Genomic DNA, 55,430 nt, shown 5'->3' on the forward strand with positions numbered 1-55,430 from the left:
TCTTTCTTTCTTTCTTTCTTTCTTTCTTTCTTTCTTTCTTTCTTTCCTTTCTTTCTTTCTTTCTTTCTCTTTCTTTTTTTTAATAAGCTAAACTGCACAGATATAGCTACTGTTGTACTTATTTGAGAAAAAAAGACTTGGGTACAGTCTTCTCTAGCCAAAGGAGTACAGAAGGAAAACTGTCTAGCAAAATGAACTGCATTTCCATAGTCTCATGTCTGCCTGCCTGAGAGGCAGAGGGAGAACGAAGCGATACTAACTCCTCACCCCACATGTTCCCTTTTAAAGACCCCATCTCTTATTCAGGCCTCATCTTCCCTTTAGTCGGTTTGGTATCCACTGTTGTATGTGTTCTTCAGTGGACTTACGTTATGGGCTCGGATTTTCCTCCAGGTTCCTGCAAGCATTCCAGTGTCCCAGTAGGGAAGACAGGCTGGCTAGGGACCTTGCTGATAGGCTGGGGAAGAATAATAAGACTTAGTGCACTGAACCGTAGAAAATGCTTATGACTAGTAGCAGCGTCTTTGCAGGTAGTACCGCCCTAAAAGGTAGTGGAGGTGAGACTGACAGATTGCTCAGAATGGGTTTTTCCTAGCCATTTAGGATCGCACATTTTAGACTAACCCCATCCAGTATTTTACCTGTTGGGTTATTTGCTAAACCATCAAACTGAGAATTTGGCTCCTTAGGGATCCATGTGGTGGCCACCAGCTGCTTTTGGGGACATGCCTTCAAAAATGATTCAGTCATCCCATTGTCCCCTAGCCTCAGAGAATATAAACCTTGGTAAGAAGTTGTCAAGGCCAACCAAATCTGTGAATTTTCCTGTAAGAGGGCATTTTGCTTGAGGCCTGGACTCAGTAGGACCAAAACTGGCTTTGAGAGAAATAGCAGTGTTAAATTGGGGCCCAGAATAGCCTAGGAGAAAGGTTCCTTTGGTTTGTCTTCAAGGGCTAGGCCAACCCACCTACTTCTTGGGGAGCCAGCCTAACTCCTAATGCCCACATTAGCCCAAACCTTCTGCTTTAGTCCTGCTCTCTTGGGTAGGTCTGATTTCAGGTCCTGGGTTAGGAGAGAAAACTAGTCCGGAGAGCTGTCAAGGAAGTCAGAGCTGCGACTACCTGAGAAGTTCTGACCTGTCCTTAAAAGAAGTCCACGTTCTGTGAACACTTGGATCCTGGAGTTGGACACTGACCTTTTTAGCCAATTTTGTAGAAATAGCCTTTTACTGGCCTGTTAAACAAGGGAAGGGATTGTGGGGTCTGAGCCACCCAACAGACAAGATGTCCTCCCAGAAGAGCTTGGCTTTCTAGCTGAAGATCCTTGGGAGATGAATCAAATCCTCTTCAGTGGTTTTTCTTTGCAAATTCATTTGCTTTTATTTTTCTAAAAACTATAAACTCTGGCCATTTTCCATGATCTCAGGGCCCCTGGGTAGACAAAGCTTGATTTCAAAGCAGACAGGCCAAGAAATCATGTCATTGAGTGTGCTCAATCCAGACAAACAATATTTATATACACATCCAAATTTGAAGAGAAAATGTATTTCTTTAGGTTTCAAGCACTGTAATAGATAAAAAGCAAAAATAAAAACCTGTTACAAAGTTCTAAATTGTCTTCTTTCATTTGGAGGACCCCTACACTGGGTTTTTTTGGAAGCAAAAAAGTAAATGTAGCGAGGCATGATGGCACATTCCTGTAATCCCAGTACTTGAGAGAGGCAGGAGAATTACCAAAAGTTTTGAGGCCAGCCTGGGCTACACAGTGAGTTCAAGGCCAGCCTGAACTACATGAGACCCAATCTCAAAAACAAAGAGAGGCCAGGTATAGTGGTATACACCTGTAATCCCAGCACTCACCAGGCTGAGGCAGGTGGATTACTGTGAGTTTGAAGCCAGCCTTGTCTACATACTTCAAGGTCAGCCTGGACTACATAGCAAGAAACTGTCTCAGACTGTCTCAAGAAAAAACAAACTTGGGCCTGCGAGGTAGCTCAACAGGCACAGTGCCTTCCTGACAAGCACAAGGCCCTGAGTCTGAATTCTGGTACCAAAAAAAAAAAAAAACTTGGAAGCTTAACAATGAAGATATGAGCGTTATACCAATCTGGGTATAGTGATATGTGTCTAATGCCACCTACTTGGCAGGCTGAAGCAGGAGGGTCACAAGTTTCAGCCCACCGTGGGCATCTTAGAACCTGTCTCAAAAAAGGGCTAAGGATGTAGCTCAGTGCAAAGGCCCTGGGTACAGTCCCCCATCACTGCAAAATAAAAAGACATCTGTTCCTGTTGTAAAGGGTTTTTTTAATTGGCTTTATTGAAACTCAGTTGACAATACAAAAATTGTACAGAGTATACAGTTTGACAAGTTGAGACATTCGCATCTATGAATGCATTACATATACTGCATATATCTCCATCACCTCCCTAAGTTTCGCTCTACCCTCTTGGGGACTCACTCCTTCCTGCCCTACCCATAGTGACTACCTACTGATCTGTGTTTAGTTTTCACCTTCTAGTTTCTCTGTTTGACCACTCCAGATACAGCATCACTCCACAGCCCTTTGAGCCTGCTGCAGTCAAATTATTCACAAATTCCTCACTTCAGTTTACAGCAGAGATTGCAGTCAAGCAACTAAAACACTTGGAATCCACAGGAAGGTTATGGTTACCAGATGGTGTGTTCAGGTTTTAATTGTAAATTTTTTTTTTTTTTTAACTTGCTGGGGATTATCCCCGCCCAGGGCCTCATTCTAGGCAAGTGCTGTACTACTGCTATCTGCTACGCCCCACCAGCCCAGACTTTTGGTTTTTTGTTTTTAACCATTTTTTAAAAATCAAAAAATAGCTGGGCATGGTGATGCATGTCTGTAATCCCAGCACTCAGGAGGCTGAGGCAGGAAGATCATTGCGAGTTTGAGGCCAGCCAGGGCCACAAAGTGAATTCAAGACCAGCCTGAACTGCATAGTGATACCCTATCTCAAAAAGACAAAAAATAAATAAATCAAAAAAATAAATCTTCAAAAGTACTATCTAGCAGTACTGGCCAGAGTTCTACTTAGCTATAAGAGCTGCTGTATTTTACCAGGAACACCTCTCTCTCAGTTTAACAGGTGCTGATATGGTGCTACATATTGCTTTATTGCAAAAGAAATTAATTTCAGTGCTGGGAATTGAATTCAAGATCTTCAGTCTTCATACAGAGCTACATCCTCAGCCCTCCTCCCGCCCCCTTTTGACACCCTTTCACTAAGTTGCTAAGTTGCCCCAGGCTGAGCTCCAACTCTTGATCCTCCTGCTTAGCATCTCAAGAGTGCCCATGTTTCCATCAAATTTTCATATTTCTCCCTGGCTTCTCCAGGCCACTGTTGACCCTTTCTGCCACATTCTTCACTCCTTCAAAAAACCCCGAGGAACTGACTGGTGATGGAGAAGGCAGAAAAATAACAATCACCTATTCTCACAAGTTGCCTGGACTCTGCCTCAAGGAAAGACTACCATAGTTTTGTTTTTTTCTGAGTAAAAGGCAGGTTAGCAAGTAGGATATGTGCTGGTGTTAGAAGTCCTGATTTGACTACCTGGTTTAACCACTCAGTGTCATGTGACTTTGGACAAGTTACCTAGTTTTTCCCTTAATGCCCTCTTCGCTAAAGCGGGAACCAGTTATGTACAAAGCGTACACATGTCGAGTAACTAGGATCTTAGAGACCAGGAAAATACACAGTAAGTGCTCAAGTAACTATTATGAAACCTCCAGTGGAATAAGGAAATGAAAAGTGAATGCCCCGTCACACAACAAATTACTGATTCAGTTAGCTCTCCTGATTCCCAGCCTAGGAGTCCATTCCTTCGTCAGAGTTCTCAGAGTTCCTAGATGTGCACAGCAAGGAAGGATTGACCGAGGCGCGCAGGAAAAGACAGGCATAAAGGTTTGGGAGGTGAACCGTAGCTTCTTTGTAAGTACGAAACTGACGCGGATATCCCTGCTGAAGCACTGGTTTCTCTTGGAGCTCCAGGCTATCTGGTTCTTGGGAGGAAAGCCTTCTCTATTGCATCTTGGGAGTTGTGGCCGGCCCCGATGCATGCAGGGACAGTAGTCCTTTCCCTCCCCCGCCTCAAAAGCAGCCTTCGCGCCATCTTTCCCAATAAGCTCCGCGCCAGCTCCGGCCGCTGATTGGTTGTACTGGGAGAAGGCGGCCCAGCCGGTAGCGGTTACTGGGGTTTCCGGTACGAAGCCAGAGCGGGGACGCTGTCGGAGGACGGCGGTGAGATGCGGGGAGCAGCGCGGGTGAGACGAGACAATACGAATGTGTGCACCAGGGCGCCTCTGTCAAAGGGGGGAAAAAAAATCACACGGGTTCCGCGCGTGGGCTGTGGCGGGGCCGGCGCATTGCGCATGCGCAGGCGTTCCGAGCTGCTGGAGGGCGCGCGGGGTGTGGGTGGCTGCGCGCGCGCGCTCGCGCGCAGGGGCCCACGTGGGGCGGGGGGCGGGGAGGGGTCGGGACTCGAGCGTCTCTCCACGTCAGTCCGCCGCCGGGAGCCAATCCCGCGCTCGGCCTGCCGTGAGGGGGCCGTGTAGTGCCGAGAAGTGGCTTTGGGAGAAAAGAGGCCTTTTTCTACCCTCTCCAGGAGCGGCGCCCCGAGAGCCTGCCAGGGCACGTCAGGGTCCCCTGATTGCCCAGAGACTGAGTACCGCTGGCTTCTCCGGTGAGGGCCAGCCAGTTTGTTTCAAGCAGCTTTGTGTTCCTGGTGTTGGGATTTCGGGTCCGGGCTGTGAAGAATTTTGAAGTCTGGAAAATAGCAACTGCACACGTTCTTAAGGATCTACTCCTAACCTAGCGCTGCACAGCACAATGAAGAACCAAGACAAAAAGAATGGGGCTGCCAAACAGTCCAACCCCAAAAACACTCCGGGGCAGCCGGAAACGGGAGCAGAGGGCCCCCACGGGAGGCCCAGCCAGTCGCCTCCTGCTGCAGAAGCTGAAGGTTCCACCAGCGAGGCTCCCGGGAAGACGGAGGGTGTGTGCCAGCTCTGCTTTTCCAGTCGGCAGGGGGAGGAGTTGGTGGTACCGGCTTTGACTTCGGGAGCTAGAGGCTGAGGCCACTGTTTACCCAGGAAGAAGGAAATGAAGAATGAGAGGAGATAGTGCCCAGCCTGGGGAGGTGGCAGGGCCGCCCACTCAGGCCTAGAACAGACCCGGAGCAGGCTCTGACAGGCTTAATCGGGTGACAGCCAGACGGGACGCCCCGCCAGCAAAGCCCTGGCCCATCAGAAACACCTACTCGATCTGTTCGAAGAGCAAGAAATGGCTTTTGTGGGGAAGGGTATAGACTAGAAATTGAGCTTCTGCTCCGTGCCAGCCCCACATCACTAAAACTAACAGGGTTTACATATTTGACTGCTTTATACGCCTACCACGCACGTTCGGGTGGTAGAAAGAAAGAGTTCTGTAAATAAATTGAGGCTTAAATAAGTTAGGCACCGATTAACCCACACTAGTGAGTTTGCTGGGCCTGCAAATATCCCAGCCAGTGGTGTAACCATCTTATTTCTCACCCTACTCCATTTCTCATCATTTTTTTTGCTGTAGGGGCTCAAGCCAAGACATCTCAGTCTGGAGCCCTCCGTGATGTCTCTGAGGAGCTGAGCCGCCAGCTGGAAGACATCCTGAGTACATACTGTGTGGACCACAATCAGGGTGGCTCAGGTGAGGATGGAGCACAGGGTGAGCCCACTGAACCCGAAGATGCAGAGAAGTCCCGGACCTATGCTGCAAGGAATGGGGAGCCTGAGCCAGGGACCCCAGTAGTTAATGGTGAGAAGGCGACCTCCAAGGGGGAGCCAGGCACAGAAGAGATCCGGGCGAGTGATGAGGTCGGAGATCGGGACCACCGAAGGCCACAGGAGAAGAAGAAAGCCAAGGGTCTGGGTGAGAGAGGGCAGTTACTTACAAGGCTGGTGAAGGGAGGGAGTTTGGACCTGTTGTTCGTGCACTAGCCTGTTCTGCCGGGATTCAGAGGAAACTGCTTGGAGAGCAGCAGGTCCCCCTAGTTTCATCAAAGCCAGGAATGCAAGATCACAGCATTGAGGTGTACTGTGCAAGGCCTGCTGACCTTTTGAGCCGGTGGGGGCTGAAATCCAACCTCCCCTCTCTTTAAGAAAATGGAGAGCAGAAGGTCTACATAAACCCTATGCCAGTTAGCACCACTTCTAACCTGCTGTGTGCTGTTGAACATGGCCGTACCCAATCTGGGTCTTAGTTCCCACTCGTGTACCCTAAGAGAATTGGACTAAACCACAGTTGAAACGCAAATATCTACATAAGCCAGGCTTAATAAGGACCAAGAGAGGACCTGCTTCACCCAGAGGGTTGACTGTCTGCTGGTTAGTTCCATGTTCTCAACTGATTGCATGTCCTCAACTGACTAGTTGAACAGTTGGCAACTAAAATGGTAAGATCCGAAGTAGGGACCCTCATAAGCAGATGGAAGGATCCCTAACTCCTAAACAGGCATTAAGAAAGAAAAAGTGACAGGCATTCCACAGGGAATATATGTATGAGTTTTTAGAACCCAGATTAGGTGACAGTACACTCAGGTTGTTGTCCCCAGCCCTTTACTGGTATCTATGTATGTACATATGTATTTATTTTGGTACTGGAAATGGAACTCAGGACCTTGCGCTGTGCCGTTAAGCTATATCCCCCAGCCCTACTGGTTCTTACCTATTATTTTAAAGTCTAGGATCACATATATGGAAGGAATATTCATTTTTAAAGTTCACTGTTTAGCTATGTCTATTGACAGGAGTTTAGTTAATTTCTTAAAGAGGCCAAGAGCCCTGTTCCTTTTTTGGATCCCACCTTCAAGAAACTTCCTTACATTGAAACAGTAGCCCCAGATTCCCACATGGGGTACCTTCTGTCGGTTGGTAAAGCAGGCAATCTTTCCTCCTATCAGTGGTGCCCACCAAGGACATTACACAGGGATTCCATTCTTCATTTGGTGAACATTTAATGAGCATGTGCTTTTGGTGACATTAGAACAGAACTGGTTTGAGTTGGTCCAAACCCTCATGAAACAGCTAGCCTAGCAGGGAAGGCAGCCAGATCAACAAAAAAAATACAAAGTACGATAAGAGAGGGCCAGCCAGGCATGGTAGTGCACACCCGTACTGTAATCTCAGCATTCTGAAGGCTGAGGCAGAAAGATCGCCACAAGTTCAAGGCCAGCCTGGACTACATAGTGAATTCAAGGCCAGCCTGAGCTACACAGCGAGACCCTGTCTCAAAAAAAAAAAAAGAGGGCTGCCTCAGTGCTCATGAGGGTAGGCCCTCCGCACAAGAAGAGGATGCATGCCTTTGTTCCCTGTACTTTACAGGGAAGGAAATCACGTTGCTGATGCAGACACTCAACACGCTGAGTACCCCAGAGGAGAAACTGGCAGCGCTGTGCAAGAAGTATGCTGAACTGGTCAGTTTGCCCCTTCTGCTGCTGCCCTCCTTGCCTTTGGAAAGTCATCAGGCCACCTGACGTGGGGGTGGGGATACAGAGGCTGGTGGCTGGCTCAATTCCTATTCAACCTTTTAAAAATTCTATTGTATTATTGTTTGTACATGTTTAGTACATAATGTTTGCATTCACTTTAGGGAGTAGGAACATATACTTAATATATCTTAATTCTTTTAATTCCCTTCCCCCCTGCTGCCCTATGTCTAGATCCCCTTCCCACATTTTCATTTCTTTGTTTTTTGTGTCCTGTTTTGTTTTTTAGTTCATGTTTGGAATACATAATGATTATTCTGATTGTGGATAGGTGGTACATGTACACAACACAACACATCTTAATTCTTTCCATGTGTCTACCCCCACATCAGCCTTTCTTTGAACCTTTCCCCCATCTGTTATGTGGGGAGTCATTTCTCAGTCATCCACTTCAGGGCTGACATTAAGAGGGAAAACTTGACTTTCCTTGAAAGAAATTTCTCAAAGAATGATTCCCAGATGATAGAGCTCTAGCTTCTGGCCTGAGTCCCAGATACCATGTGATCTTGGTCTTACGTGCTTCTGTATGCATCTTCCTGAAATGTAGAGATGCTTAGTGCTGTTACCATATTTAGCATATATTCATTTGGTGTTCATTTTCCTTTTACTTCAGAGCAGTTCATTTCATTACCTTCATTTTTTTTTCCCCCATGACATTAACTTACTACAGAGCACATTGTTCTGTATGATGTCCCAACTCTCGCTTTGTTGATTATCCCTTTACTTCCTTAGTTCCTACAAGTGGAATTTAGCTCTAGGAGCTTGATCCAATTCCTATTCAGTTTTGTTTGTTTTGTTTTGTTTTTGTAGTACAGTAATAGGGATTGAACCCAAAGGCTTTTGAACTGAGCTAAATAAATACCCAGGCCTATTTTTGGCTTTTATTTTGAGACAGGGTCTCACTAAATTGTTCAGGCTGAGTTTGAACTTGCAGTCCTCCTGCCTTAGATTCCCAGATTGCTGGAATTATAGGTGTGTACCATCACACCTGGCTCAGGTTCAACTTTTGTGACAAGGATTCTTTTTAGGTAGTACTTTATGCTTCTTGTTGCATCAGAAGAAATGCCAAGTGTGATTTGACCAACTTTTAGCGTTATAAACGTTGAGTGGGTTGGTGGAAGGCGGGAGCAGAGAAGCCAGGGTCATCTTTTATCTGGCTTCCTATTAGAATTTGAGTGAAGATTTATCCTTTGATGGTCATTACCTATTTATTTTAAAGTTATTTCATCCCAACTAAATTTCTTAGCTGAATTCTTAAGGAACTTACCTATAAGTTGGGAGAGGTCATACCTGCTTCATGGGATTATTTTAAGAATTAAAAAAAGGAAGATAAAAAGAAGGCAACCTCTATTTGGAGTGACCTGGCCAGAAAAGGATTGATGATGCAGGAGAAGAGGAAGTCAGTTGCTGGAATGATGTTCTGTGTAGAGGAGGGTAGTTGGTACATAGAGGGGAGCTGAGGCCCGGTGTATAGGGCTTGGCCTTGGTGGCAGATAGCCAGGGCCATGACAAGAGAAGACAGACACAGGTGGCTGGTGGATGGGGAGCTTGTGCTGCTGCCGCTCTAGTATCTTTTGTATTCCCAGGGAAATGAGGAAGATGGCTGTGCCTGGCTTGGGGAAAAATTGAGGGGAATACAAAACAGTTATCTGGAAGAGTAGTGTAAGTAGCATGAGAAATATAGAATTGCTGGACAGACAGGGATCTTCCTGAAATTGGTCATGAATTTAAAGTAATTCTTCAAGCAGGATTGTGTCAGTGTGGTGCAGAGTAAGCAGGAAGGTTCTTTACCAGGGCTGAGAGAGGGGCTAAGGGAAGGGAAGGATATAAGAAGGCAAGTGGGAAAAAAAAAAAAAGAAGAAAGCAGTTGATTGTTTAAAGGAAGACAAGTGAAGGTTGGTTGGGCCAATAGACTAGAAGACAATGGCAGGGATGAGCTAGAGAGAGATGCTGATGGTCCTGGCTTGGTCCTTCAAATTGAAGTAACAGGTGCAGTACTTGGTAATAACAAAGTCTAAACCTGTGTCGCCCAGGACAGTAACCTGTAGCTAACTGATAAGTACTATTCTGAATTTGTATGTGCTGAAGTATAAAATACACACCAGGACTAGGTGTGGTGGCACATGCCCATAATCCTAGCTCAGAAGGCTGATGTAGTTCAGTGGGGAAGGTCTTAGGTTACATTACCAAGGACCCAAGATACCAAAAAAGAAAAAATAATAATTTCACCTATTTGTTTTTTACTTTTTTAGAGTAAGTACTAGAAGATTTTAAATTACATATACAGGCAGCATTTTATTTTTACTATCCGGAAGTAGGTAAGATCATGGAAGGGGAGCCAAGCTAGAGAAAAGGAATGGGTTTGTGGAAGAAGTTAACTAAGAGCAGAAAAAAAAAAAAAAGAACTAAGAGCAGAGTCGATTGTCCATCAGTATTAAAACAGCCAAAACATCGAGACCCTGTCTCAAAAAACCAAACCAAAAAAAAAATAGCCAACAGTAAGCTGGGCATGGTGGCACATTCCTGTAATCCCATCACTCAGGAGGCTGAAGCAAGAGAATCACCACAAGTTCGAGGCTAGCTTGGGCTGCAGCGTGAGTTCAAGGGCAGCCTAGACTACAGAGTGAGACCCTGTCTCAAAAAACGTTTTTAATTAATTAGTTAAAATAGCCAAGAATGAGAATAGTGCTTGGTTACTTTTCTCTCGTTGCTGGGACAAAATACTTTACGCCCAAAAGTAAGGAATGAAAGGTTTACAGTTTGTGGAGGTTTCAGTCCATACTTGGCAGATTACAAGGCAGAGTGGCACATGGCAGAGGGCTACAGCTCATGGCGGCAGAACACAGCAAAGCAACAAAACACACACACAAGGGAGGAAATGGCCAGAAGCACCCTCTTTCTCTCCCTTACAGATGCAAACTATCCACCCCAGGGTGGTTGTAGTTCTCACACCCACAATCAATCAAACTCTAAAAGCCTGCCCCATGGCCGCTTGTGGCTTTGGGGGGACACCCAGACACAAACCATAACAATAGGAATCATGATGGAGAAAGTAACACATTAGCAGTGTCAGCTTGTGAGAGTGCATGAGGCCTAAGTGCATTCAACTGGAGTCAAGGGAAAAGCCAATGCTCAGCTCAGCTCCAAAGTCCCCAGTGCCACTTAGGGTCCCCATGCGGGGCCTCCCAAGCACTCACTGCCCTCCCTGTCCCCAGCTGGAGGAGCACCGGACTTCACAGAAGCAGATGAAGCTCCTGCAGAAGAAGCAGAGCCAGCTGGTACAGGAGAAGGACCACCTGCGTGGAGAGCACAGCAAGGCTATCCTGGCCCGCAGCAAGCTTGAGAGCCTATGCCGCGAGCTGCAGCGGCACAACCGCTCCCTCAAGGTAGGCCCAGAGCTGGGAGCAGCACTGATTTCCTTAGACATCACTGGACTTTCCAGTATAGAAGTACATTCCCCAGTAATGCCCTGATTTGGAGAGGACTGTTGGACTCATTTGACAAGTTCTTGTATTAGGTAAGGTGAAGACTAAGGTGCTGAAAGCACTGTAAATGTAGTGTCCTCACTGCTTCTCCTTTAAGTAGTGGTCCCTGGTGTTAGTTTTTCCACTGTATAACAAATACCTGAAATACTCAACTTATAAGGACAGAATGTTTATTCTCTCCTTCTGGAGGTTCCAGTTCATACTGGGGTACACCCATATTTTTAGGGCTCTAGATGGGATGGCCAAACATGGTGGGAGCATGTACAAGAACAAAACCATTCATCTCATGGCTGAGAACTGAAAGGGACAGGAAGAGAACAGGGTGCCGTGGCCCCCTTCAAGGACATGCCTTTAATTACCCATAAAAACATCTAAGTCCCACCTCTTAAATGTCCTACCACCTCCCAGTAGTGCTGTGCCAAGTGCCAAATCTTTATTATATAAACTTTGTGGTACACTTAAGAGCTAAACTATAAGCCAGAAGTAGTGGTGCACACCTAATCACAGCAGTCTGGGAGGCTGAGGCAGGAGGATCACAAGTTCAAGCCCAGCCTGGGCAGTATAACAGAGAACCTGTCTCAAAACAATGAATAAAAAACTCTGGGGGATGTCACTGTGAAGGCCCTGGGTTCAGTCCCCAGTACTGCTAAATAAATATCCAAACTATAGTATCCAGCAAGCAGATACCTAGTCCTTGTCCCAGAGATTAGTCAGGAACCTGGGTTCTTCACCTGTTGTGCTTCTCACAGGCTGAGGTCAGTCTGTGGTTAAAGCCTGGTCCCTGCCATGATTTCCAGATAGTTTCTCATGAACATATCTTTACAAACTTACATATTTCATACAATATTAGATTGTTTTGTTTCTTTGGTACCGAAAATTGAACTCAGGACCTTGCACTTGCCAGGCAGCCACTTGTGCCGCTGAACTATATCCCCGGGCCTGTTCCATACAGTATTTGAATTTGTGTACATACATATTTTGTTTTGCTTATTTTTAGTTCATGTTTATCTTTGAAAACATAAGTAATATAAATTAGTTTTACATACAGGTTTTCTTTTTTTCATACAGGCTTTTAAACAAAATTATAATACCTGTACTGTTTATATCCTATCCCTTTTTTACTATTTAATACCTTATCTTTTCTCCCCCTTTCATATAGGGCTATGTCACTCTTTCTAACACCTCTATTGGGTATACATGTTACATCTTCTGTGTCCTACTTAAGATACTCTATTTTGGGGTTGTTTGCAAGTTTTCACTATTACGTATAGACCTGCAGTAAAAATTCTTGGTATATGTGTCCCTGGCCAGTTTATCTACAGGATAAATCTCAGAGGTCAAATGACTGGGCCAAAGAGTATGCAAATTCTAAGTATTAATAGATTTTTCCAGATTGTCTTTCTTTTTTCTTTGTCTTTTTTTTTTTTTTTTTTTTTTTTTTTTTTGTCTTTTTGAGACAGGGTCTCGCTCTGCAGTTCAGGCTGGCCTTGAGCTCACTTTGTAGCCCAGGCTGGTCTCGAACTCAAAACGATCCTCCTACCTCGGCCTCCTGAGTGCTGCGGTTACAGGCATGTACCACCACACCCAGCCAGATTGCCTTTCAAAGAGTACTCCTCTCAACAATGTCTAATTGCCTAATTTTCCACAATCCTAGTATTACTAAATTTTAACAACCTGGTCTGTAGGGAGAAAGGAAAGACAAAAGCACATCAGAGTAGGACACTTAATCTGAAATCTGGAAGCATAAACTGCATGATCTAAGATGCTTCAGAATGGTATTTAACATATGTGCCTGCATTTTTCTAGGAAGAGAATCTCACAGGATGTCACCTGATTTACAGGGGGTGCATTAGGAACCCCGTTGCATGACACCCTGGAGCCTGGCTACTCCTCACTTTGGGAGCAGGGAGGGCTGTTGGCAGAGACCATCTGTGGGCTAGTTGGGAGAGCCTTGTGCAGCTGGCTGGGGAACAGTGGATGATGGTGCTGGGCTGGCTTCTCTGCCCAGGAAGAAGGCATACAACGGGCCCGGGAGGAAGAGGAGAAGCGCAAGGAGGTGACCTCACACTTCCAGGTGACACTGAATGACATTCAGCTGCAGATGGAACAGCATAACGAGCGCAATTCCAAGCTGCGCCAAGAGAATATGGAGTTGGCTGAGAGGCTCAAGAAGCTGATTGAGCAATATGAGCTGCGTGAGGAGGTAAGGCTGTTGCAGACGGGGGTCATGACCAGCAGATTGTGCGGCTCTGGGTGTGTGCTGGGCACCTGCAAAGTACGCTGCTGGCTTCATCCTGCTCCTCCTTGAGTCCAATGTCATCTCTCACAGATAAGGAACAGTAGCTGGGTGTGGTGGCACATGCTTATAATCCCAACACTTGGGAGGCTGAAGCAGGAGCGTTGCAAGTTCGAGGCCATCCTGGGCTACAAAGTGAGCTCAGTGCTCAAGGCAGCCTGAACTGCATCACCAGACCCTGTCTCAAAAAAAAAAAAAAAAAAAAAGGTGGTATGTAATATTGTGTATTACATGATATCCCCAGCAGGGTCTTGGGGCAGCACCGCCAAATGAGACACAATATATTAGGTAGTGAAATTTCTGCATACTCACCTATATTATAAGATAGTTTCACAGTGGTGCAAATGAAGTTTAGCTGCTAGCTTTTGACTTTTATAGAACTTGGAATTACAATTGAGGCGTGGTGAGGCACACCTGTAGTCCCGGGTACTCAGGAGGCTAAGGCAAGAGGACTAAGTTCAAGGCCAGACTAGGCAATTGTGCAAGGCCCTGTCCCCAAAAAAATTTTTACAGGGCTGGGGATGTACTGTAATGGTAGGGCACTTCTCTAGCATGGCTAGAGAAGTACATTGCCAGTACCATTTTTTAAAGTGAGACAGAGTTTCACTATGTCATTCAAGCTGGCCTTGAGCTCACTTTGTAGCCCAGGTGGGCCTCGAACTCACAGCAGTCTTCCTGCCTCAGCTTCCCAAGTGCTGGGATTATAGGCGTACACCGCCATGCCCAACCTTTTTTTTTTTTTCATTAGAAGAAGCCAGATGTGGTGGCACATGCCTATAATCCTAGCACTTGGGAGGCTGAGGCAGGAGGAGTGCCACGAGTTCGAAAACAGCCTGTACTACTTAGCAAAACCCTGTCTCAAAAAAAAAAAAAAAAAATTACAGAGGAGGAGCTAAACCTGTGTTCACTGATTTCTGGCTGCTCCTAACACTTGAAAGAGCAGGGTGTAACCACTTTAGCTAGCATTGGCACTAACCCAAGCAGTTAAATCTTTGACTCCCGTGTGTTAGTCACTTGGATGTTCTGGGCCATTTTCCTTGTCATGAGAAGGGGTGCATATAGGTACCTTACAGGGCTGACAGACAACCCACTGTGAACCAGGTCCTTTCCTACGGCCAGTGTGGGCAGGCAAGACTGCCTCTTGAGCTCACAGGCCAATATGGTGATCATATGTATGTAGAGCCTAAAAGGGATTCCCTGACCACCGTTTCTTATTCATCTTTTGGGGACAAAGTTGCATGTGATATATTTGGGCTCTTTTTTTTTTTGGTACTGGGAATCGAACTCAGGACCTTGCACTTGTGCCACTGAGCTATATCCCCAGCATTTGATATATTTGGTTTGGGAAGAATTGCTTTGGTTCTTGCTTCTCAGCACAAAGAGACATAAAGACTTTGTGGGCCATTAGTGTGAAATACTAATTCTAAGAATCTGAAGGCCACCTTCCCCTCCTCTGCCCTTTCTCTTTCTTTTTCTTTCCCCTCCCCCTTCGCTGAAAGCAGAAAGGACTTGGTGCTGCCTGTGGAGGAGGAGGAAGAGGTGTGGATCTACTACTATGCCCTCTGGTTTCTTATTTATAGTCCTTAGGTTCGGATGCTACCACTGAGCCTCTGAACCTTAGATCAGTGGTGACTGGACCTATCTTCAAGATACCTTCCCTTCTCCATCCGAAAAAGAAATCAGATTCCCTATATTCCTTATTTATTTCATTAAGTCCAGGGAACTTTGTCTTTGGTTTTTTTTGTTGTTGTCGTTTTTTGTCTTTTTGAGACAGGGTCTCGCTATGCAGTTCAGGCTGGCCTTGAGCTCACTTTGTAGCCTAGGCTGGTCTCGAATTCGCAGTGATCCTCCTGCCTCAGCCGCCCGAGTGCTGGGATTATAGGAGTGAGCCACCACATCCGGCTGAACTTTGTCTTTGAAGTAGCACTTTAGTCCATCACCTTATCCATCACCAGTCCATCACCTTCGGTCCATCACCTCAGTCTCACCTGATCTAGGTCCCTAGTGCTCCTCCAGTAGTCCAGACAGCCATTTCTAGCACATATCAAATCTTCACTTATAGATAGATATGTCAAATCTCTGCCAACTAAGCTAGGCTGTTTGTAGGAATGTTTTTGCCCCTTCTCACTTACAGGGAGAGCTGAGCTATAAAAGTAAGGAATGCCAGTTCCTTGACGTGGTTAGTCTCTGGACCAGAGGTTTTAGTGTGTTTATTGCTTGGCTTCCTGGGAGATAATTCCATTCATATATCCTGGTGCTTATCCAGGTCTGATTCATTGGGAGAAAAAACATGTGAGGTTAGAAAGTTGACCTTCCGGAGAGGTAGGACCCACACCCTGTGGTACATGAGGGAGCCTAGCACATCCGATCAAGATGGGCTGAGTGGGGGCTGGGGATTTAGCTCAGTGGCAAAAAGCGCCTGCCTGGCAAGCGCAAGGTCGTGAGTTCGGTTCCCGGTACCGGAGAAAACCAGTCCAAAAATGGGCATCTGAAGTGAATAGATACTTCTGCACGGGGTACAAACCGCAAAAAAAAAAAAAAAAAAAAAAAAAAAAGATGGGCTGAGTGAGGTGTCGCGATCCTCACAGTTGAAACTTCCCTGGCTGTGCTAGGCTTCCCTGAGAAAGGGAGCTCCTGACAAACAGACCCTTCCCACCGTCTTTCCTGCAGCACATTGACAAAGTCTTCAAACACAAGGACCTACAGCAGCAGCTAGTGGATGCGAAGCTCCAGCAGGCCCAGGAGATGCTGAAGGAGGCAGAGGAACGGCACCAACGGGAGAAGGACTTTGTGAGGCTCAAGCACCAGGGCTGGGGTTGGGAGTATGAGAATGTGGGCTGGGTTCTAGCTTGGTTGAGAGTTGAGCTCATGTGGATGAAATGATTGCTGTCGGGCCAGGCCAGTCACTGCTTGCCCAGGCAGCAGTCTGAGAACAGGCAGCCTCAGTGGGTCCAGTGCTTGTGGTTAAAGAGGACCAAACATAGCCCCCGGGGCTTCTGACAGTCTGGGATCATGTCTTGAAAATAGCTCCTGAAAGAGGCAGTGGAATCCCAGAGGATGTGTGAGCTGATGAAGCAGCAGGAGACCCACCTGAAACAGCAGGTAAGATGGTGTGGAACTGACCCTGGGCCTCCCAAGTTTCCTTCACTAGTCCTCATTCTAAGGGATATAAAACTTAAGGTTGTATTCTTCCAAATACATGTTTTTCTGGCCAGGTGTGGTGGCGCATACCTGTAATTCCAGTACTTGGGAGGCTGAGGCAGAAGGATTCCCACAAGTTCAAGGCCAGCCTGGGCTCTATAGTGAGTTCAAGGCCAGCCTGGACTGCATAGCAAGACCCTGTCCAAAAAAAAAAAAAAAGTTTTCCAGAAAGTGTTATCTCCATAGAATTGCTGTGTCAAAAGGCCAAGGAAAGGTCAGTGTATTGACCAGAAAAGTGTCTTCCAGAGAAGCCCAGTCTTACCTGTGGACTTCTGTCTACCACAGCTTGCCCTATACACAGAGAAGTTTGAAGAGTTCCAGAACACACTTTCCAAGAGCAGCGAGGTATTCACCACATTCAAACAGGAGATGGAAAAGGTACCGATGATCCAAGCTGGGTATGGCTGCTGGAACACACTCAGAATTGAACGTGGGGGTCTGCTTCCTGGGAGCTAACCGATGGTGCCTCATAGGAAGTTGTTTGCAGAAAGTGTGATTGCTATCAAAAAGGGTCTGTTAAGAGGGATCACAGCCTTTTCCACTGGCCAAGAGGTAGTCTTGTCATTTTTGTTGGTGTTGGACTTTTTCTTTTCTTTTTTGGTGGTAGGAGTCAAAGTCAGGGCCTTGTCCATGCTAAGCACACATTCTGCCACTGAGCCCCACTCCTAGCCCAAGTGTGGACATTTAAGCTGAGACTTCCCAGGGGCGGAGTTGCACAGATGTGGGAGACGCAGATGCTCAGCTCCGACCATTCCCTTCCATGTGCCGTGTAACCCAGATGACTAAGAAGATCAAGAAACTGGAAAAAGAAACCACCATGTACCGGTCCCGGTGGGAAAGCAGCAACAAGGCCTTACTTGAGATGGCTGAGGAGGTGGGTAGAGGGTGACAATCCCCAGGCCAGGGAGAGCCTTATGACTGTGTATTAGGTCCTTTCTCCTTTCTGCTAGTTAGTGATCTTGTTCGCATGAAGTGCACCTAGGATGTTTGTGCATCTGTGTCCAACTCCAGAGGTGATACTAGAAATCTGCCCATGGGAGGAGGCAAACGCCATGGTAGTCTGCATGGAACCCAGGGAGAAAATGGAAGAAAGGGCTGAAGGAGCCAAAAAAACCTGGGGTGCTGATGATGCATGAGGTTCGCATATACAGCAACCCAATAATTTGTCATTTCATGGCTTGTGATACAAAAGAAAGAAACTAACGCTGATGGAGCAACAGTTACAGGCTTGCTGAATGTTTAAATATGCTGGTTCAGTGGACCTTCTCTTTTTTTTTGTTTTGTCTTTTTGAGACAGGGTCTCGCTATGCAGTTCAGGCTGGCCTTGAGCTCACTTTGTAGCCCAGGCTGGCCTCAAACTCGCAACGATCCTCCTGCCTCAGCCATCCGAGTGCTGGAATTATAGGCATGCACCACCATGCCCAGCTAGTGGACCTTCTCTTAACACTTGTGGTTGTTGTTAGTAATCCTGTTTTTCAGATGAGATAGACTCAAAAGCCCCGTGTTTTGCCAGTATCACCTGCTAAATGACTAGAATACATTGTGTGACCTCTAGGCCATACCCATCTCTGTATTGCACTGCCCCCAGATAAAGCAGGGTTGTTTACTGAGAGGGGCCAGGTTTTGACTCTAGGCTGCTCCCAGCCTTTTTGAAGTGAGTGTCTCCCACAAGTGATGGTGTTGAGCGGAAGAACTGCTGGGACGGCCCTGAAGGCCCCATTTCTCTCCCTAGAAAACTCTGCGGGATAAAGAGCTGGAGGGCCTGCAGGTGAAAATCCAGCGGCTGGAGAAGCTGTGCCGGGCACTACAGACAGAGCGCAATGACCTGAACAAGAGGGTACAGGACCTGAGTGCTAGTGGCCAGGCCCCCCTCACTGACAGTGGTCCTGAGCGGAGGCCAGAGGCTGCCCCTGCAGCTAAGGAGCACGGCAGTGAGGGGCCTGGGACTCAAGCACCCAACTCCTCAAGGGCCACCGAAACGCCTGGCTGCCCAGAAACACCAAGCACGGAAACAATGGGGCCTCAGGCGCCCACTTCTGCCACCACATAGACAGCCTGGTGCTTGAGGCATGCTGGGACGGGAGCAGCACCCAGCCAGGCCTGGCCCATACTAGGCTCCCACACCAAACAGCCAGTGCTGAAGTCAGGGTGTTCTGACCTGAGAGGCCTCTGCCACTTCGCAATTTTGGATTTTGTGGGTCAGTTTCACATACACAGCATATGTGCAAGGCCTCGTGCATTTACATCTCTAAATGTACAGGGGCTTGCGTTGAAGGTGGGTGTACAGATGAAGTCAGTGCTCCTCTAAGCTGAAGAGTCTTACAGAGGAGGTGTCATCTGTAGCTGCCATCACAGTGAGCTGGCAGGGCAAGTGACTTGAGCATTTCTTGCCCAATTTGAGGCTCAGACCCCTCCCAGCCCTTCAGAGCTTATGACAAGTAATATACCAAGTCCTGGATTGCATTCTGTGGTGAGCAGGGCTTGGGCAGCTCGGGCTTTTTAGCTCTCACAGAGGTGTCATTGCTTCTCAGCCTGGGAATGCTGTTCCTCTGCAGAGCCTCAGCGTGGCACTCGGAGCCTAGGGCAAGGGACCTGGAGAATGTTTCACTGTGGGATGATGTGCTGGTTGGGCGCCCCTGGGGCACTGTTTCCCTTGCCCACCTGTAGTGCCAGGACCAGGCCAATGTTGCTTCTCAGTAGCCTTATCATTCACAGGTGCCTCTCTAGCCTGCATAAATGATTGGCAAGAGATCAGCCAAAGGATTCTTTCTGAAGGCATATTGTTTTGCACGTGACAGTTCATGCGAGGATTTTCTGAGGAAAAGGGATCCTCAAATAGTGGTCCTGGGTGCCTGGCCTCCAGTGTCCCACCCCTCACCGCCCCACCTTGCTCCTTAGCCGTGTTGGTGCTGAGGTTTCGTCTTCGAAAGGGAAGATCAGATTGTTTAAGAGAAAGAAAAGGGCTTCTGATGGCTTTGCCATGAGCTTGCCTGTGAGTTTCAACCCTGGGAGGCCACGATAGAGTCCCATCACCACCATCTCCGTGCAGCAGTTGCTGGGCTCTGGGTCCCGCTCCCCCTTGGCTTTATGGTTCTTTTTCTGCTTCCTGCACCCCAACCCCAACCCCAGTGTGCAGTCCTTGAGGTTTGCTGCAGTGGACATTTCTTCACCTCCTTGCCCAAGAAATAAGAGTCCTCCTTGGAATTCTATTTCTTCCTGTGTGGGAGCCCCCAGCTGTTACCTTACCTTGACAGAATAGAATTCTGAAGTAGACTGGGCCCAGGAAATCCACAAAAAGGCTGCAGATGGTCTTTCTGTCCCACTCTACCTGACCCAGAACATTATTACTCTGTACTGTGTGTAGCAGCTCTGTGTTAAAAGCTCTTGTTGCCCACCTGGAAGGGTATTAGTCGCTGTTTGGACAGAGCAGTTTTCTGGGGCAGTAGAATGAGTCTTGAAAGCAGGGTTCTGCTGAGCTAGGGGTACTTTAGATGCCCAGCAACAGTTTGAGTGTTGAGACCTCTTTGCCATCCCTGGCTAGATCTGCTCTCCTAAGGAGAAATGTTTTGCAAGATCTTTGTCTTCCCCACTTTGAAGTCCCTTGGAATGGTCCCTTCCTGTTCCTGCCCCAGTAAGGCCTCCCCCAGCCTCATGCCAGGCTGAAGAACAAAAACTGTCCAAGCCACAGAGGGTTTGTTAGGCTGTGGAGGCGTAGGAAAGAGAGAGATCTGCTTGCCCCCATGGAGAAAGTGGAAAGGCCTACAGTGGCCCACATAATTGCTTGCCTCACTTCAGCTACCTCTTAAAGCCCTTGGGGGGTTGGAACCGTTGGATCCCAGGGTGGAAGGATGGGAAGCTTCAGTATGCAGGTGGTCCCAGCTGGGCTCCTTATAGCAGAAATGTGAGCCCCAGACCAGGTAGAACATTGGCTCTTGGCTCCATCCATTTTTAGGCACCCATGCCAAACTGTTCATGGGGATCTCTTTCTTTCTCTTCCATTCCATTGACCAAATCTCACCGGTCACTACAGCTGCTGTGCTTGTTCTGCTGTCCAAAGTCAGCTTGGGTGCTGCCCACCCTAGCCAAGAATGGGGGGAGTGGCCTATGTCTGAGTGAGAGCCAGTCTCTTGCTCACCCAGGTGAGTCCTATGCACATGACCTCAGTTTTAGGACCAAGAGCTGTGTTGGTTTCTTAGGTAGTTAGTTTTTGCTCCAGGGACCGCAGTTAGGCTCAGAGCCCAAAGCCCTAGCTCTGCTAACAGTAACTCTGTTCAAGGACCTTGCCTAGCTGAGCTTCATGCACACCAGATTCCTACAGATGTCAGCAGCACTTTTTTATTTGCCATTTGTTTTCCTGAAGTTTTTAAACCATGGGCTGAGCTCAGGCACTTTCTGTAAGAATGTTATTTCTGTAAAGTAATTTATCCCTCCATCCCCATCATGGTCTCCCTACTGAGGGTTGACCAAGAGGCCAACAGGGCTGCCCTGGTGGCACCCGCGGAGAGGCTGAGGCCTGCCAAGCTGCTGCTCCAGCCCTCCTGCCCTGCACAGCACAGAGGTGGTCACCCAGGACAGCCAGGCACCTGCCTGGGAGAGAGAGCTGCCTCTGTCCCTGTAACAGCTTTCCTCATGGCCCCACCTGGTCACCCAAACTTGTTTAAAAGTTGTGCTGACAGCTCCCTTTCCCCTTTTGGTATTCACAACAGCCAGGGACTTGATATTGATGTATTTTAAACCACATTAAATAAAGAGTCTGTTGCCTTACATGTTTCTGTTCTAATCTCATCTTTTTAGTTTGTTTCATTTTGCCTTTTTGAGACAGGGTCTCACTATGCAGTTCAGGCAGGCATTGAACTCCTGGCAATCTTCCTGCCTCAGCCTCCTGAATGCTGGGATTATAGGCATGGGCCACCATACCTAGCTCTGTGGCCTTTTGTTACTTCTGGATCCACTTGGTTCCCTCCATCATCGCTGACTTGTCTGAATCTGCTGCAAAGTGGCCTGGCTGTGCCCTAGCACCCTGTGTCTACTAGAGTGCCCCCCCTGCCTTCCAGCAGTCGCCACAAGCGCGGGGCACTGACAGATCTGCTTGTGCTGCCTTTGCCCTTGGTAAAGTTGGCAAGATGGCTGGGCATAGTGGTGCACGCCTATAATCCCAGCACTTGAGATGCTGAGGCAGGAGGATCGTGAGCTTGAGACCAGCCTGGACTACAAAGTAAGCCCAAGGCCAGCCTGAACTGCATAGCGAGACCCTGTCACAAAAAGACAAAAAGAAAAGAAATTGGCAAGATGCTCACATATGTAAGAGCATCAAAGATGATTCACTCAAATAATAGATAAATATTGCTGCTGGCTTTGAGGGACTGTCAGGCTAGGAAGAGGGAAAATATCCTTTTAAGCATAAGCCAACAGTGTACGCCTTCAAGTATAGAAAGGCCAGCAGTATAAAAAGGTGTGGAGGTGTATGCCTGTAGTTCTCAGCCTCTGGGAGCCTGAGGCAGGAGGATCACAAGTTAGTAGTCCAGCCTGGGCAACTCAGTGAAACTAAAATTTAAAAGGGACGGGGGGACATAACATCTAGGTTCAATCCCCAGTACCTTAAAAAAAAAACAGTGGTATGAGAATAGAGGAGGGCCCTGCCTTCAACAAGGGAGAGAGAAGTAGATGACTGGAAGGCCTGTTCACCTAAAAGGCAGGCAAAAATGTGTCAACTTCGTGTAATTAAACGGTTCACCTGGGAGTGCAGGTACACAGGAGAGGCAGAGGAGATGAGGCTGGGGACCTACAATTTGTACACCAAGTTAAGAAGTTCGAGCCAGATCAGCTCGGTGTGTTGGTGCATGCCTGTAATTCCAGTACTGAGTTCAAGTTCAGCCTGAACCATATAACAAGACCCTTCTGTCTCAGAAGAAAACAAAACTTTTGAGTCAGCTCTATTGGGCAAGGTGGACCCTCTGACCAACCCAAAAAATGAAGTATTTTCAAGTTCCTTTGCAGTTTTGTTGTGTTTTGTTTTTTGAGATGGGGTCTTCCTATGTAGTTCACACTGGCCTTGAACTCACTATGTAGCCTTGGCTGGCGTCACTCATAGTAGTCCTCCTGCCTCAGCCTCCTGAATGCTGGGATTACAGGAAGGAGTGCACCAACACGCTAACCTGGTTTTAAGTATCTCTTGACAAGACTGCGCTGTTAGTTCAAGTTTCTTACTCCTGTTACTGGGAATTAAGCTGAGCCTTTTTTATATGGGAGACAAACTACTGATGGTTTTGTCCAGCACCTTGTTCCCTCTGGGGCCCCAGTTACACACAAAAGATGGGACATGGTGAATGCCTAACAAATGCCAGAGGCAAGACCAGTGACTCATTCCACCCATGCAAGGTGTGCCCACCCATTACTTGGGATAGTCCGGCACAGCCTCTGCGCCTTCTAGCCAGGGTCTTGATGGATGTGCTGGCCACGCTGGTTCTAGTCAAAGATCCCCTGGAAGGGGTAAGGGGATGCTACCCCAACTCCTGAAACTTGCATGCAAAGCAACTCTGAGAATTAAGCTTCCTTTTGCCAGGGGAAGCAACTAAAGGTGGGAACCCCGGAGTTCTAGATCTGCCACTTTCCACAGGAGCCTTGGCTCCACTGTAGCAGCTCTGGTAGGGAAGGAGAGGGACTTCTCTGTTGTCCTCCCTCCCTTGAAAAGTCCTTGAATTAATGTCTGCCCTTCTCAACCATTGTGAAGGGTGGGAATACCTGGGAAAGAGCCTTGTGTTGATGGCTGCAGGAGCAATGCCACTCCCCAGCTCAGAGAGCCAGCCGGCTGGGACGTGCTCAAGCCCAGTAGAAGGGGGGTGGGGGTGCTCAGGGTGGCTGTATCCTTTGCCCTGGGACAGTTCATTTGAGCCTGCTGGGCGGCCTGGCCAAGAATGAGCCTCTCTTCTGTGACATCAGATGCTGCTCTGGGGACATGCGCTGGGAGCCTCTGTCTTTAAATAGCTGCTGCACAGATCGGACCTCCCATGCAGCACCGCTGCGCTGGGTCAGCCTCCTCCCTGGTACTCGGGTTTCCCTCCTGGTTGCTGGAGTCGGGTGCCAGGGGAATGCGGAGTTCTGTGTCTGACCTGGTGTTCCCCACACCTGTCTCTGCCTGGGAAGTGGGAAGGGGTCCTATTGCATCATTAGCAGCAGGATAGAGCACCACCACCTACCAGCTATGGGTGTCTGTGTGGCTGGGGACAATGGTATTGCCCTGGAATGACTTGACTTGCAGTAAAATGAAAATGACAACGATGCCTCAGGGTTTTTTTGTTTTTGTTTTGTACCAGAACTGAACTCAGGACCTTGTGTTTGCCAGGCAGGCGCTTGTGCCACTGAGCTACATCAGGTTTTTTTATGGGGATTAAAATTTACATGAAGTGCCTGGGGGGGCTGGAATGAATTAAGTGTATTATGTACATGTACCAACTCACCAGAATGACTGTAACCGTGTACTGCAGATGTACTAAGAATGAAAAATTAGTCACGCAGGAAAACTTTTTAAAAAGCCGGGGCTGGGGATTTAGCTCAGCGGCAAAGCGCCTGCCTGGCAAGCTCAAGGTCGTGAGTTCGGTTCCCGGTACCGGAGAAAAACAAAAAACAAACAAACAAACAAAAAGCCGAACACATGGTTGTCTTCCCTTGCCTCTTACATACTTGAACGTTCCTCTTCTCTCCTCGTCTCTCGCTCTCCCCTTCCCCTCCCCCCTCCCCTTCCCCTGACAAAGCCACCTCCATTTTATAAGGACCGTGCTTTCCCTCCCAAACTAACCGGGAAGGGAAAGAATGTTCTAAATCGTACCACACGTCCAACAGTCGCCTTAGTGAGAGAGGGTGAGTGAGGAGCAAGCGGAGCAGCCCCTCTCGATCTGTCCCCAGCCAAAGGCGGCCACTTTCTCTTTAAATGCAAATCACCTCCCTCCGGCTTAGGCTTAGCTGCCGCCCTTTCGAGTACCCGAGTACCGGGGAGGACAGCGAGGAAGGCCGAGGAATTTGCATCGAGGCTTCAGCATCACTCGGGACCCCAGACCTCCAGGTCAGTTGCCCCTGACGAAGCGCAGGCGGGAGGGGACCGGATGACGCGCTGTGACGCTGCTGCGTTTGGGAGATCCTTTCCACTCGCGCTTCGGGGGCTGAGCGTGGCAAACAGCTCCCTTCTTATTTCAGCTGCTCCTGGCGAGCTAGGGCTCTTGCTCCAATTCTCTCAAGCCCCCTTGCTGGGCCACACTGCTGCAGGGAGCGGCAAAGATGCGCCCCGTCTCCCTTCACCGCGGCGCTGAGCCATGCAATACCAGCCACCTCAGTGCCTGTCCTCACCGTCTCTGAGCCCGGGGTCAGGGTTGGTGGCAGCAATCTGAAGTAAGACCCCGGGGAGAGGACCCCAGCAGACCAGAGGCTTAGGTGGCAGGGCTGCACTGGAGCCAACTAAGCAGTGCCAGCCACGGGCGTGCAGCCATTGTTGGAGGCCCAGCCTGCCAGCTGCCTGACCACCCACCCCAGGGACTTTCTCACTGGCAAGAGGGAATGGCTAGGAGCTGTGCCAGGGAACTTCTGGGAGTCCCTGGCATCTGTAGTTCGGAGTAAAGTAGAAGAGAAACACAGGAGGAAAGGAGAGCCCTGCCCTGTGTAGCCGGGCTTCTCCTGCAAAAACTTACAGTGGGCACCGCTCCACGCTGAGACCTTCCGGAGCCCCCACTCTCACCTGGTTGTTACACCCACAGATGGGGCGGTGTGTGCCAATGAGACCCAGTGGAGACAACCTTCATCCTTACCTGGGGTCTTACCAGCTCATATCCACCCTGCTGCCCCTCCACTTCCTCTCCAGCCCCACCCCCTCAGCCACAGGGCCGGGAATCCCCGCGCACCAGGACAAGAGAGCCCCATCTGGTCTAGTGCTTTCAGCCAGAAAGACAAGGGCGGGCCCTGGAAAGGCCTTCATATGCTTGTCCATGCACCTAGCAGCCGGCACTGGCATCTGGCCCTGACATTTGCGAGAAGTGCAAAGGGCTCGTTGTGGTCCTTGGGGGTTGCTGGGTGAAGGGATGACTTAACCCCTATCTTAGTGGGATTGGTTCTTTCCCAGGCCTGAGGCTCAGCCAGCATCCAATGGATGATAAGAAGAAGAAAAGGAGTCCCAAGCCCTGCTTGGCTCAGCCAGCCCAGGCACCAAGCACACTTCGAAGGGTCCCGGTACCCACAAGCCACAGTGGCTCCTTGGCCCTGGGACTCCCTCATCTGCCATCCCCCAAGCAGCGGGCCAAGTTCAAGAGGTGTGTAAAGAGGGGAAGTTGGGCAAAAGGAGAGGGCCTCCAACTCCAGGCCGAGCCCTGTGGGGAAGGAGGCGAAGGGAGGGCCTACAGTTGCTAAGCAATATTGACGCCTTCCCTGGTGCTGGCCCCAACCGGCCCCTGTATGCTGAGATGACTCAGAGCCAGTGCATGCTGAAGGCCAAGGGGGTCACTGGGATTGAACAGTGCGAGGCTGAGCCTTGGAGGAGGAAGTGAGCAAACTGCCAGGAACTGAAAGCCAGAGGAAGCCACTGGGCACCCTAAAGAGGCAAGAATGTGCTAGGGTGGGAGACTTCCTGATGGCATAAAAACTAAAGAAAGACTTCACCGGAAGTTTCCAGGAACAACAGGTGGTTGGCGCCCTTGACATGTCAGTGAACAAGAAATAGTTGGAGGACATCTGGGTATACAATTTGAATTCTCTGCCGAATTTTTTTTAATGATTGGGAATTTGCATCCAACCCCATATGTCCATGCATGTTCCCACCCAGTACAATGTGGCTTTTCTCCCGCAGTTCAAAGTCTTTTCCTTTTTTTGGGGGGGGGGGAGCGGGGGGAGTTATTTCCAGTACCAGGAACCAACTCACGACCTTGCCCTTGCCAGGCAGGCACTGTGCCGCTGAACTAAATCCCCAGCCCCTAAAAGTCTTTTCCTAAATGTCCCCGTGTGGCTTTTTACACCACCTCTCTAAAGGCGTGATTGGAGACAGCCACAGGGGGGTGTAGCTGAAGCTTAGCTGGGGACGAGAACAGTAGGAAACATAGCTGGAAAGGAAGGAAGGCCACACCGGCAAGGACTTCTGTGTATCCTGAGGAAATGGAAAATTCAAAAGGTTTTAGAACAGAAACAGGAAGATGGGGGTGCGTGAGATAGCTTTGGTGGCAATAAAGGAGTAATTATCCCCAAGCTCACCGACGATCACGGAAGGCAAGTGACTCATTCAGAATCACAGGAGGATAAGTGGGGCTCTCAGAAACTCAAGAGCCCACCAGGCATGGTGGCCCACACTTGTAATCCCGGCATTTGGGAGGCTGAGGCAGGAGCCTCACCACCAAGTTCAAGGCTGGCCTGGGCTACATAGTGAACTCAAAGGCCACCCTGAACTACATAGCAAGACCCTGTACTCAAGAATTCTCTTGCAGGCATGGTTTTGGCTGTGTCATTAGTGGAAAGACTTCTTTTTACCTCTTACCTCTCCACTCCTCTCACTCACTCCCCTCCCTTTATCCACTGTGGTCCCCAGGGCAGGGCCAGAAGAACAAACATCAACTTGTGTTGTGGAGTAGATGGGCAGATGAATTAGTGTATAGACAGATGGTACAGGAGATCCGGGAGTGAGCCGGGCATGGTGGCACACGCCTGTAATCCCAGCACTCCGGAGGCTGAGGCAGGAGGATCATGGCAAGTTCAAGACCAGCCTGGGCTACAAAATGAGCTCAAGGCCAGCTTGAACTGCATGGCGAGAGCTTGTTTCAAAAAGAAAAAAAAAAACAAAAAGATCTGGGAGTGGCTGCCCTGCCACCCTGTGACCATGGTCACGTCCGTCCTATCCAGAGTAGGCAAGGAGAAATGTCGCCCAGTGCTGGCCGGAGGCGGGGGTGGCTCTGCAGGCACGCCCCTGCAGCACTCCTTCCTGACCGAGGTGACCGACGTCTATGAGATGGAGGGCGGCCTGCTGAATCTGCTCAATGATTTCCATTCCGGCAAGCTCCAGGCCTTTGGTGAGTCTCTGGGGCTGGGCAGAGAAGGGGTTGGGAGGGACTGGGTGTCCTGGTCTCTGGACCCCCTCCCAAGGCTCAGACAGACATTGTCCAGGGAAGGAATGCTCCTTCGAGCAGCTGGAGCACGTGCGAGAGATGCAAGAGAAGCTGGCCCGACTGCACTTCAGCCTGGATGTGTGTAGGGAGGAGGAGGACGAGGAAGAAGACGACAGAGTCACTGAGGGGCTGCCAGAGGAACAGAAAAAGACCATGGCCGACCGCAACCTGGACCAGCTGCTTAGCAACGTGGGTCATGAAGCTGGATGCTTTGGCTCCTGAGGGAACCTGGGGTGGGAGGAGATACATTTTCCCGAAGCCATTCTTGGCCTCTGCTGAAAAGGAGGGTGTGCATGCATTCAAAAGCTGTGAGCCCCTAGATCCGTACCAGCAGGCCCCCAGAGCACAGGGAGTTCAGTCTGGTCCCCCCACTGACAGAAACCTCCCTTTCTTTGACAGCTTGAAGATCTTAGTAATTCTATGTATCCTTTTGAAGGGCACCGACAGTGTGCCTGTGTTTCCGAGGACAAAGGGATGAGGGATGGGATGAGGTCAGTTTCTTCCTCCCTCCAGGGTACTCAGAAGCATCCCCACCCTCTGCAGTCTTTTTTCTGATTCAGAACTGTGCACAAACTGCCCCTACTGACCCAAGAGGGTAGAGGAATTTCACAAATATTTGGGGGCAGGTGGGTGCAAGGAACATGTTTTACCTGCTGATCAAAATCTAAAACAACCACAACCAAATCTAGTTGCACGTACTGTAGCTGACAGCAAACCCTGGCAAAGGTTATCTGATGTTCTCCTACCTTTTCAGCATTGAACACTGATTTTACTAATTTAAAGTAAATCCTCATCTACACCCTGTCACACACACAGCAACCACAGGTCCACTAGCTCATCTGACCCACATTCTCTGGATGAAAAGAGAAAGAGAGCACACAAGTAATCCCAGCACTTGGGAGGCTGAGGCAGGAGGATCTCCGTGAGTTCAAAGCCATCCTGCACTACATAGTGAGACCCTGCCAAGAAAGGAAAGAAAGGACAAAGAAAGAAAGAAAGAAACGAGAGGGCCAAGGGACTAGCAAGAAGGGCAGGCAGAGAAGACTGGGGGTGTAGCTCAGTGGTAGATCACAAATTTGGCTTGTCTGAGCCCCAAGGGCCCATCGAAGCACCACAGGCACAAAAAGAAGGGCGGGTGAGGATTGCAACGTCAGACTATGGACAGACTGGCACGGCCGGGGAAACTAAGCCTGTGCGGGATGGGAAGAGGTGTCAGGCAGGACTGGGATCTAAAGCTTCATCATCCTTGACTGGCACAGACAGAAACTGCACCTGGCGGAGAACGCTGAGCCTGAGGAGCAGTCAGCTGCGTAGGTGCTGGACGCAAGCCCAGAATGCCTCTCTCACTCCTTTCAAACTGTGACTTTTTTATGGACTCGGGAGCGTATTCCACAGCTCCCAGGTGCTATAGGGCGGGGGGCACTGGATGGAATTAAAAAAAAAAAAAAAAAAGAAAGCGGCTCCGTGTGCTCCTTCCCCTCCTTGCGTCTCTCCTCGAGACACCCTTGCGCAGCACAGTTGGTTTGGAGGCTCCGCTCGGGCAGGACTAGGACGCCCTCAGCTGCTCTGCGAGGAGTCTTTGGGGCAACGCGCCGCCCCGCGATGAAGAGTCTCACCCTTGCTAGAGGACGGTTGCCGTGGAGTCGGAGGGCGGGGTTCTGCGCCTGCGCAGCTCGGGAGGGGCGCCGCCTAATGACGCACTGCGCAGGCGCGCGACAGTTACCGGTTGGAGTCCGGATGGAGTCGGAACTTGTCCTTCAGAAGGTGTCAGCGCTGCAGGTTCGTTTTGGGGTGGGCGGTGCGCCTGGGGATCTTGGTCTGGGACCTTCCAGCAAGATGAGGCTGTCACGATCAGTCCCCTACCCGCGTGCCAGACACCGGAGGTGCCGGCCCACCCCACCATCCTGAAGAAAGGCGAGACCCGCGGACCTCCCTGAGCGCTCCTGCGGCGTCGGGGGTGGAGCAGGAAGGGCCGTAAGCCAGGGGGAGATGCAGCTCAGAATCCCCCTTAAACTCCCGGGGAGCGCCGGGCGTGGTGGCGCACGCCTGTAACCCCAGCACTGGGGAGGCCGAAGCAGGAGGATCACCGTGAGTTCGAGGCCAGCCTGGGCTACATAGTGAAACCCTGCCTTAAAAACAAAAACAGCCGGGCGTGGAGGCGCACACCTGTAATCCCAGCACTGGGGAGGCCGAAGCAGGAGGTCACAAGTTCGAGACCAGCCTGGGTTACAAAGTGAGCGCAAGGCCAGCCTGAACTGCATAGTGAGACCCTGTCTCAAAACAAAACAAAACACAAAAACAACACCTCCCGGAGCCTCAGCGCACAGTGTCGCTTGTCTTTTCCCTGTGGCCGTGTCCTCTCATGCAGCCCTAGGGATGACTGACCCAAGAGCGCCCTTAAAATGATTTTGGACTTCTTTCTACACTTCAGGCCTGTGTCCGGGGCTTCTTGGTCCGACGCCGATTTCAGAGCCTGCGAGCTGAGTACGAGTCGATTGTACAGGAGATCGAGGGAGACCTGGGCACGCTTCAGTGGAGTGCTGGCTGGATTCCCAGGCCCCAGTTTCCCCCAAAGGTATCACACAGCCCAGGGGGAGAAGGGACGGGAAGGACCTGGGCAGGAGATGCAGGGGAGTGGTAGAACCCACTCTTCCGACAACGACAAACCTCTGTCACTGGGAGAGGCAGTGCACTTGCCCCCTCACACCCCATTCCTTAATCCTACCAACTGTCCGCCGGACCAAGGTGCCCAGTTTGTAGAGGGCTTTAGCCGTAGGGCTCTCATACTTCTGTGCTTTCTCAGAAGGCAAAATCCCACTGTCCCTGGAAAGCAACAGAGAAAGTACCAGGTCCAGAGCAGGAGCTGCAGAGCCGCATCCCCTTTAAAGAGCCAGAGGAAAAGGCCATCTGGGAGGAGAAGGCACCTGCAGGAGAGACCTCAGCAAACCCAGGAAGGCTTTACAGAGAGGACAGCTCCTGGCTTCAGGTTGAGCACAGCAAAAAAAACAGGTACCCCAGCCAAGAGGAGACCGGAGACACATCAAGGACGGAGAACCCAGGTACCTCTCTGGCTAGATCATGACAAGCCCCTGACCCTCTGTGCACCTTAGGCTCCCCGTCTGAGATGTTAAAGGAATGTGCTAGATAAGCTGCGACCCCCTCCTGCTCTCTGCCTGGTTGGGAGAGACATGGGTGGGCAGCAAGGGGTCTCACTCTCAAAACATTCTCCTCTTCTTCCCTCCTCAAAGAGCCCACAAGCCCAGGACTGCCAAACAGCCATCAGCTCCAGGAGCTCCAGTACCACCGAAGCCACTTGGCCATGGAGCTGCTGTGGTTACAGCAGGCCATCAACAGCCGTAAGGAGGTAGGTGCTAACTGGGCGCTCTGGGGGGTGGGGCTTGGGGAGAGGCCTCCTTTTGTGCTCAGGCCTGCATCACGCAGTGTCTCTTCTCTCCCAACAGTATCTAATTCTCAAACACACACTGACGTCCCCAGAAGCAGGCCAGACCAGAGATGAGCCCAGCCTGTGCCCAGACCTTAGGGGACAGGCTTATGCAAAGGCATGGTCACAGCCACACCCACTGCTGGAAGACGGGACCACTGGAGAGCTAGACCTTCTGGATGACTCCTGTCAGAAGGGGAAGTCCCAACCCTGCAAGTCCCCAGAAAGTCTGGCCACTACTGACAAAACCAGTGCCAGGGCTAAAGGCAGGGAACCATGTCATAGGAAGGCTGGGCCACTGCTGCCTGTACCATCAGATAGCCAGGCTGGAGCGGACACGGGGACCAACGGGCCAGACCACAGAGGACAAACCTTCTTGCAGCAGATGAAACTTCCAGAGGATCAGACAACCCCATGTTTCAGAAAGGCCAGGACACAGCTGCCTGCACTCTGTGAGGACCCAGGTGCCGAGGACAGGTCTCCCAGAAAGCCAGGCCGCAAAGAGCCTGACTCGCAAACAGCCAGGCCATGCGAGATGCGCCTATCAGAGGACCACATGGTTTGGAACGGGATGTTGGGAGGCCCAGAGCCTGGTCAGCTGGATCTCAGGACTAAATCACCCAAGGCACAGACACCCAGTGATAGAGGTTCCAGAGACACAGTGTCCGGTGAGCCTAGTCACAAAGAATGGAAAAACCATAGGCCTGCACTGTGGAGACCAAGGCTGCCTGAGAGTCTGTCTTCTACAGGATTAGAGGAGACAAGGGAGGACCAGAGGAGGGGCAGAACATTGAAAACAGGACCCCCAGGCTAGACCCTGGGAACACAGGCAAGGAACAGGTTCTAAGGGGGACACTGTGAAGGGTAGTGGAACAGGCAAGCCCTCATCCTGGTACCAGCTCTCCCTCCTGCCTTCACCCCCAGCCAGTGGTGGCTGGTGGGGCCAGAAGAGGCTGGAGTAGAGTTGGTATGTGTAGAGGGCAAAGGACAAAGGATACCCTTTCATCATCTGCCTGTGGCTCATCCAAATTTCAGGTTAAGCAGTTACCTGGGGAAGTAAAGTGGTTGGGGAATAAAGGTTTTTCTTGGATTCTGAACCTGGCTGCTTTCATGTCCTGTCTCTGGGTGCCCATTCACTTCCTACTAGCATGGGGCATCATCCTCATGGCTGAGAAGCAGATTCAGCCATCTTTCATGGTTTTTTTTTTTGGTCTTTTTGAGGCAGGATCTCACTACGCAGTTCAGGCTGGCTTTGAGCTCCCTCCGTAGCCCAGGCTGGTCTTGAACTTGCAAAGATCCTTCTCCCTCAGCCTCCCAAGTGCTTGGACTACAGGCATGCGCCACCATGCCCAGCTCAGCCATCTTTCATAGGGAATAAACCCCAAGCACCATCTCCCCTTGAGCTCAAACTATTGGGGTTCAGAGTGATTAAGGCTCCAGAGTGTACCAAGACATCTGTGTTTAAATGGGATCCCTGCATGGTGGTAATCCCAGCACTCAGGAGGCTGAGGCAGGAGGATCACTGAGAGTTCAAACCCAGCCTGGACTACGTTATATAGCAAGACCCTGTCTCAAAAAAAAACGAAAACAAAAAAACCTTTATAAATGGGATCCCTGTGCCAAGGCATGGTGTTGTATAACTGTAATCCCAGCACTTGGGAGGCTGAGGCTGAACAATCACTTCAAGTTTGAGGCCAGCCTGCACTACAGTGAGACCTTGCCTCAAAAAATAAGACAAGAGAGCCATAGCTCAGGGGCATAAGTACCTGCCAGGCAGGCACAAGGTCCTGAATTCAATTCTCGGTACCAAAACAAACAAAACCAAGTTCAGTGAGTTCAGACTACCTTAACTAATGATGAGCCCTTGAGTTCACAAATAAAAAGGATCTCTGCTGTTTCCTCTCATTGAGCTACCAGAGGCTCTTCCTGCCTTCCTGGGTGAGAGAGCAGGACTCCACCTCTGGCATGGCTCCCAGCCTGGCCTGAAGTTGCCTGGCAACAGTTTCGCGTCTCTGACTGAGGACACACGATGGCAGGTGGCAGTCCAACAGCCAAGAGGGTAGTGGTGTACCGGAATGGAGACCCCTTCTCCCCAGGCCGCCGGCTGGTGGTAACCCAACAGCGTTTCCCCACCATGGAGGCCTTCCTTCATGAGGTGACCTCAGCTGTGCAGGCCCCACTGGCCATACGTGCCCTCTACACGCCTTGTGACGGCCACCCTGTCACTGACTTGGCAGACCTGCAGAATGGAGGGCAGTATGTGGCCGCTGGCTTTGAACCATTCCACAAGCTCCAGTGAGTCGGGTGGGGCTGCTCAAAGAGCCTAGGAAGGGGCGAAGAGGAGGGGAAGGAGCAGCAGCAATAGTGTCTCCCGTACTTACTGTGCAAATGCCAAGCTTCATACATAGTCTCTCCTAACCTGGGGCTGGGTTCATGCCTACTAGTTGGAAGGGGGAATTGTGAAAACCTGCCTGTACTTGAGGAACAGACAGTTGAGCTGCAATTCAGATTGAATTTTTTTTTAGACAAGGTCTTTCAGTGTAGTTCAGGCCAGCCTTGAACTCACTGTGTAGCCCAGGCTGGCCCTGAACTGGCAGTGATCCTCCTGCCTCAGCCTCCCTCATGCTGGAATTATGGGCATGTGCCACCAGGCCCAGCTCGGATTGAATCCTGCCTGGTACTAACACTTAAACTCATCACAGCCAGTAGCTGCCTGTGAGAAGGAAGCCATTCTGCAGGTGGAACTTCTTCCCAAAATCTTTTCTTGATTAATCCCCTACCACCACCACCACCAGTCTTGCTGTCTGTCCCTTCCCTTTCTTTGTTTAGGCATCCCCAACTGTCCTGTCAAACTAGGACAGTCTCCTCTACACGGTGGGGCTGTCTGCCCAGGTGGGAGGGGTCGGGGTAACTGAGCTTCCAACTCAGATCTGGCATCCAAGGCCTATGGGAGCTTTCAGCTAAGGTTGCCACTGTGATGTTAAGAGCAGGGCTCAGGAGCTAGACAGACTTGGACAAGATGGAGACTCTTGGCAAAGAGTAGGTGGAAACAAAACCACCTACTTTTGGGGGAGTTGGCTCAGTGGCAGAGCACTTGTCTGGCATGTATGAGCCCCTTAGTTCAATCTCTAGTACTGCCCGCCCCATCAAAACCACCTATCTAATGAATGAGAAAAATTCCCATGATACAGGACACTAATGTACTCATTTCTCTCAACCCTATCTCTGAGGGTCCAGTCCTGCTTCCAGCCAGACTTGGCAGTTGAGGGGGCCCAAGGCAGGTTCAAGTGCTAGCATCTGTTTCGGGAGTGGGAAGCCTGAAGGGCACTTCCAGTGGGGAGGGATGCACAGTAAACTCCACACTTTGGCAGCTGGTGGGCTGCTGGTGTCTCAGGCTTCCCATGGTGACCTGTGGCCTGTCTGTCTTTTCAGCTATTTACCCCCTGGAGGGAAGGATCCAGGTGGGAAGAACACCAGACTGAAAGTGAGTCCGGGGAAGTTGTCCCCAGCCTTTCTGACCTCCAGCTCTTCCGGGGGCTGCTCCAACGTGGTCTGGGAAGTCAGAGGCCCTGGAAGCAGCCAGAGCTGCCAGTTTCATGGAGCACGCCCACCCAAGCCTCCTGCTATGCTTCCTGGGTTGGGAATTCAAGACACTGTCCCTTGCTCCTGTGGTAGCCTTTCACTTCCTCTCCAGGCTTGGTCCCCAAAGGAGAGGAAGTTGTGACACACATGGTGGAAGGGGTGGTTAGATAGTGACTTCACAGCCCCTGGTGGCCGGTCTCATCCCTCCTTGCCCCTTTTCCCGCCCAGGTCTGGCTCCTGCCTGCTCACCCCACACTCTATAAACTGACCCTCCCCTAGCCAAAGGCTTAGCTCTCGCCTGATTTGAGGGCCTGACTTGGGTTGCAGGACTCTTCCGGGACTCACCACCAGTGTGATGGGGCCGCTGGACGGTGGCTGCCTCCAGGTGCCCCCTGCTATATCCAGTGAGTGCCGGTGTTGGGGAGCAGGGGTACGGATTTCTGCTTCAGCGAGAAAGGAAGTGGGGTTTGTCCCAGGCTGTGGGTGGGGAGATAAGCGCAACATGCTTGATGGGTGAAAATGGACCAGCACGTTGATTCTTGGGCCACCCTTCCTCTCACACTTGGGGTACCCTGGAGACCCTCCTTACCAGCTTGCTCTTTGTCTTAGTGTGTTTAGGAATGGGGACCTGCGGAGTCCCCCGTTCAGTCTGAAGCTGTCCCAGGCTGCCGTCCAGGACTGGGAAACCATGCTGAAGCTCCTGACTGAGAAAGCCAAGTTGCAGAGCGGGGCTGTGCGCAAGTGAGTGTAGGAACTGGACGGGCCCCGAAGTTCCTCAAGAGGCTCCCACTGGTGCCAGCTGTTCACGAAGGTGGACACAGGAGAGACTGTCCCTCCAGGGAGACTTCTGCCTGTGCCACAGGGAGAGGCCTCTCTGGTCTAGCCCTCTGAGCTAGGGCAGAACCTGGGTGACTGGTACCCAGAGAGCCCGAGGCCAGGGGTGCCTTGGAGTAGCAGTGCCCACCTTCCACGGCCTGCTGAGTAGGAAGAACCATCTTGTCCACCCACCCTTATCTACTGCACCTTTCCCCAGACTCTGCACCCTGGAGGGGCTCCCACTGTCCGCAGGAGAGGCTCTGGTGAGTGGCCATTACTATGTGGCTGTTGGAGAGGACGACTTCAAAGCCCTCCCCTATCTGGAGCTGTTGGTGCCCAGCCCCGCCCTGCCCAGGGGCTGCTGGTATGTATGTGGAAGGCGCAGGGTCACGGGTTGGGGCAGCAGACGGAGCCAGCCTCTAGTCTGCATGCCCAGACGCCCCGTCATCCTCTGCGCATACAAGCCTCTCCTCCCATTCTAGGTACCCCCCAGACCGGAAGTGCAGACTGCAAAGGCAGCAGGTAGGTGATGCAGGGGGCCGTGGGGGTGGGAAGGCGGAGGAACAACTGGCTAAGAATCCTGATGGCCTGGGCTCCAGCCTGACCTCTGCATCCGCTCAACAGTCTTGTGAAACACAGATGATCCCCATTTTCCACAAGTGGAAATTGAAGCTCAAAAGAGTAAAGTGATTTGTTTAGGGTGACATGGGTATTGACACAGGTATTGAGTGCCACAGGCCGGACCAGAATTGTGACTGTCAGGATGGAGCTAGAGCCTAATGCCCACCGGGATACTTGGCATCACAGTGCCCAAGCTGTCTCCCACTTGCTTACTGTCCTCTTCCAGGCCTGAAGGGCGGGGGAGTGTGGGTCAGTGGTAGAGCACTTGCTGGTCTAACATGTGGGAGGGGTTCATTTAATTCCCAGTGCCAAAACAAACACAGGTTAGGCGAGGTGGCACCTGCCTGTAATCCCAGGTTACTCAGGAGGCTGAGGCAGAAGAATGGGCAATTTAGCAAGACCCTGTCTCAAACTAAAAAATAAAAATAAAAGGGATAGGGATGTGCTCAGTGTGAAGGACCTGGGTTCAATCCCCAATATCACACACATCAAAAAACAAACAAGGGGGCTGGGGATTTAGCTCAGCAGCAAAGCACCTGCCTGGCAAGTGTAAGTTTGTGAGTTCAATTCCTGGTACCGGAAGAAAAGACAAAAACAAACAAACAAACAAACAAATAACCAGACCTGAGCACTCCTGGCCTCCCAGCAGATGAGCCAGTGAAAATAGGGCACTGGGGTGGGTGGGGGCCAGAGAGTGGCTTCATTGGCATCTCCAAGAGCGGGGCACCAGTTATTCTGTCCCTGGGCAGACGGTCTGACTGGGAGTAGGGAGCAGGGAGAGAGGACACAGACCATGGAGATGAATGGTGCTGCCTCTCCTAAGCTCCTGCAGGCGTGGGGCACTAGGCAGTGGGGCAGGGGTGAAGAGCCGGCAGCTGTGGTCTGAGCCCAGTCTCTCCTGCAGGCCCAGGGCCAGGAGGCACAGGCAAGCTGGCCCCCTCCGCAGGGGCCAGGACAGGCTGAGTCTGCTGCCCTCTGTGCCAGACCCCGTCAGGCCACTCAGCCAAGAAGCAAGCTTCCCTGTCTGCCATTTCCAGCAGGTGAGGGGCTTGAGCCAGGGCCTCTCAGCTGCCACCTTTCCTGCGTATGTACTGGGCACGGAACCCAGGGCCTTGTGCATGCTAGGCAAGTGCTCCGCCTCAGCCGCCCTTTGGCAATGAGCTACGATGATCACGGTCAGTGGGGAGGCTTGCAGAGGCAGAGTGCCCGGGCAGAATGCTGGCTCTGACCTCAGCAGAGCTGTCTCCCGCTCGCGTGTGCACGTCCAGTCCCTTGCTGCTTCCTATGGACTTGTCATGTGGAAAGGGCAAGGCTTATCTCAAAGGGATGGGGCTTCGGGGGTGGAATTCACTCAGCTGCCGTCCGATGAGGTGGTGGGAATGCAGAACAAGGCTGCGGGAGGGCGGGGGGCTGCCAGAGAAAGTCAGTGGAAGAAGGCTGACGGCTCCTCAGCTTGGGCATCCACATCAGTCAGCGTTGCCTCCCTCAGCAGGAGTTAAGGGTGTATACAGGGCTCCCCATCCAAGGAGGGAGATGGCAGGAGCCCAGGAAGTAGCAGACAGTGAAGACACCTGGACAGAAGAGCCCTTAAATCAGGTAAAGTGTTGGCTCAGGAAGCCATACTTATAACGGGAAGAGTTCTGAGCCAGAGAGAAACTGGCAGTCCCCAGGAACAGGGTCCTGTCCCACCCTTCTACCCCCCATGCTGTGACTGATCATAAGCAGATCTAACAGCTCAGAGCCCAGCTTGCTGCCTCGTTCAGTGAGGGAGCAGTTCCCCATTTATCAGTCTGCTGGGGCGGCAGGACGGACATACTCACGGCTCCTCCCTCTGTGCTTCTCCACTTCTTCCAGAGGGCAGCCCGGGCAGCAGAAGGCGCCCTGCCCTCAGAACACCAGTGCGAGGCTGGAGCTAGGGCTGCATCCTCAGCCTCAACCTCTGCTCCACCACTTGAGAGCCAAAAGCTCCAGACAGGAACCGGAGATACCACTAGGTAACCACCTTGTCCTCAGCCTCCAGCAGCCTGTTCTGAGGAGCCATGCCTTCCCTGGGCTCCTGGGGAATGTGGGCACCTCAGCTCCGCTCGTTCTTCTGCTCCGAAGCCCGCAGCCCGGACTTCCCTTCCTCTCCGCGAAGAGGAGCCCTCGCTGTGCGGGCTATTTCCTGTGGGATTCTCTAGCCATAGAAAGTAGTTGACTGAGCTCGGCAGAGTGGCCCCAAATGTGATACTGGGTTTGTCAAAATAAAAACACACCTACTAACCTCAGTCTGTTTAGTGCAGATTTATTGAAGGCTGCTACCGGCCAGAGGTTGCACTGGTGCCGCTTCAGGACCTGGTACTGGGCTCACAGTCTGAGAGGGGTTGACAGTTGAGCATCTTCACCTACCTCAAGGGGGACAGGCCGCTCATTTCTCCTACCTGCCATTCTGATGCACTGTCTCGCCCTCTGTCAGTCAAGGTACTCTGACCGGGCCCTGGAGGTCTCTGGGTCTCACTTCTGACACAGAGACGGCAGCTGGCCCTTTCCACGCAGGTGGGCTCTGCACTCCATGGAACCTGCCACAGTGAGAGTGTGGAGCAGGCCAGGTTAGCAGCCGCTGCTGAGAGCTAGTGTAAAGTCTCCCGGGCTAATGCCCAGCAACTGAACACGGAGTGAAGGTCACAAAACCCCGTCTCTGCTCCTCTCTTGCTGTGATCCATGAGGTAGCCGTTATCTCCAGATGAGAAGAGGAGGCTGGGGCTCAGAGCAAGAGCTGGTCCACGTGCTCACTGTCCGCGCCTCATGGCCAGGGCTTCCTGGAGACAGCAGGGGCGGGGGTGGGATCGGTCCATTCAAAAGGTTGATGGTGGCCCCTGGGTTTTGCTCACTGAGCTCGTGATGCACAGTGTAATTCCTGTCACGGTGAGCACCATGCCAGCAGCTGCTCCTGGGAGAACGGGTGGGCAGATACCAAGGGGCTTTGAGCCCAGCCATGCCAGTGGGCAGGAGGAGCTGGTACAGGGCCACAGGAAGGATTGGATGGGGCCTGGCCCTGATTCTCACCCCCAGCCTCTGTCCCCAGACTTCCACCCATGGGAGGTGAAGGATTCTGGGAAAGAATTAACTCAGGCAAGTTGAGACCCAAGCAGCTGCTTCCTGCATTCACAGTAGCTTGACTTACGTTTTCCACCAACATCTTCTCCAAGGAGCTTCCCAACAATCAATGTGAAGACAATGGCCAGAGAGTTGCAGATGGGCACAGCCAGAGTCAGATCTGGTGGTCAGAATGAGAAGAACTCTCAGATGCAAAAAATGCCTTTCTAGGCACAAAATATTTTCACTTCATCCCATCATTTCATCTCTTCAGAAAGTGTCATGACCCCATTTTCCAGATGTGACAGCAAAGCTCAGGACTGAACCCCATGTCTCCTAACTCAAGTTCAGTGCTTCCACAGGATTCTAGCAGAGATCTCTTCCTTAGTTCTGAAGCTCCAAAGAGCTGATTTTCAATAAGCAAACTAAAAGAAATGGGCCAACGGGAATAACAACACAGTATGGGGGTGGGGCGGATGAATTAAAAAAAAAAAAGAACAGAATTGTATTCTTTGTCAGAGCCGGGTATGCAGTGGACATAGTGGACGTAGTGGTGCACAACTGTAATCCTAGGACTCCGGAGGCTGAGACAGGACTGCTGTGAATTCGAGGCTACCCTGGACTACAAAGTGAGTTCAAGGCCAGTCTGAATTACATAGTAAGACCCTATATCAAAAAAAAAAAAAAACGAAAACCAGCCAGGTACCAGGTATGGTGGCACATGCCTGTAATCTCAGAACTCTGGGGGGCTGAGGCAGGAGGATCAGAAGTTTGAGCCCAGTCAAGGAAATTTAGCTAGACCTTGTCTCAAATAAAAAATTTAATATTAGGCTAAGGGTGTAGCTGAGTGCAAAGGTCCTGGGTTCATTCAATACCCAGTACTGCAAGAAAAAAAAAAAAAAGCTACTTGGATTTTGGGTTTTGGGGGGGCAGGTTTGAGACGAGTCTCACTATGCAGTTTAGGCTGGCCTTGAGCTCACTTTGTACCCCAGGTTGGCCTCGAACTTGCAATGATCCTCTTGCCTCAGCCTCCTGAGTGCTGGGATTACAGGTGTGCGCCACCATGCCTAGCTGCTATTTGTAATGAGACGCATAACTACAGGCAGACTGACATGCTCTCAAGCCTCACCTGCTAGGGTAGAGGAGGAGGAAGTGGTCCTGTTCTTTATTTCCTGTGATGCTCCAGCACGGCTGCCGTTACCCATCCAAAACAATGACACAACACTCCTACCTACTCAGAGCAGTTTTCCTGACTTCATACCTCATGCGGAATGTCATGGCTGCTAAGGACTGCTTTGCAACAGCAGATGAGGGAGCAAGAAGCATGGCGATTTGGAAGAGCAGAGCATTGCTCTCCCTGTGTAATTGTGGTTAAATCATTCAAACCCACTGAGCCTGTTCTGTCCCACATAAAACAGTGATAGCAACCTACCGCCTCCTTTGTAGGGCTGTTGTGAGGTGAATTATGAGAACGTATATTATTTTTTCTTGCAGTATTGGGTACTGAATGAACCCAGGACCTATGTATATACATAGTCTTTGGGTGAAGAAGATACTTAATAAAATAAATACTGTTTTATTAGAGAAGAGGGATATTACAGGATAGAGACAGAGTAGATGACGACAGGATCCAAACACTGCAATTTTCTCAAAACTTGGTAAATAACTAGCTACAGTGAATTCATTAGGCCAGAGACTTTCAAACTTTTTTGGGGGGGTACTGCAAATTGAACTTAGGACCTCAGGCTTGCCAGGCAGGCACTGTGCCAGTGAGCTATATCCCTGGCCCTTTTTTTTTTGAGACCAGGTCTCACTAAGGAGCCTAGGCTGGCCTCGAACTCCTAGTGATCCTCCTCCCTCAGCCTCGGAATGCTGGAATTACAGGCATGTGCCACCATGCATTTTTTGGTTTTCTGAGACAGGGTCTTACTCTGTAGCCCAGATTGGCCTCAAAGTCACGGCCATCCTCCTGCCTCAGACTCCCATGAGCTGGGATCACAGGCATGTGTCACCATGCCCAGCTTCAAACTTCTTTTCTTATCATACTGAGGGTTGATCCCAGAGCCTCTTACATGCCAGGCACTGAGCTGCACCTTCAGCCCTTTCTTTTTTTATTTAAGGAGGATCTCACTAAGTCTCTAGGCTGGCCTCAAACTCTGGATTCTCCTGCCTTGGCCTGCTGAATAGCTGGGATTACAGGCATATGTCACCACACCCAGCTTCAAATTCTTTATAGTCTTATGAGAAGCCCCAAATATAAATACTATGAAAGCAGACAGACTCTAGCTGAAACTAAGGTGGCAGGTCTGGAAGCCATCTTGTCCCCTTTCCTTCCAGTGGCTTCTGAGGTGTTCCTCAGAGCTATTTGGAGCCCAAACTTCCATCAAGTCTCCTGAAGGTCTTGATTCCAGGGAAGGCAAAATCAGTAGGGGAACTTTCATAGTAAAGTTTCAGCACATAAACTTGCTTTGGTATTTCATTTCATTTTATTTTGAGGCAGGGTCTCACTATGTTGTCCAGGGTGGCCTCAAACTGGCAGGGACCCTCCTGTCTCAGCTGGATTACAGGTGTGTACCACCATGACCAGCTCAAGGGCATAAACTAAAAAAATCCTTTTGCACTGACTAAAGAGAGGTAAAGTTTTCAAAGTTTATTTCCTCTGTGTGTGTGTGTGTGTGTGTGTGTGTTGTGTGTGTGTGTGTTACTGGGGACTGAACGCAGGATCTTCACACTGAGCTACATCCCAACCCTTTTTATTCTTTGAGTCAGGATCTTACTAAATTGCATGTTGCCCAGGCTGGGCTCCAACTTGCAATCCTTCTGCTTCAGCCTCCAGAGCGCTGGGGTTATAGGCCTCTGGACCTGTAACTTCATCTCCTAAATAAAGATAATCATCTGTGCTTCCCAGGGTCAGGATGGGAATTGAAATGTGTAACACTAGCACAGTACCTGATGCAGCTGAGGACAGTCAATAAACACGGGGAGAAAAAAATGTGGGGAGAAAGGAAATTTATTGAATTCCTACCCTGGACCAGGAATCCCACTAGATGCTTCTCATATATTGAATTTAATCTTTACAATGCTACAAAACTGACTGTATAAACCAAGGTTCAAAGAATAGGACTGCTCTAGGTCAGGCAGGTAGCACACAGTGTAAGCTAAAGTATCAAAGCCAACACTCTGTGCAGTGAAATGAGTCTCTGCTGCTGCACAAGACTGCCAGGCTCCAGGCCAGCCTGGCATCAGACTCATAACCCGCCCAGCACGCCCTTGTGACTCAGAAAATAAGGTACAGAGAAGGAGCCAAGGCTGTGATCAGTGGGAGAGTGCTCTGTAGTGTGGACAAGAACCTAGGCTTAATCCTCAGCATGGAAAACAAAACAAAGCACAAAGAGGGAACCAGAAACAGGGGCACAGGTGCTCTTTCAGTCTTTTTGAGACAGGGTCTCGCTATGCAGTTCAGGCTGGCCTTGAGCTCACTTTGTAACCCATGCTGGTCTTGAACTCACATGATCCTCCTGCCTCGGCCTCCCAAGTGCTGGGACTACAGGCATGCGCCACCACGCCTGGCCTTTCTTTCCTACTGATAGAAACAAGGTGTTTCAGGCTTCCTCTCCAAAATGAGAGCAGCTTAAAGCAAGAGACCCACCTGTGGATGCCAAGGTGAGGTAGTAGAGAAGGGAGCCACACTGGTTGAGCAGAAAGGGCATCAGGTACTGGAAACGGGAGAAATCCAGGTCAATGTGATTGCTTGACTGAGCCCGCTGCCTTCTCTGAGCTTCAGGCATATGCCTTCTTTGGAGGGAGCAACAGTTATAAGTGCCCAGGGAACATTAAGCCCTCTGAGGAGGATCCTTCCAGGGCAAAGAGAAAGACTGAAGACCACACCTTTGCTTGAAACACCCTCTCCCTCAACTCAGCTAGTTCCCATCCTTCCCATTCTATAAAGCCTTGAATGCCAATGTCACCTCTCCTAGAAGCCCACCCTAAATCCCCCAACTCCAGCTTGCTCTGCTGAACTCACACAGCACTTATCTGTCCCTCTTTCCTTGCCTTTAAACTTGAGAGTAGCTGCATCCATGCCTGGCCTTTCTCACAGCCTCAACTGGTGCCTGAAAGGCAGTTGTCTTCCTCTGCAAAGGCCCTGAGTACAGTAGTTACCTTATATAACTGGAGGAATCGCAATACTAAAGTATTCAGAGCAGCCAAAATGGAGACTATGACGAACCAGTGATCCAGGCCCAACGGTAAGTGCTTTATGTGCCTCCCTACACTTCATTCTTATAACTGCCTTCTTCTTCTTCTTGGAGACACAGTTTCGCTATGTAGTTCAGGCTGGCCTTGAGCTCACCATCAGCCAGGGTGGCCTCAAACTCTAACGGACCCTCCTGCCTCAGCCTCCCGAGTGCTGGTTCAGGCGCAATGCCACCATGCCTGACTCTTCATAAATGCCTTTTAAGAGTTATCACTATAATTGCCATTTACAGATGATGAAACCAAGGTATCCAGAGGATTAATATCTCATTGCGCCAAGAGCTTTTAGTAAGTTCTGAGCCAAACCTATTTGACTCCAGAGAATAACTGCTTAGCGGCTACTCCTCTGAGGGACGCCGTTCACAGACCCACCTCAGTATTCAAGAAAAGGGTCTTCATCTCCTGCAGCAACTGTCGCGCCCAGTTCCGCTCCTGCACCTCCTGCAGGCCGGCCGAGGCCCGCTTCAGCAGCGGCTGCGTGCCACCCCACAAGGCGGCTACCAGCACCAGGGCCAGCACTTGCCCTGAATGCAGAGATGGAGATTCCAGTCATCCGGACCCCCACCCGCAAACGGCCTCCCACCCACCCAGCCTCGCCCTCCTCTAGCCCCAACTAGCCGCCCGCTCTCCGATTGACGCCGCGGCCGCCCTCGGTGGGGTGGGCAGGCCCAGGGCGGTTGGGGAGATGAATCCAAGAGCCCCGGTTTTGGGGCGAGGAGGGGCAGTAGGAAATGAACTCGGGGTGGGGCGGGGCCGGCTACCCACCCAGAGAGGCCGCCATGGCAACACCGCGCTCTTCCACTTCCGGAAACGAGGGGGCGGGACCTATGACCCGGAAGTGGCCTGCAAGCCTTTTCCGGTTCCACTCACGTTGCCGCTCTTCTCGCGTCAGCGCCGCGATGGTGAGTTCCAGAGTCGCGGGTATTCCGGTAGGGGTCCCGGGACGCGGCGGGGGCCCAGTTCCGGACACTGACACTCCGTCCTGTCCCCACAGAAGCCGATACTGCTGCAGGGCCATGAGCGGTCCATCACGCAGATTAAGTATAACCGCGAGGGAGACCTCCTCTTCACCGTGGCCAAAGACCCTGTGAGCGTGGGCGCGAGGGCCGGCGGGACGGCCGCCGGCGGCGCGGGGAGGGCGCTGCGTTCCCCGGGACGCGGGGTGGTTCAGGCCGGGTTTGCCCGCTGCCGGGACGCTAAGGACGCCTCAGCTTGAAAAGTTGGGAAAAGCAATCCGCGAGCGCACTCTATCCAGGAAAGGAGGGAAGTACGTCGATGTTTGGTAGGAAGGAATAGCCGGGGAGAAGCCAAAGGAGACGGCTGTGGAAGCGGGCTAGGCGCCAGGTCGGCCTTTTCGGGTGACGAAGGCCGGTTCCTGAGAACTGAACCGTTCTGCCGCGGTAGGAGAACAGGCCGCTCGCACGGCAGAGCTGACCCATGGGGCCCCAGACTGTGCCGTTAGGACCCAGGGGACAGGCTGGAGGTGTGGCCCAGAGGTGGAGCTTGCGCTTAGCGAGCTTGAGGCCCTGGGTTCAATCCCCAGCATCAGAAAGACAGGGAAAAGCCACAGAGGACTTCATGAGGGGCTGCCTGGTCTCAGGGCAGCCTGCCATCCTGTCGGAAGCGCAGGGTGGCGCCTGCGTCTGGTACCTGTTAACTCGTGTCTAACAGTGAGGACTTGAAATCAGACTTGATTCGATTCCAGACTCCTGCGTCCGCTAGTCATGTGACTTGGAGCATGCCATTTAACCTTCTTAGTTCCTAGCTTATAGAGCCATGGGTACTTAAAGTACCCACCCAGGAGGGTAATATAATACCTCCCTTAATAAGATGAGATGATTTTTGTAAGGAGCTTAGCACAGTGTCTGCTGCAAGGGATGCCTAAAGTCACTTCTTTTTAGATTCCTTAGATATAATTTTGTTGGTGCCTCACAGCTCCCCCTTGAAGAAGGGCTTACTGTCTTGGCCATTTTTGTTGTTATGACAGTGCTAGGGATTGAACCTCAGGCCTCACACATGCCAGGCAAGTGCCCTACCTCTGAGCTACATCCCAGGTGTGCTGTCCATTTTAAAAATGAGGAAGCTGCTGGATGTGGTGGTGCACACCTGTAATGCCAGTGTCTGGGAAGCTGAAGCAGAATTGTCGAGAGTTCAGAGCCACCCAGGGCTACATAGTTAGCTCAAGGCCAGCCTGAATACATCTCAAAAAAACAAAACAAGCTGGCTGTGGTGGTACACACCTGTAATCCCAGCACTGGGGAGGCTGAGGCAGGTGGATTGTTGTGAGTTCGAGGCCAGCCTGGGCTACACAGTGAGCTCAAGGCCGGCCTGAACTGCATAGCGAGACCCTGTCTCAAAATGACAAAAAAAGAGAACAACCCATACAGATGGTAAAGCTGAAGTTCAGAGGGGAGAGGTTAGGGTTAGGGTTAGCTGAGATCATTCAGTGAGCTAGCGACAGCAGGTGCAGGAACCCAGGCTTCCCTACTACCAGTTGGTCTCACTTGGGTAGGACAAAAATGCCACTAATTTTCTGGGCTGGAGAATAACTTGACCTTTTATTCTTCTGATAGATTGAGTGAGGGAAGGGTTAGGCTGATGAGTAAGGATGCCTTTGCAAGCCTGATTCCCCTGCTACTTACCTTGAAGAAGGGAGGAGAATCCAGTAGCTGATCTTTTCATCAGCTCTCCTGCCCACTTCATGAGCAGGAAAGAGCAGGATTAGCTTGGCTAGAGATTGCAGAGGGTTCCTAGGACAAACTAGGAGGTCACTGTTCTTCCTGGGATGTAAACTGTCCTGTCATTTGACTCTGTAGATTGTTAATGTATGGTACTCTGTGAATGGTGAGAGGCTGGGCACATACATGGGCCATACTGGAGCTGTGTGGTGTGTAGACGCTGACTGTATCCTTGTTTTTGCTGAGTCTATGCTGTAGCGTCTGCCAGCTATGGAGATGTGGAGTTGGAGGTTGGGAGTTTGGGATGCTATTGTGGGTCTGGAAAATAATACCACCTTGTACTCTCAGTTTCTTTACTGACTGGGGGAACATTCAGGACAAGTTCCAGTTCTGGATGAGGAGTGTAAAATGCTCTGAGACCAGGGAGAGGAAGGAAGGTCTTTGGGGCTGGATTGGGAGATGATCTGGTTGGCCTCCCAAGAGCATAAGGGTTCAGGTGAACTTTGTCATATTCCTTAATACCCTCTCCAGGGGACACCAAGCATGTCCTCACTGGCTCAGCTGACAACAGCTGTCGTCTGTGGGACTGTGAAACAGGTAAGCCTAGGTCATTTTTTAGCAAAAACTTGACTGCCTACAGTATACCTGTCTAAGCAAACAGGTTCTGGGAAGTTGGAGATAAATCCAGAGATGGTGCCCGCTCCAGAGAATCTGAGACAATAAGGAAAGTCAATGAGTTAAGAAGCGTTACAGTAGGATAATAAGCATGGAGTCCCATGGAAGGCCAGAACTGGGCAACTGCTTGCCTGGGAAGGGGTGGAAGCAGCCCAGGATGATTTCCCAAGGCAAGTGTCATTAGCTAGAGCTTAAAGAAACAGAACAATATTCCCACTTTGGCACATGCTGGAATAAAAATATGGAGAATATTGTATTCTTCTTCTTAGGGTAGATAGTTAGCTAGTAGAGAAGATAAGGTGGAAGAGTCAGGCTAGGCAAGAACAGGCCTTGAATGCCCAACAGCAGCTTGGGTTTGTTGTGTAGCATAGCATTGAGGTTCCTGAGCAGGGAAGAGTGGTGGTCTGTTTAGTTTAGCAAGGTCCAGGAGCAGTGGAAGAGCTGGTGCTGAAGACAAAAAGCCTATGAAGCTAATCTGTTCAGTAAATATTTATTGGGCTTCTAGTTCTGTGTTGGCACTGGGGTCATGCAGAGAAGTCAGACCAGCTCCTGGCTACAGAGGAGCAAAGTCTGAGGGGGACAGATGGGCTACAGTCCACTCAGAACAGTGCCACGTTAGCAGGGTGTCTGAGGAGGGGCTGTGGGGAAGGAGTGGAAAGACTTGAGCCAAAGCATAGCAGTGAGGAGGAGAGTGGTGGGCTGGAGTCACGGGAGCGGGAGAAACCGAGATGTGATGATTGGCAGGTGTGGAGCCCTCCCTGAGGGGATAGTGAACCAGGGATATCCCAGACTCTGCCTATCTCCAGGGAAGCAGCTGGCCCTCCTCAAAACCAACTCGGCTGTCCGGACCTGCGGTTTTGACTTTGGGGGCAACATCATCATGTTCTCCACGGACAAGCAGATGGGCTACCAGTGCTTTGTGAGCTTCTTTGACCTGCGGGACCCGAGCCAGATTGGTGAGGGCGGGGGCCAGAACTGGGGTGGAGGTGGAGGGTACAGCCCTGGAGACCAGGGTCTGACATCTGCTGCCCCACACAGACAGCAATGAGCCCTACATGAAGATCCCTTGCAATGACTCCAAGATCACCAGTGCTGTGTGGGGACCCCTGGGAGAGTGCATCATTGCAGGCCACGAGAGTGGAGAGCTCAACCAGTATAGCGCCAAGGTAAGCAGGGCCAGAGTCCACCAGAATGACTCCTTACAAAAAGCCGGATACCTTGGTGGCTAGGAACAGGCTTTCACCACTTTCTTGGCTTTGTGTTGCAGCTATGTGATGTTGGCCAATTACATTCCTTCCTTGAGCCTGTTTATCTATAAAATATCTCAAGGATCAGATGACATCAGATGTTTGGGAAACTTGGCACAAAATACTCAGGACATGTTACTAATGAGCACAAATCCTTTTTCTGCCAGCAGAGAGCCAGCCCCTGTGCTCGGCTCCTATGGTGGCACATGCCTGTGATCCCAGCACTTGGGAGACCTCAGTCAGGAGGATCCCTGTGAGTTCAAGGCCAGCCTGAACTACATAGCAGACCCTGTCTCAGAACAGAGGATCACATATGATCCAGGGGGACACAGATGTGCAGACAGCACATGAATCAGATTGTGAATTGTGCCACCACTGTGGCCTCAACCAAGTACGGGAGGTGCACTGTATCACAGGGGCTAGCAAGTACTTTAATGGAGCTTCAAGCAGAAAGAATAGAATATTCCACAAGCAAAAGGAGTAGCAACAACAAAGATTCAGAGTTAAGGAAGTACGTGAATTCTTCAAGAATTCTCAGAATGTTTTTGGGCCCACATCCTGTGGGGAAGGTGGACAAGGACTAGATTGTAAAGGTCGGTACACATCAGGAGGAAAGGAGTTGATTTTCCTGTAGCTAGTAGGATTTTTTTTTTTTTTCTTTCACTACTAAGGATTAAACACAGGGCCTTTGCACTAAACTACACCCTCAGCTCTCTTTTTTAAGGCAAGATCTTAAGAAGTTGTCCATGCTAGGCTTAAACTTGTGATCCTCCTGCCTCAGCTTCCTAGAATGCTGGGTTTACAGGCATGCCCCAACACACCCAAGAATATGGAATTTTTGAAGGGTTGTCAATCATATTTTCTGCGGGCTACGGCTTGGGAGAATGGACCTGAACTAGCCAATAGGGCATGGGAATGTAGAGAGCTAGGTAGACAGAGTCGAGATATTTAGGGCTGGAAAGTCTTCTGATGTTCTGTCCGGAAAGTCTGATGACACCACTAGTGGTGTCCCTATAATATAGTTACTTGGGAGGCCGAAGCAGGAGAGTCACTAGTATCTAAGAGTTTAACACCAGTCTGGAGAACTTAGTGAGACCCTATCTCAAAAAAGAAAAGAAAAAAAGACCTTTAGAGGTGATGGATTAGGTTGAAGGGGTAAGGAAAGGCCTGGTTGTCCCAGGTTTCTGGGGAACAGTGGAGGTTGGCACTGGTCAGAGTCTCACTCCCCTTTACTCCTCAGTCTGGAGAGGTATTGGTGAACGTTAAGGAGCACTCCCGGCAGATCAATGACATCCAGTTATCCAGGGACATGACCATGTTTGTCACAGCATCCAAGGACAACACAGCCAAGGTAAGCCCGGCAAGAGGGCTGGCAGGGCTTCACTCCCCGTCCTGCACACACTCAAGCTGCCTGACTTGTCCCAAGAAGGCCTTTTACAGATTTCTCCTGTTTGCTTTTTCCAGCTCTTTGACTCCACGTCCCTGGAACATCAGAAGACTTTCCGGACAGAACGTCCCGTCAACTCAGCCGCCCTTTCTCCCAACTATGACCATGTAAAGAAACCCCAGCCAGGCTTCCTGTTAAGCTCTCAGAACCTTAGGATCGTGTTTCTCTAACAATTAGGCTACCAAAGTGGGGGGGAGTAGGGATAGTGTTGTGCTGAGAGGAGATTCTTGGGGCAGTGACAAGGCTGAGTGATTGGGAGCCCCAGGGAACTAAGCAGGAGGTGGCTGAAGTGTCTGTTCACCCTGTTTTGCTCTCCTCCTGTTACGTTGTGAGAGATGTCAAGAACTCACAGGGCAGGGGCTGAGGATGTAGCTCAGCAGCATAAGCGCTTGCCTGGCAAGCCTGAGGTCATGAGTTCGATTCCCGGTACCAAAAAAAAAAAAAATAAAACTTAACAGGGCAGAGAAGAAGCAGCAAATAGGCCTGGGCACCCTCTGGGCTCATCTGGACTTTTTCTTCCCTTCAGGTGGTGCTGGGTGGTGGTCAGGAAGCCATGGATGTAACCACAACCTCCACCAGGATCGGCAAGTTTGAGGCCAGGTAAAGAGAACGAGTTCATCCACACTACAGTCACATGGAGGACAAGCCCTAGTGGCGCCTAGGAAGTACAGGCAGCGTGATAAGCGTGTAACAGAGCAGTTAATATGAACCGTGAGGCTCTGTGCATGTCACATTTCTCTGCCCAGTCTTCTCAGCTGTGTAATGGAACAGTGATAATATACCTATATCATAAGATTGTGCAGATCAAGGGGCTGGGGATTTAGCTCAACAGCAAAAGCGCCTGCCTAGCAAGCGTAAGGTCGTGAGTTCGGTTCCCGGTACCAGAGAAAAACCAAAAACAAAAAAAAAAAAAAAAAACAAAAAAAAAAGATTGTGCAGATCAAATGAATGAGTTAATACTTGCTAAGCTCTCAGAGTACTACCCAGCACGTAGTAAGCACTTAGTATTAACTATATGTTCAGGCAGACACTTCATCTTACTTTGTTCATGTTCATTTCTCATTCTGATTTCCTCTTACTTATTTGCATTTTGAGAAGTGTTACCTCTGATACATTTTGTTTTTGTTTTTTCTGGTACCAGGAATCGAACTCACGACCTTGTGCTTGCCAGGCAGGCACTGTGCCACTGAGCTAAATTCCCAGCCCCACCTCTGATACATTTTGGAAGGAGGAGAATGAATTTATTTATCTCTTCACTCTGTCTCCTCTAGGTTCTTCCATTTGGCCTTTGAAGAAGAGTTTGGAAGAGTCAAGGGCCATTTTGGACCTATTAACAGTGTTGCCTTCCACCCTGATGGCAAGAGGTAGGGCCCCAGTGCTGGGAGGGAGCTCAGCCTGCGTGTTATCTCTGCCCCTTCCCCAAGCTGGGCCTCACGGGCTTGCCTTTCCCATAGCAGGCATCTGATTGACCCCTGGCCATCTTTTTCCAGTTACAGCAGCGGTGGAGAAGATGGTTATGTCCGCATCCACTACTTCGACCCACAGTACTTCGAATTTGAGTTTGAGGCTTAAGAAGCCAGATCTCTGTCTAGGCCAGAGAGACTGCTCATGGAACGTTTCACATTCTTAGAAATAAATTAGTTTGGTAATAAATGGCTTCTGGGCAGACAGTTCATGGGGTCTCTCTGATCTTTTTCTCTTTTGACAGCCCAATAGGCTGATACCAGTTGAGAATACATTTGTTTTGTAGCCCTGATCCCTATACTTCAGACACTTCCAGGCTAGAATTTCAGTATTCTGGGCTAGCTCAGGTTGCAGGCACCCTTATCCAAGGTCCAAGGTCTTGCAGAACCTGAGGTTTCAGGAGGTCCTCAGCCACACTGTTCAAAGACCTAGGGCTTATGGTGGGGGTTCAGCTGCAGCTTGAGAGCCTTCTGTCTTTTCACTTTCTGTCACTATTTGCCACCTTCTCCCATGCTGCTTTTGAAGGCTCAGGTGGGCAGGTCCAGCACAGAAACAGGCCTGAGAAGGAGGAAAACAGGTAAGGAAGCTGAGCAAAGGGGATACTTCCCCAGGGGTGCAAGTGGCACTCACCTCTCCACAGCCACAGGCTCTGGGACTACAGGAGGCCAGTTGGCCATGGGATTGAGGAGGCAGAGCAGGTTTTGGAGTTTTCATTGCTCTTTTGGCTGGTTGAGCCCTGACCACAGTGAGTTGTTAAGAGACATCTGTAGAGGTGGAGGGAGTTTCCAGCTGTGCCCCCTGGGATCCAGTGAGGTCAGCCCGGCTTAGTAGGGTAATAGCCATTCTTGGGCAGTGATAACCTTCTTTTTCTTAAAAAATACTGTTGCCAGTAAGGTATTGTACTGGGCTGTAAAACAAAACAGGAAAAAGACTAAATCCTACTCTTTAAGGAGTTCTGCATTGGGCATAATGGTGCACACCTATAATCCCGCACTTGGGAGGTTGAAGCAAAAAGATGACTGCAAATTCAAGGCCAGTCTGAGCTACATAGTGAGACCTTGTCTCAAAAAACAAAAAGCTGGGGCTGGGGATTTAGCTCAGCGGCAAAGCACCTGCCTGGCAAGCGCAAGGTCGTGAGTTCGGTTCCCGGTACCGGAGAAAAACTCAAAAACCCAAAAACCCAAAAAAAAAAAAAGCTATTTGAAGTTGGGTGTGGTGGCGCACACCTGCAATCTCAGCACTTGTGAGGCAAAGGCAGGAGAAAAGCTATTTGAGCTGGGTCTCTATTAAGGTTTATATCTAGATGTCCCCTCAAAGTCTCATAGGTGTGGCTTTTGGAAGGTGACAGGATCCTGGGTGTATGATACTGGGTTAGTCCACTGATGGGTGTAGGTGATGGACGTATTGAAGAAGGAAGGCCCACCTTGGGTTGGATGACACTAGCCAATGAAGCTTGTAGCCTGGATGCCATAAAAAGGGAGAAAAGGAGGAAGGCTGCTGCCATGTCGTGGAGTCCCTTTTCTCTACCATGCCGCCCTGCCTTGGGGCCAGCTGATTGTAGACGGAAACCTCTATAACTGTGAGCTAAATAAAACTTTTTTTCTTGCTGGGCATGGTGGCACACACCTGTAATCCCAACACTCTGGCTGAGTCAAGATCGTTGCAAGTTTGAGACCAGCCTGGGCTACAAAGTGAGCTCAAGGCCAGCCTGAACTGCATAGTGAGACCCTGTCTCAAAAAACCAAAACAAAAACAAAAACAAAAACCTTTTAACTCATGGGCCAGATATTTTGTCCCAGCAATGAGAAAGTAAGACTGTGTAAAAGACATGTGCTGTGGTTTGGATCAGGGATGTCCCCCACAGGCTTGGTCCCAGCTTGGTGCTGTTGGCAGGTGGTGGAAACTTAAGAAATGGGGCCTGGTGGGAGGTCTCTGGGTCCCTGGGGACATGTTGTTTTTTGGGGGGGCATGTTCTTAAAGGGGACAGTGGGACTTAGCCTCTTCCTCTTTTGGTCTTTGAATCCTGGTGGTGAGTTGAGCAGCTTTGTTCTGCCCCATCCTCCTGATGCCTTGCCATAGGCCCCAAAACAAGAAGGCCAACTGACCATGGATTGATGCCTCCAAAACTACAAGCCAAAACACTCTCAAGTTGATCATCTCAGGCAGGCATCTTACTACAGTGACAGCTGGTGTGAGGGCCCTGTGTGTCCATAAGGTTGCTCCCACTGGCTTAAGGGACATCATGAGCCAAAGCAAGGGGCTGGGGAAGGCACAGGTGGATACTGATAGTGGAGACAGATGTGGTCTTTAAAAACATAAAAAGCCAGGCATGGTGGCACACACCTGTAATCTCAGCACTTGGGAGGCTGAGGCAGGAGGATCACCGTGAGTTAGAGGCCAGCGTGGCCTACGTCGCAAGACCCTGCCTCAGCAACAACAACAAAAAACTGGGAAAAGCAGTAGGGAAGCTGGTGATTAGTCCAGATGGAAAGAGATGAGTGTAGATGAAGGCAGTGAAGGGAGCTCTGACAGAAGAGGGCCAAGCTCAGAAGTTTTTAGGAGAAAAGCTAAAAAAGGGGAGAGGGAAGAAAAAGTACAAGTTTTTAACTTGACAGACACATGAACGGAGTTTGACAAGATGGGGTGTGGAGAGGGTGAGGCAGCAGCACAGTTTCGGTATGATCTCCATGATGGAGGGGAATGGGCCCCCATCCCTCCCCTGATGAGACACGGGGCACATGAGGCTAATGGGGAGCACACGTGACAAGCCAACCAAATGCTAACAACTCCCACTTTGGGTGCCTAGTGCGTGCCGGCACCGTGCTGAATGCTGCGTGCTTCAGCGTGGCTAGTCCTCAGCCCCCATGTGGGTTACAGCTCCTGTTACCTTCTCTTCGCTGCCAGTGAGGTTTGTGTGTGATCACCCAGCAGGTGAGTGGTAGAGCTGGCATTAGAGTCCATATAACTCAACTCCACTTTCAACCTGTGTTCTTTGCTTCACTAGACTTGACCTTGTAAAGTGGTAGGCTAGAAATCATTTATTCTTGTGGGAACCAATCCACTTCAGACTTTTTAAAAAGTTATTTTTAGCTGGGCTTGGCGGCACATACCTATCTGTAATCCCAGGAGGTTCAGGCAAGATCACTGTGAGTTCAAGGTCAGCCTGGGCTACATAGCAAGACCCTATCTCAAAAAAAAAAAGTTGGGCTGGGGATTTAGCTCAGTGGCAAAGCGTCTGCCTGGCAAGCGCAAGGTTGTGAGTTCGGTTCCCGGTACCGGAGAAAAACCAAAAAAAAAAAAAGTTATTTTTAAATAGCTGAGCATGGTGGCACACACCTGTAATCCCAGCACTTGGGAGGCTGACCAGGAAGATCATTGCTAGTTTGAGGCCAGCCTGGGCTACAAAGTGAGGTCAAGGCCAGCCTGAACTGCATAGTAAGACCCTATCTCAAAAAGATAAAGTTTTCTTTAAACTGATAACTAGAAACAAAAATTATATATATATTAATGGAGTGATGTGATATTTTCAAAATTCTTTAAGCCCTCCCCTCATTCTGGGGGTTGAACCTAGGGTGCAAACCACTGAGCATATCCCCTGCCCTTTTTATTTTTTATTATGAGACAGGGTACTGATAAGTTCCCTAGGCTGGCCTTGAACTTGTGATCTTCTTGCGTCAGTCTCCTGAATAACTTAGACTACAGATGTATGCTACCACACTTGGCTTCATACAACTTTGTAAAGTACACAACTCATTATTTTATCTGTAGTCACCCCTCTATAATAGCACAACAAAACCTAACTGTAATTTAGTACAGTGCAGTCCTTTTTTTTTTTTTGAGACAAGGTCTCACTGCATAGTCCAGGCTGTCCTCAGCCTCCCAACGATCCTCCTGCCTCAGCCTCCCGAATGCTAGGATTACAGGTATGCACCACCACCCCCAGCTCAGTCCTTATTTGCAAGGTGGAGGCTATGGACCAACTGGGCAGGCCCAAAGAACTGGTTGTCTTGGACCCGTTTATCTCTGGGTTTTCAGAAGCTATAGGGAAGTAGGTTTGGAGGCAAGAGAGGAAAGAACACAGTTTTTCTGGGAAACACTGGAAGAGAACGAAGGCCTTTAAGAAAGTAAGGTGTTGACGCAGCAGGCCTGGTATCTGCCCCATCCTTGTGTCTGGCCCGCCCCACCTCAGTGCCCTCTGAGCTCACCTGTTCACTGCAGAGGATGGTGCCAAGGGTGAGGCATAAGCATGGTCAAACAGCGCCGGCAGCAGCCCTCCCCAGACTGCAGGGGCAGCAGGAATTGGCGGCCCAGCTGCCACATGCAGCCCAAAAAGGGAAGAAAGGTGGATGCCTCATGCTTTGGGTGGCCCTGGGAGAAGGCTGAGTGGGCACAGCACAGCTGGAAGGGGTGGCTAGCCTGGGGAAGCAGGGTAGAGGTGGAGCTGGGTGGGCACCCACCTGGGTCTGCTCTACC

At 50.4% G+C, this 55,430-nt stretch overlaps 6 protein-coding genes across 11 annotated transcripts; 5 read left to right on the top strand and 1 right to left on the bottom strand.

The window, feature by feature from the left end:
* The first annotated feature begins 4,154 nt into the window (after positions 1-4,154).
* Txlna (taxilin alpha) lies at positions 4,155-21,293 on the top strand. 4 transcript variants are annotated; one of them, XM_005395048.2, is made up of 11 exons: positions 4,155-4,288; positions 4,630-5,019; positions 5,592-5,708; positions 7,382-7,473; positions 10,761-10,931; positions 13,039-13,233; positions 15,997-16,116; positions 16,354-16,428; positions 16,813-16,905; positions 17,306-17,401; positions 18,260-21,293. In XM_005395048.2, the coding sequence occupies exons 2-11, from the start codon at positions 4,854-4,856 to the stop codon at positions 18,575-18,577; spliced, it is 1,443 nt and encodes a 480-aa protein (XP_005395105.1). In that variant the 5' UTR covers positions 4,155-4,288; positions 4,630-4,853; the 3' UTR covers positions 18,578-21,293. The 4 variants fall into 4 exon arrangements, with proteins under 4 accessions (XP_005395105.1, XP_005395103.1, XP_005395101.1 ...); XM_005395046.2 differs by having other exon boundaries at positions 4,157-4,309; positions 5,592-5,930; XM_005395044.2 differs by having other exon boundaries at positions 4,157-4,288; positions 5,592-5,930.
* A 2,995-nt stretch (positions 21,294-24,288) lies between these two features.
* Positions 24,289-29,108, top strand: Ccdc28b (coiled-coil domain containing 28B). Its single transcript, XM_005395052.2, has 6 exons — positions 24,289-24,586; positions 25,634-25,820; positions 27,394-27,560; positions 27,655-27,845; positions 28,056-28,078; positions 28,916-29,108. The coding sequence occupies exons 2-6, from the start codon at positions 25,657-25,659 to the stop codon at positions 28,968-28,970; spliced, it is 600 nt and encodes a 199-aa protein (XP_005395109.1). The 5' UTR covers positions 24,289-24,586; positions 25,634-25,656; the 3' UTR covers positions 28,971-29,108.
* Positions 29,109-29,330: 222 nt separating this feature from the next.
* Iqcc (IQ motif containing C) lies at positions 29,331-32,195 on the top strand. Its single transcript, XM_005395053.2, has 5 exons — positions 29,331-29,435; positions 30,088-30,231; positions 30,460-30,715; positions 30,905-31,020; positions 31,118-32,195. The coding sequence occupies exons 1-5, from the start codon at positions 29,349-29,351 to the stop codon at positions 31,910-31,912; spliced, it is 1,398 nt and encodes a 465-aa protein (XP_005395110.2). The 5' UTR covers positions 29,331-29,348; the 3' UTR covers positions 31,913-32,195.
* Positions 32,196-33,042: 847 nt separating this feature from the next.
* On the top strand, positions 33,043-38,384 carry Dcdc2b (doublecortin domain containing 2B). 2 transcript variants are annotated; one of them, XM_013519556.1, is made up of 9 exons: positions 33,043-33,393; positions 34,531-34,582; positions 35,008-35,084; positions 35,290-35,421; positions 35,714-35,860; positions 35,979-36,018; positions 37,022-37,157; positions 37,607-37,713; positions 37,972-38,384. In XM_013519556.1, exons 1-9 carry the CDS (start codon positions 33,128-33,130, stop codon positions 38,113-38,115), a joined length of 1,101 nt encoding a protein of 366 aa, XP_013375010.1. In that variant the 5' UTR covers positions 33,043-33,127; the 3' UTR covers positions 38,116-38,384. The 2 variants fall into 2 exon arrangements, with proteins under 2 accessions (XP_013375010.1, XP_013375011.1); XM_013519557.1 differs by having other exon boundaries at positions 33,046-33,393; positions 37,610-37,713.
* A 1-nt stretch (position 38,385) lies between these two features.
* On the bottom strand, positions 38,386-44,290 carry Tmem234 (transmembrane protein 234). Of its 2 annotated transcripts, none has more exons than XM_013519559.1 (5): positions 44,212-44,290; positions 43,819-43,970; positions 42,842-42,908; positions 39,281-39,373; positions 38,386-38,915 (listed from the first exon to the last, which is right to left on the bottom strand). In XM_013519559.1, exons 1-5 carry the CDS (start codon positions 44,225-44,227, stop codon positions 38,830-38,832), a joined length of 414 nt encoding a protein of 137 aa, XP_013375013.1. In that variant the 5' UTR covers positions 44,228-44,290; the 3' UTR covers positions 38,386-38,829. The 2 variants fall into 2 exon arrangements, with proteins under 2 accessions (XP_013375013.1, XP_013375012.1); XM_013519558.1 differs by having other exon boundaries at positions 38,822-39,046.
* Eif3i (eukaryotic translation initiation factor 3, subunit I) lies at positions 44,226-51,166 on the top strand. The gene is made up of 11 exons (XM_005395055.2): positions 44,226-44,348; positions 44,441-44,533; positions 46,263-46,350; positions 46,656-46,721; positions 47,606-47,755; positions 47,838-47,965; positions 49,287-49,397; positions 49,511-49,600; positions 50,020-50,093; positions 50,765-50,857; positions 50,984-51,166. The coding sequence occupies exons 1-11, from the start codon at positions 44,226-44,228 to the stop codon at positions 51,063-51,065; spliced, it is 1,098 nt and encodes a 365-aa protein (XP_005395112.2). The 3' UTR covers positions 51,066-51,166.
* The last annotated feature ends 4,264 nt before the right edge of the window (positions 51,167-55,430 follow it).

Source organism: Chinchilla lanigera, unplaced genomic scaffold, assembly GCF_000276665.1.
Source record: "Chinchilla lanigera isolate Chin_1 unplaced genomic scaffold, ChiLan1.0 scaffold00051, whole genome shotgun sequence".
Taxonomy (NCBI): Eukaryota; Metazoa; Chordata; class Mammalia; order Rodentia; family Chinchillidae; genus Chinchilla; species Chinchilla lanigera.

What these genes read in the sequence shown, in the direction of transcription:
- Dcdc2b (XM_013519556.1), top strand. Translation starts at nt 33,128, where the DNA reads ATGGCAGGTGGCAGTCCAACAGCCAAGAGGGTAGTGGTGTACCGGAAT. An exon ending in GGAAGAACACCAGACTGAAA is followed by an intron (nt 34,583 to 35,007) that starts GTGAGTCCGGGG and finishes CTTGGGTTGCAG; the next exon opens with GACTCTTCCGGGACTCACCA. An exon ending in GCAGACTGCAAAGGCAGCAG is followed by an intron (nt 36,019 to 37,021) that starts GTAGGTGATGCA and finishes TCTCTCCTGCAG; the next exon opens with GCCCAGGGCCAGGAGGCACA.
- Iqcc (XM_005395053.2), top strand. Translation starts at nt 29,349, where the DNA reads ATGACGCACTGCGCAGGCGCGCGACAGTTACCGGTTGGAGTCCGGATG. An exon ending in AGAAGGTGTCAGCGCTGCAG is followed by an intron (nt 29,436 to 30,087) that starts GTTCGTTTTGGG and finishes TCTACACTTCAG; the next exon opens with GCCTGTGTCCGGGGCTTCTT. An exon ending in CCATCAACAGCCGTAAGGAG is followed by an intron (nt 31,021 to 31,117) that starts GTAGGTGCTAAC and finishes CTCTCCCAACAG; the next exon opens with TATCTAATTCTCAAACACAC.
- Eif3i (XM_005395055.2), top strand. Translation starts at nt 44,226, where the DNA reads ATGGCAACACCGCGCTCTTCCACTTCCGGAAACGAGGGGGCGGGACCT. An exon ending in TCACCGTGGCCAAAGACCCT is followed by an intron (nt 44,534 to 46,262) that starts GTGAGCGTGGGC and finishes TTGACTCTGTAG; the next exon opens with ATTGTTAATGTATGGTACTC. An exon ending in CCAAGGACAACACAGCCAAG is followed by an intron (nt 49,398 to 49,510) that starts GTAAGCCCGGCA and finishes TGCTTTTTCCAG; the next exon opens with CTCTTTGACTCCACGTCCCT.
- Ccdc28b (XM_005395052.2), top strand. Translation starts at nt 25,657, where the DNA reads ATGGATGATAAGAAGAAGAAAAGGAGTCCCAAGCCCTGCTTGGCTCAG. An exon ending in CGGCAAGCTCCAGGCCTTTG is followed by an intron (nt 27,561 to 27,654) that starts GTGAGTCTCTGG and finishes GACATTGTCCAG; the next exon opens with GGAAGGAATGCTCCTTCGAG. An exon ending in GAAGATCTTAGTAATTCTAT is followed by an intron (nt 28,079 to 28,915) that starts GTATCCTTTTGA and finishes TGACTGGCACAG; the next exon opens with ACAGAAACTGCACCTGGCGG.
- Txlna (XM_005395046.2), top strand. Translation starts at nt 4,854, where the DNA reads ATGAAGAACCAAGACAAAAAGAATGGGGCTGCCAAACAGTCCAACCCC. An exon ending in AATATGAGCTGCGTGAGGAG is followed by an intron (nt 13,234 to 15,996) that starts GTAAGGCTGTTG and finishes TCTTTCCTGCAG; the next exon opens with CACATTGACAAAGTCTTCAA. An exon ending in ACCAACGGGAGAAGGACTTT is followed by an intron (nt 16,117 to 16,353) that starts GTGAGGCTCAAG and finishes TCTTGAAAATAG; the next exon opens with CTCCTGAAAGAGGCAGTGGA.
- Tmem234 (XM_013519558.1), bottom strand. An exon ending in CCCTTTTCTTGAATACTGAG is followed by an intron (nt 42,909 to 43,818) that starts GTGGGTCTGTGA and finishes TCCCGTTTCCAG; the next exon opens with TACCTGATGCCCTTTCTGCT. An exon ending in AGAAGATGTTGGTGGAAAAC is followed by an intron (nt 39,047 to 39,280) that starts GTAAGTCAAGCT and finishes CCGTTCTCCCAG; the next exon opens with GAGCAGCTGCTGGCATGGTG.